We start from the raw sequence: 72,089 nt of genomic DNA on the forward strand, positions 1-72,089 counted from the left end.
CAGTTAAGAGACTTCGTTCTGGGGATATCTTAATTGAAACAAAAAAATATGACAGACACTCTGAGTAGCTACTCCGAGCAACATCATTCGGAGGAATACCAATTACAGTGACAAAACACAGAACACTAAATTCATCAGAAGGCGTTATTTCAGATTGGGACCTCCTTGGGGTTACCGAGACGAAAATCTACACCGAACTGAAGCCACAGGGACTTATAGCCGTGAAAAGAAGTTCCATGCGTGAGGATGGGAAGTTAGTATCAACTAAAAACCTCATCGTTACGTTTAATTTTCCATCCTCTCCAAACTCCATAAAGACCGGATACATAAACTGTAAAGTATGGCCATATATCCTAAATCCCTTCGATGTTTTTAATCCCAAAAATATGAGCATTCGCAGATGGCTTGCCGCCTGTGCTTGCGGTGCAAAAGAGCACGAAAGTAATTCATGTACAGCCACGAAATACACGTATGTCAATTGTGAAGATGAGTACCCGGCATATTCAAGGACATACATAAGGGTAGAAAGAAAAAAAGTAAATACAGCGACACAAAGCAGAGCTGAATATCTCATAACAGGAGGCGAGAAAACTGGAAATGCTAGTAAGTAATAAGTCCATTTATGCTCAGAAGGCTACAGGGAAGCAGTTTGTTGTGATTCAAACTAATATGACAATCTGTCTGCGCGGGGTAGCACAGTGGTATCGTCACCGTTCTCCCCACACCAGGCGGAAAAGGCCCGGGTTCAAATCCCGTCAATAATGCGAGGAAGTTTAATGGGCGTTTTTCACTTCGTGGCTGAGTTAGTCGGTCTCAGACGTTTTTTCCCCACAGGGGTTTTTTCGTCCAGCAAACAAGGCAAATCTAGCAGGAACACACGCAATTTACAGACACAAATACAGGTTTATGCAAGAAATTACCGTTGACCTTAATATAATAATTTAAATTTGAATTTGATATGACAGTCCCACCAAAAGAATCTTTCACTCCCATTGCACGCTACTTATTGAACAATCAAAAGCCAGTGCAACACCCGAAATCAGCTGCACTTCCATATCGATACCACTTACTGCTCCGCCTCTAATTAAACAAAATACTACGGAATAAAATTAAAAACCTGAATCGCTGCCCGCAACAAATGAAAATATAGAGATAGACGGGGAGACAAATGACGAAGCGGTCTTGGAACATTTTGTGGAGAAAGATGTGGACAGTGAACAACGTACGTTTTTGTCATAAAAGAATAAATCCAAAATTGAGAAAGAAAAGCCCTCAGCCATTTGGAAGCCACCAACAGACCCAAAAGATATAAATAACGGCCACATTCAAATTCTTATGATCGAATTGCTGGATTCCGTCAGAATAACGATGACATCAAGGCCCTCCTGCGTAAGCATTAGCCAAGTTGCTTTTGTTTGCTGGAGACGTATTTAAAAGCAGATGGTGACCCTTGGTTGCATAAGGGTCATCGTTTGCTGTTCAATTATACCCAAAGACAGAACAGAAGATGGACCTACCCACGGATGAGTAGCCATTCTTGTGGGTTACCAAACCTCATTTCAAGCTACTCCACTCACCACCAGCTTAGAGACGGTAGCTGTTCGCCTTACAGCAGGGTTCCTCTTAACTGTCTGCTCCATCTATTTGCCACGTGGAAACAACATCCCCCAATCAGACCTTGATGATCTTATTAAGCAATTGCTTCCTAGTTTTCTATTACTAGGGTATTTCAATGGGCATAATACTAGGTGGGGAAGTGCTGACATCAATGGAAGGGGGTCGATCTATTCTATTGAGCATATTCTCAAAAAAAAAATGACCTTTCCCTTCAAAATGTGGGTTTTAGCATCTTCTTGCAAAGGCTACCCGTACATAATGCATTTTAAGATGCATCATTCCCATCCCTCTCTACGCATCTCAGATTTGGTCTTCTGCCCCAGATGCTAACATCAAGGCTTTCCTGGGTTTAGAGTACTGGATGCTGAGATAGTTAAACAGGATCACTACGCAGCCATTTACAATCTCAGAACCATTTTATATGCCAACTTGGATGTCACGCCTTGGTCTCACATTATTGTCACCAAGAACATTCTCACGCTTGCAAAACTGCTGACTGGGAGACTCGACTTGCCGAAAACTGACTACCTGCTGACTCGGCACCGCATGACGCAAAGGTGGGCGAATAGGACACCATCCCCTCCAATCAGTAGGGCGTTCATGCAGCTGGAAAGCCTTCGGCGATTTTTTCCTTTGAACACCATTAAGATGTTCAACGATCTTCAAGCAGACTCAGAAAGGCTTTGCGCAGAGAAGAGGACAGGACAGAAGTGTTTCAAAACGCATTACTCCACCTATAAATGTTGAGTGAGGCTCACATGAAAACAAAAGAGAATGCAGGAAATGAAGAATGAACTGGTCGGGACTGTTTTTGCTCCGCACTGGTGCTCCTGTTATGTTGATATTGGACGTCTTGTCTTTCTGTTATCTCGCTGTAAATAGTGGTATAGGTGTGAATATTCTCTAATTCATTGTATAATTGCAAATTATGCTTGTGCTCTCTCTCTATCTGCCTGTCATGTACAAATAAGGCAATGATATGTATAATATAATTAATTAGACAATGTATAATTTATATAATTTATAAAGACAATGATTTGTATAAATTATAAATAGATAATTATGTATATAACTTATATTTGTATATATGAATGTGCACCCCCTGGCTAATAGCTGTAAGCAGGTGTCTCTTAGGAGAAAATAAAGATAATAATAATAATAATAATAATGTACTGCCACTGAGCTTTCGATATGCTCCCCTCTTCTCCTCCCTGTATGCACATGGGAGGTTGAAGACTGCCTATATGGTAGTGATGTCTGCGCGAGTAACACAGTAGTATCGTCATCGTCCTCCCCACGTGGGTGGAAAAGGCCCAGGTTCGAATCCTATTGATGACGTGAGGAACTGTAATGTTTACCCTAATTCTGGACGAAAAACCCCAGTTTTTCGTCCAGAAAAGCAGGCAAATCGACAAGAGAACACATGCAATTTGCAGGCACAATACACATGAGTAGTTGAAAGTAAATTTCCATGTGACCCTAATATAATAGCTTAGTAATAGTTTATATGGTAGTGATCACTTTCCCGTCATAGCCACCCTTTTTAAAGGGACACCATGCCAATCATCCAGGGTACCACGGTGAAAAGATGGATGATGCTGACTGGAATGCTCCTCCAAGCATCTGGCATCGTTTAATATGGCCAAAGTCAGCAATGAGCCGATTAATGATGCAGTAAAGAAAGCGTTGTCCAGGCAGCGGTCGTAGCAATTCCGAGGACTTCGATCCAGTTTCCACTATTTCCAAAACGAGCCACAGAAAGGCTCAAAACATGGCGTGAGGGATATTCCGTTTATCCTACCACAGATAATCTAATGTGAGTGTGCTTAGGGTCAAGCGGCACCAGAAGTTTCCCCCATCTCCGCGTAGTTTACGTTGTGGTGTGTTACAGTACGCTGTAAATGCCAGAGATTTAAAAGTGTGTGGGTCTTGGATCGTTTAGTGTCGTGTACCGTTGTTCTTCTGGTTGTTTAGCCAGTTGGGGCCCAACGTTGCCCCATTTACGCCCCGTGGAGGTAGACCAGGAACCCAATAGCTTATGTATACTCTGGCAACCTAATAGCTTATGTATACTCTGGCAACCTAATAGCTTATGTATACTCTGGCAACCTAATAGCTTATGTATACAACCAGAAACCCAATAGCTTATGTATACTCTAACGTAATGTGCTTTGGCGAGGTGCACGCGCCAAAGCACATTACGTTAGACGTCAGAGTCAGATTGCCCTCGTGGGTAGCACAATTGATAGGATCGCCGTCCTTCTCACACCGGGTGGAAAAGACCTGAGTTCGAGTTCCGTGGATGGCGGAAAGAATTTTTATGGGCCTTTGCACAACGTGAATGAGTTAGTCGCTCTAAGGCGAGGGTAGCATGGTTTTCTCGCAGAAACTCAAAGCTTTCGTTCAGCAAAACGGAAAATCCAACTTAGAATACACACAATTTACAGACAATAGACAACGAACAATATAGCCTTAGTCGCGGATGCCTCCTGAAACCCTACAACAACAACAACAACAACAACCGTGTCAGGAAAATTCGTGGATCCGTTTCACATCTTCCATCACTCAGACTACGTTCCCTAAGCTCATCTGGGATAAAGTCCAGAAAATGAAGGGCAAATACATATCATGCATTGCATCGATCCTGGAATATAATGGATGTACAATCGCAGATCCAACTGCAATTGCGGACACTCTAGGGGAGATATTTGCTCAAGTATTTGCTTAAACCTCAACCTCCCCCTTCCCCAATTTCTGGATTTCAAACAAAAAGCTGAAAGGCAGCATTTCAAGCTCTCCTCAAACAACTGTGATGCATGCGATCAGCATTTCACACGGTTTGAATTGAAAGCGGCACTATCTCAATCCCAGGCAAGTGTCATCGGGCCAAATGATATCCATTAGGAGATGATTAAATACCTTTCATTTGATCCTATGGATGGGCTGCTGCTCTGTCTGAACAACAGGATCTAACTTGAAGACCAATTCCCTGGCTCCCTGGCATAAGGCACTCGCACTTAACTTCCCAAGCCAGGGAAGGATCCAAAAATTCCGACCAATGACCGCCCAATTGCTGTGACAAGCTGCTTATGGAAGATCCTGGATTCGTGGATCCGTTTCACATCTTCCATCACTCAGACTACGTTCCCTAAGCTCATCTGGGATAAAGTCCAGAAAATGAAGGGCAAATACATATCATGCATTGCATCGATCCTGGAATATAATGGATGTTCAATCGCAGATCCAACTGCAATTGCGGACACTCTAGGGGAGATATTTGCTCAAGTATTTGCTTAAACCTCAACCTCCCCCTTCCCCAATTTCTGGATTTCAAACAAAAAGCTGAAAGGCAGCATTTCAAGCTCTCCTCAAACAACTGTGATGCATGCGATCAGCATTTCACACGGTTTGAATTGAAAGCGGCACTATCTCAATCCCAGGCAAGTGTCATCGGGCCAAATGATATCCATTAGGAGATGATTAAATACCTTTCGTTTGATCCTATGGATGGGCTGCTGCTCTGTCTGAACAACAGGATCTAACTTGAAGACCAATTCCCTGGCTCCCTGGCATAAGGCACTCGCACTTAACTTCCCAAGCCAGGGAAGGATCCAAAAATTCCGACCAATGACCGCCCAATTGCTGTGACAAGCTGCTTATGGAAGATCCTGGAAAGGATAGGCTAAATACCTCATATGTTACTTCGAAGCAAATCGCCTCCTTTTCAGAATTTAATGTGCCTTCCGAAAAAACAGGCCAACACTCGACCGTTTAATACGATTGGAAACATCTATTCTAGATGCTTTCCTAAAACGTGAGCACCTGGTGTCGATATTCTTTGATATGTAAAAAGCGTATGGCACGGCTTGGAAATTTGAAATTTTAAAATATATCTATAATATTGGTCTTAGGGGTTACACACCCCTTTTTATTAAATTTTTTTTTGTTAAACCGCACATTGCTAGTTCGTGTGGTGTCCACTCTCTTTCTTCACATTTCTGCCAAGAGGAACGCGTAAATTCTAGTGTTAAGTTTTTTTTGCTATCAGAATTAATTCTATTACTGAACAACTTTCTCCAAGTGTAAACAATGCCCTATTCGTTGATGACTTTAACATCTTCTCACAGTCATGCAACATGAGAGTTATCGAAAGGCAATTGCAGAACACCTTTGACCATGTGAACTCTTGGGCAATGAAATAATGGTTTCAGGTTCTCGGTTCAGAGGCTGTTTGCCCCCACTTTTGTCGCAAAAAGAACCTTTACCTGAACCAGAATTAAAGCTTGGACAAACAATTATTCCAGTAGAACCCATATCAAAATAGGGGCTTGTAATTGATAGTAAGTTGACGTTCCTTTCACATATCCGTCAAATGTGGACCAAGTGCACAAGAGGACTGAACCGCCTTCGTGCCATCTCATCTAATAATTGAGAAGCAGACTGTTGCACTTTACTGCACTTCGTTGGTCCGATCTACAATTAACTATGAGTCCCAACTGTACGCATCTGCTAGAAACAGCGTACGACGGCTAGACCCAGTTCACCACCAAACCATCCGTATTGCTACTGGAGCATTTTGAACATAACCTGTCCAGAGTTTAGACGTCGAAGCAAAACTGAATCTCCTCTTTCGCATCGATGAATGATTGTCGCTACAATACACCTTTAAAATGAAATCCCTGCCAGACCGTCCTACTTGGACATCCATTTTTGAGTCAGGATGGGAAAATCTATATAACATTCGTCAGACTGCCAACCATCCCTTCGGTATTCGTGTCCAAGAAAACTTAATATTATGGTAGACAACATCGCCCCGTGAATGAGGCATCCCTCTTTCACCATGACATGGTCACGTTCCGCCATGCGACTTCTCCATTCACAACTGGGGAAAGTCCACCACTTCACCATCTATCTACTTACAGATATATTCAGGGGACATGGGTGTGCTGTTGAGGTGGATCCCAGGGTGTTGGTCCTTAAGTTTGGTCAAACAGTGTGGTCCTTAAGTTTTGCACACCAGTGTACTTTACAGGCTGTATCAAAGATGAGATATAATCCTCATCGAATTCTGTCCAGGGTTCAACAGAAGTCATATTCTCTTTATGAATCTAGATTTGACATCCGGTTCTGCTGGATCCCAAGCCATATTGGCATCAGAGATAAATGATCTGGCAGGTGCCCTAGCCAGATCGTCACAATCTCAGAACAGTCGTAGCCTGGTAGTCCCGTATACAGGCTACAGTCATATGATACACTCCAAATTATTCTCATAATGGCAGGTCACGAACAAACTCTATCAGATAAAGCCAGTAATCCAACACTGGCAGTCTAGTCTGCTCAGGAACCGTAAAGAGGAAGTTGTTCGCTTCTGCACAAGACAGTCATCTTACACACTCGTTCCTGCTGAGGGCAGATGACTCTCCTAAGTGTGAGAATTCTGGACATTTTTTACCATTCTGCTACTTTAACTGAGTGTCCACGTTATAGACACGAACGTGCTTTGTATTTTACCGCTTTTAGTCACCTGACGGAACCTTGTACACTCAGTCAGATTTTATTCGACAACAACCACGTGTCAGCCTTGGTCGTTGGATAAAATCTGTTTTTAATTATTTAAAGTCTTTGCACATTTTTAGTCTTATTTAAAAAATATATCTTGTACACTGATTCTAGACATTTATATAACATTATACTATTTGACAAAGGCCCTCGTGGGTAGCACAGTGGGGAGGATTGCAATTCTATCCATTGTGCTACTCACGAGGGCCTTTGAGTTTTTCAGCGTATTACTTAGTTTGCTGAGGGAAGAAGGGTAAGAAAACGTTCCTCCAAAGATCATGACAATTGCGTGTGGCATTCTTTGACAACACATGAAATTTGTTCACTGTCTAGACATCGATAGGTGAAACACACACTTATTTCACACACTTACTTGAGAGCCGAATTTAAACATATTCTTTCCTCGCGATGTTAGACCTCCCGTTAGATCTAACTGGAGTTCCCTAGCGCCGATATTACTATTACACGCTGGTCCCAGAAACTGGGGGGTTTTCCAGCAAACAGGCAAATCGACCAGAGAACATACTCAATTTACAGTGAAAATAAATAATAGATAGATGTAATCATTTACAGGGGCCCTAATATCATAATTTTTATATTACACGCTGGCGCTACGATACACGAAAATTCCAGAACTTCCTTCGTTTTGTTTTCGCTTGTATATCTTTCCTGCATTTCGATCTTTTTTTAAATCAGTTAGCAACATAACTCTTCTGTATTATCCTTCCTAGTGCGCCCATCCCCATATTTATTTAATATGTACACAGTATGCCTTTAAAACTGTTTCTACATTTATAAATTCGTTTGAACAGAATGGGAGATGTATTTGTACGATTGATGACAACACATTACTCTATTAGCAAACAAATGTAATTTGGCTGATTTCTAATTGCATTAAATAATATTTTCGACGCATATATTGCATTACCAATTGAATTACATCTTATAAATTCTTCTGGTCCCTCTTATACTAACTAAATTATAGAAAATATTATTATTTACTACCTGTTTGAGTTGTGAATTTTTAAAATAGTTCTAGACGTTGTATTAAATCCGTTTAATTTATCCACGTTAATATTTAAATAAACACCAGCTCACTTGCATTTCATTCAGTTCATTAGATCTTGTACTGATTCTGTGTTTGTCACCTTCTCAAAGTAGTGAGAGTGTTGCGACTTATCTCGCAGACGGGCAACTTCATTTTGAATTTTATAATGAAGCTGCTTAGTTCAACTCCTTCTTTCTGACTTATTAAGAGACAAGCTGTATTGCTAATAGGATGTATTCCAGCGCATACCTGTGTGACTTAGAGAACAAGGGTAATTCACTTCCTCGAACCAATGGTTTTCATCTTTTACTGCGGTCGTATACCACGGCTAAACTTATCTGCAAAATCATTAGTACATCTTCCTTTTCGTTACGGTGGGTAGACTTTCTCATCTGTCATCGTACATAAGTTCAGTGTTACAGAAGAGCATCCTTATGCTGATACTGCACTCACTTCCGAGTTTCTGGTTAATTAAATGAGAGAAGATAGAAATCTATCCGCTTTTTGAAATAGCCCATCAGTTACTTGAGCAGCGGGTAAGGAATTAAGGATGGTAGACGTTGGCATGGAATTTACGTTTCCTCTTTAACACGTTAGTGTTCCTACTTTCCACGCGAAGCAGAGAAGGAAGTGTGTTTCTCATACAGTACAAAATACTCCAAATATAGTCTTCGTGGGTGGCTCAGTTGCTATAATCGGCGTCCTTCCCATGCCGAGTGGAAAATATCCGAATTCGAATCCAGTGAAGGATGCGAGGACCTTTTATGGGTCATTTTCACAAAGTGGTTGATTTTGCTGTCTCCAGGTGAGGATTGCATTGTTTTTTCTCCCGGAAACTCGGATTTTTTGTCCAGCAAACGGCAAATTGGCCACAGAACACGCACAGTTTTCAGACATAATATATATGCGTAAAATGGCCTAAGTTGCTGATGCGCCGAAACCTCTATAACAACAACAACACCAAATGCAACAAACTTAGAAATATTCTGAGACAAAAGATATTGTTTGTCTATCTGCTATCCTGTTCAATCCAATCTTTGATTTTAGGGACCATATAAGCGCCACTGACACTAGAAACTGACATGGAAAAGCGAATTGGGAGATAAAATCATCGTGCGGAGTTTTTAAGAGGACAACAGACAACGTATGTCCGAAAAAGTTCTCTTCCAGTTCATCGTTCAGCATAGTTTCACATAGTGGCCGTGCTTTGTGACCCTCTGATCGTTAGGCTCGGACATGTGGCTCAAGTGAACACTTGATTGATGAGGATAACAGCACGACACTTTGGGCTTTGCCCATTAGTCTTACGTGCAAGAGAAAACAGCCTGTGGAATTTGACAGAGCGCAGTGTCAGCCCAGTTTAACTGCACCGTTACGTAATATTGCAGGCAAAAGACTTACTTCATTGGACGGTCATGAAGTGCCCGCAGGAATGAAAACTGATACTGATGCCCGATATTATGCTGACTTAAAAAATGCCTCTACTGTGTGACATCAGATAAGTGAAGGTAATAAATGAAAGCATCTTATTTATTACCTTTATTGTTCGTAGTTAAGAAATATCTTTGGAAGATAAGGTACTTCATGTAGTGTATATCTGTGGAGCAGTGGACTCCTCTTAATGTCACCCACAAGGTTGTGGCCGAATATAAACAGACCTGATTTTGTTTCCTTTATCTTAAGGCTACGTGCGCTCACAGTTAGCAATGCTACATCGTGAAATTCTATAATAGTACTCTGCATATACTAATAAAATATCAAGTATGTGGTTGCACTGCAATTGCACACGGCTTTTTATCCAGTTTCTTTTGAGCGAAGCAGTTTAACTTGATATTCCTGTTAACAGTTGTTGTGGTTTGAGTTTTAGGAGGCAACTAAGGCTATGCTGCTCTGTATCTGTAAATTGAGTGTTTTCCGAGGTCAATTTTCTGTTTGCTGGACGAAAAACCCGAGTTTCCGGGAGAAAAAGCCTTGCTATACCCGTTCTGACCGACTAACTCAGCCACGTTGTGAAAAAGACCCACAAAAATTATATCCGTCATCGACGGAATTCGAACTCAGATCTTTTTCACCCAGTTTAGGGAGGACGACGATCCTACCAACTGTGCTACCCATGAGAGCTCATGTTAACAGATTCTTTTATTAGTAGCGGGAGTTTTCTTGAACTTTTCTTCAAAATTCACCAGAGATTTTAAATGACAGCCCTATTAATAATTTTTCTATTTAATAATTTTTTATTAGAAAATGTACTTTGCGATGTGGTGGCTGTATCCTTTCATCTATAATATACAGAGTGATTAAAAGTTCTTTCCTACTTTTAAAAATTAATAACTCGAAAGCCACAGGTTGAATTGAAAAGTAGATTTTTGTACTGCGGTCAGAAAATCTTCCATATCTAGGAGATTTTCTTTAAACAATGAAAATTATTAGTTCAATGAGTAATTAGGAAAATAACACAAAAGCAAATTTTTCATTAATCTTTATTGACAATCTCCACATGGCCCCCATTTTTATCTAATAAGCATTTAAGATGGATTCGCTGTGTTCTCTTCTCGATCGCTTTCTTAAAAATTTCAGATATAACTTTCACTACATCCCGACTTCTCGAATTCTCTAATCCTAGAGTCATACCTATTTTTTTTAACGAACTCAAAAGCTGATTTTTTTTATAGGTGTGAATACACCACTTAGTCCCGATGGTTAAAATTCAAATTAGTTTTTACTGTTTATAGAAAACCTCCCACATGTTCATGTAGCAGTTTTTCTTAAAACTCCAAAACCGTCTTTCGATATAATCTATAGTTTTCGAGTTATTCATTTTTAAAAGTGGAAAAGAGGTTTATAACCGCGCTGCACACTTGGCATCGGCAGCAGGTTCAGGCAGTGAAAGTGCACCACAATTCGAAGAACAATTATTATTATTAAGGTGTAAGGTATATTGTTGTCATGCGGCCCCAGGGGTTTCCCCCATCTCCGCGTTGCTTTCTTTGTGGGTGTACCAGTTTCCTGGGAATGCCAGAGGTTTAAAAGTGTGTGGGTATTGTACCTGTGTAATGTCGTGTACCGTTGTTCATCTGGTCATTTAGCCGCTGGACCCCTGCTGGAGCCCAGCGTTGCCCCACCTTCGCCCCGTGGAGGCAGACCAGGAAACACCAGTAGACTATGATTTACTCTGGCAGGTCCTGCCGCTTAATTTCCTGAGATTTCGGCAGCTAGGACCTAAAAAAAAAAAAAAAAAAACTTATGTACACATACACATATATGCACATATACACAACAGTGATACATAATATATACGCATCCATGCAATCGTAATTACTTTGGATGTTTGCATACAGCACGTGTGCATGCATTCATATGGCAGGAGTAGGGCATTGCGTAGGATAATTAGGCCGAGACTGGGCGAAGATTATTTTTTTGTTAGATTAAATTTAGTGTGTAGGGCGCTCGCGTTGTGTATAGATAGAGTGGGGGAGGGGAGGAAGAAGGTTGGGGGGAAAAGGCAGAAGTATGGGGGACACAGAAGAGATTCCCCCAGGTGGTCAGTGAGGCATGCCCATGCCTCACCAGAAGGAAAGGTGGGGTAGCAGGGGGCGAGGCGACTGGTCATCTCGTCCTCCTGCCAGGAAGGGATATTAAAGGAGAGCCAGGCTAGTGCTTGGCTCAGGCCGCCAGAACAGCTGCTATTCGTCCTTCATTCAGATTTTTTGTCTATCTTCATGGTTGCTTAGTAGTCCATCTTTGGTGTTATGCACATTTTGGCTTCTAGCCATTATGTGGCTAATGTGCATTCAGGTCCCGTCTTCTTCTGTACAGGGCTTCAGCGAACTTTGAGAAGGCAATATATTCCTGTCTCCCATCCAGGAGGTGTTGTTCTCTATCTCTGGGCAAAAAAGTGATCCGAGTGATGAGTTGGCAGCGGAGGTCATCATAAAGCTGGCATTCATGCATGAGGTGGTGCCAGCTCTCCAGCTCTCCACAGCAGCAAGTAGGGTCATCTGTAATGCCCAGGGCTGTAAGTTTAGCCTTAAAGGCACCATGTCCTGTTAGCAGGAAGGTCGCGTGGAGTCCCGGCGTGAACCATGTTGGAGCCATTGGATAGAGTTTTCCAACGTTGGGGAAGAATCGTTTGGTGACTTCTCCCTTTGTGGAATTCTCCCATCTGGTTTGCCAGGTTTGCATGAGATGATTTGCAAGTCTCTTTTTCTCAGTCAAACGATTTCTGGTAGGATCTGCGTCGAAACCGGCGAAGGTGCAGGCTCTTCCCTTGGAGAGTTCATATAATACTCCACATTTAGCTACTTCGAGGTCTAAAGGTAGGGTTCCCGCCAGCACCTGCAGCGCGTGGGTGCTAACTGTTCTGCAGGCCCGGGTTATAGCGAGCAGCATGGCTCTATGGATAGAGTCGAGGATTCTGCGATTTACAGCCATGGTGACTTTGGGGTACCAAGCTCCGGAAGCATAGGTAGCTATCGGCAGGAAGGCGGCTTTGTAAAACAGCTTGAGGGTCTTCTTTTTCAATCCCCAATCCCTTTTTGCGACTCTGGTAACAAGGGCTGTATAGCCCCGTATCTTCTTACGGATGTATTTCAAGTGTGCCTGGAAGCAGAGAGTGGGGTCCAGTATTACTCCCAGGTATCTAAGTTCCTTGGACAGTCGTAATGTGATACCATCAATCTTAATCTGTGGGGGTCTCCTGTAATCTAGGGCACCCTTTAGGAGAATGGAGTCCGTTTTGGTTGCTGAGATCCTAAGGAAGTGGATATTGGTCCATTCTTGTATTATTTTAAGGGCATGATTTGCCTTTCTTTCCAGCTGGATTCTGCTGTTTCCCTCTATCATCAGGATGAGGTCGTCTGCAAAGGCTTGTGAAGACGCCTCTCCAATATCGGTATTTAGGAATTCATCCAAAACGATGTTCCATAACGTAGGTCCTAAAACGGAGCCTTGTGGACAGCCTCTGTTGATTTTTCTGGTGAGTATTTTATATGGAGCATTCACCATGATGAGTCTACTGGAGAGGTAGCTTTGGATTACTCGATAGAGGTTGCCTGGCATCCCACTCCCCCGGAGCCGGGCCAGGATGCTCGGCCACCAAAGGGTGTCGAACGCCCCAGCAAAGTCGATAGAGATAGCCAGGAAATATTTGTTTTCTGTGGCAGCTGCACGTGCAAGGACGTTCTTCAGGGCATCTACAGTCGACGTTCCCGGTCTAAAGCCGTACTGGTTTGGGGAGATTAGGTTTGCCTGTAGGTAGTGAGCCTGTATTCTGGTTAACAGGAGTCGTTCCAAGAGTTTACTGCAGACTGTTAGTAGGGCTATTGGTCTGTAGGAAGTTGGTTGGTCTGGTGGTTTTGTCGGGTTTTTAATTATGAGTTTAATATTTGCTTTTTTCCAGTCCTTCGGATAGGTTCCAGTTTGGAGACATAGATTGAAGAGGTTCAGTAGCATGTCAGGGGCTATCTCCACCACCTTCCTGATGATTTCGGGCTCCAAGAGGTCCGGACCCGGACATTTCTTACTTTTAATAAGGTGCGCAGCCGCTTGTAGTTCCTCTATTGTGAAATCCGGTTCCCTGTCTTCTGTTCGGTAGTCGTCATTCTCTGTGCACATCTTGATTTGTTGGGGTGTCTGTGGGTCTACATGAGGGTGGAAGGTTGCATCCAAAATATTGTTAATAGATGCCTCCCAAGAATTGGTAGCATCTCCCTGTGGTGTTATGGTGGTTGAAATTACCTCTCCCCTGGGAAGTTTATTAGTGGTTACTTTGTAGACCACCCCCCAGGGGTCAGTGTTGCCAGTGGTTGCGACCAGATTTTCCCACGAGAGTTGTTTACTTCTGCGTATGAGCGAGGTGTACTGGTTTCTGGCCTCTTTGTAGATTTCCCGTAGTGCATCCACTTCAGGGGCAGGCCAGGAGCGTCTGGCTCTCTGGAATGCTTTTCGTTTGTCCTGGACTTCTCTTCGGAGCCTCTGGAGCTCCGGACTCCACCATGGTACAGCACCTGAGGCAGGTTTTCTTCGTTTTATGGCAGCATTCGCTGCTTTAGTAATGATCGCTGTGACTATTTTTTGGAGTTGGTCAGGGTCTTGGATTGTTTGAATTGCAGCTTGCTGTGTATCTTTTTCTGCTATTAGGGTGTCTCTGAATTGGTTCCAGTTTGCAGTGTTCACCGCATATCTCTGCAGCATTTTTCTCTCAGGATATTGTCTCTGATGGTCTCTGTTGAGTTGGAAGGTCAGGACCCTGTGGTCGGACGTTGTCCAGGCATCCTGAACAGTCCAGTCTGTTATATTGCCAGCAATGTTTCTAGTGGCTAGGGAGACATCGATGGTTGATTCCCACCGTAGGTTGCAGTAAGTCGGTAGTTGATTAGGTTGGTTTAGCACTGTTATCGTTGATGTTGCTAGGAATTCCTCCAGGCGCTGCCCATTCCTTGTCCCCTGCCTGTCCGGGGTATGGCTGTACCAAGCTGGTGACCTGCAGTTCACGTCCGCTCCTATTATTAGTTTCTGGTCGGGGAGGATATTTGTTACATGTTCTAGGTACCTTATAGCCATCGTTATGTCCTCTCCAGGGCGGCAATAAAGGGCTACGACGTAGAAGGCTCCCAGTGTTGAGATAAGATGCGCACAGACTGCCCAGGCCGTGCAGAGGTGAGTGATCCTGGTAGCTGTTATATCTGGGTTTCTGATCACAATAGCGGCCGAGGGGATTTCATTTTCAGGTTGTATGATCTTGTATTGTAATGGGTATCCCCCTTACTTTATTGGCGGCTGCGTATGGTTCTTGGAGTATGATGATATCTATATTTTCGTCGTCGTTATTATTATTATAAAGAGGAAAGCATACTCTGAAATAACTTTCATTAGGAACATCCCTCCCCAACCGTGACTTCATACGCAGCGCCGCGATCATCGCCACGCAGTGCACTGCCTCTACGTAAGGATAGAGCCTGGAACTACAGCACGATACCATTGTCACTATTATTTTTTTATAGTATCTTATGTAGGACGACACCTGAACGTCAATTCATCTACAGCACGATACCATGCAAGTCAGCTACGCCTTGTTGACCAAACGGGAGAGGGAGTGGACGCAGCAGAATGGACGTGGTAGAGTGGAAAACTGGCCACGCAATACAACACATTGATTGCACAATCTACTTGAACATTGATGCAGACACTAGAACGGTTTCGATATCATGGCCACAGCCCATGTGAGGATCCTACCAACGGCTCGCCACAAGCAAATGCCCTTCACTGGGCACGAGAGCAGAGCATTGGACAGTGGATGACTATAAATAGGTTGCTTGGTTTAACGACTTGCGTTTGGAGCTGCATCAAGTGGACACACGGTGCGTGTGTTTCGTACTCTATACAGGGGTTCAAAGTGAATAAATAAATAAAATACTAGCGTGAGGCTCTCAAACCGCGTTGCACGAAGAATAGTTTGGATGAGGAAACCCGCCCCTTCAAGGTAACTATTAGTCTGTGTCTCACTAGACATTCACATAGATCCATCATTTCTGATCATGTGCACCTGTTTGATAATAACCGGCAGCCCACAACCTCAAGGCATGTCTGAACAAGTTCTGATTCGCAGAGCTACAACGGTGTTGGACCGGCTCGACAAGCATTCCAATTAATTTTCCCATGACCGGTAAAGTTGACTGATCTCAGCCTAACTGGACATATAGAGGCGTGCATGTGTGTGTGTGTGTCCTGGTATCAAGGGTGGCCCCTAGGCATAGCTCATCTCCACCTAGTGGATCCATATTGAATGTAGGACCTCTGCAAAGGAGCAGCCAATACCTGTGCAGCTGCTGTCTGGTGCCTGTCCCCAGGCGCGAGTAGCCGCGCCTGGGTTTTTTTTTCCCCCTCTTACATGCAAAAGTGCTCGAGATCCCGCACCCACTGGAGGTAGTGCAATACCAGTGGGTGCCCGCTATCCCGCTTACAGGCTGCCCAGGCCTGGGAGCCCGCAAAAAAAAAAAAAAAAACAAGGCTGGAGCTCCAAAAACCCATCGAAGTCACACAGCCAAGACAAACATTTTTAAAGAGACGTGCAGTTATCAGTAGCATTATATATCAGTTACCCTATTAAGTTTAGTATTAACAAGGAAATAAACTGTTAACATTGATCACTATTTACATTACAGTGAGATTTACCAGTCTCTCTGTTTGACAGTTCTAGCAACAGAATTTGAGAATTATTTACAGTCGTTTTTACAGTAATATTAGTTGTTACTTACGAATAGTTACATGTATTTCTGTTTTGTACAATTGTAAAGACTGTCCAGTAGTCTAACTGTTCAGGAAATATATAGTCTCATTTAATTTCTTCCCCGGTAGAATCTGAGCTTGTAGAGTATTGGGCGATAGAAGTTCCTCGATGCGATTTCCATGTAGAAAGTTCACATGGTATTCCTGAGCTTTAGGCAGGAGAGGAAGTTCCCAGCATGCATTAAGGCACTCGCAGTAACACTAGCGTTCTTGCAGAAGGTTTTTCTATACGTGTAGCTATAAATTATCAGTCACAGAGCAGAAATTGGAGTTTTTTGTGTTCAATTGGCTTGATGGCATTTCAGATTATTGCAGGATTCTTCGTATGGGGAGAAGATCTTATTTTATTTTATTTATTTATTATTTCTTTTAAAGTAAGATTTCATAAGAGAGAAGTGTGTTCGGGTGCACAGAAGTATGGGTATTCTTAACTATACGGATAAGCAATTATTTACATTCTTCAAGGTTAGCTTCCTAATAATTTAGGCCCGTTTATACACAAAGCTTCTCAGTGAGCCGTCCAGCATCACTTAGAGGAGAAAGGGGTCTACCTGTTATTTCCTGTTGCGTTGCTGGCTATCTTCCGATATGGTCTTCCCAAAAGTGAGTTAATCTGGATCATTATGACCCCGCAGTAGAGTTTCTAGCCGCAAGTCTTTTCTTGAAAACTGCCGCAGAGAACTGTTGAAATGTAGTGAAGACATCAGAATTTTCGATGAGCAAATGTACATTATTTTCTGAGAGATTATTTATTTTACTCAGCAGTACCTGTCTTTCATTCGAATAATCGTTACATTCAAAGAGAACGTGCTGCCATGTCTCAGATACTCCGCAGTGACAGAAAGGATCAGGCTCAAGGCTCCTTTCGAAGAGTTTAGCCCTGAGCGATCCGTGGCCAGTCATTAAATATGATGTAGTCATGCTAGGCACAAACCATTTTGAGACTGTGGGTAATGATGCGAATTCAACATTTGAAATGTATCTTCGTGTAACCTCACCGTGTTCACTTTGAGCCCATCTTTGCTGCCAAACAGCGGTGAGTTCCTTCCAGAGTCTTCGTTTTTCTTCTTTTATTCTGTTCGTAGGGTCTGTTACAATGTTAAAAATATTTACAGAAATTCCTTTTTTGAGATTGTAGATCATACCCCTGTAGGAGATATAAAGATCCAGAGGCAGGGTTCCTGCTAGAACTTGTAGAGCATTATTGGACACTGTCCTAGGAGCTTGTAGAAGTGTGAGCAACACCGAACGCTGTAATGACAGAAGTTTAGTCCTGGTCTTAGTTTTTGAGACCCTCCAAAACCAAACACCTGCTGCGTACGCAGCAATCGGTAGGAAGATAGTCTTATAGTATAAAGACAACGTCTTTTTGCTGAGGACACATTCTTTTCTGGAAATCCTTGCAATTCCAGCCGTGAAGTTTTTAATTTTCGCAGAAATTTTGGATATGTGAGTATGAAAGTTTAGTTTGTCATCGATTGTAAGTCCCAAGTACTTGGTGCTAGATACGTAGGGGATTTGTGAGCCATTTAGGATAACTCTGGGAGGTCTGCCATAATTGAATTGCTTTCGAAAAACCATGAAATTAGTTTTTGTAGGGGAAATTTTGAACTTATTTAGATTGGCCCAGTTGGATAAATCATACAATATTGTTTGGATCTTTTGTTCCAAGATTGTTCTCGACATTCCACTAACGCCAACCGCCAAGTCGTCTGCATATGCAAGTTTTAGGCAATCTCCATTTTCCTTTGTCAGCCATTGGTCTAAGACTGCATTCCAGAGGAGAGGCCCCAGGACTGAACCCTGCGGGCACCCTCTGGAAGCAGTCGTGCTGTAAGTCAGGTGTTTGGCACAAACCTTGATCTGTCTGTCCTGAAAGTATGATCTCATAATTTGGTAGATATGATTATCACACATGGCTAAACGTAGCGACCCGAGGGCACTCTCCCACCAGAGGGAGTCGAATGCGCCCTCGAAGTCCACGAACACCACCAAGACATACTTGCTGTGAGAATCCTGGATGTATTTCAGAAGAGAGATTATAGCGTCTTCGGTCGAGTGACCCTTTTTGAATCCGTGTTGATGATCTGAGCACAATTGTTGGTCCGATAACATGCTTGCAATTCTGGGAGAAATTAATCTCTCAAAAAGTTTCCCTAAGTTAGCCAGGAGGGATATTGGTCTGTACGCCCCTGGGTTTGTTTTGACTTTTCCAGGTTTATATAAAATTTTCAGTAGAGCTAGTTTCCAGGGTTTGGGAAAAAGTCCTTCGAGGAAGCATTTATTGTACATATTCAGTAGGATATTGGGAAACAGTTTAAAAAATTTCACAATTACCAAATTCTCTAGCAAGTCGATGCCAGGGCATTTTTTCTTATTGAGTTTAGCAGTAGCAGCTCCTAATTCCACGAGGGTAAAAAGGCAAACATCGGTAGATCCAACATAATTCTGGTTTTTCCTCCTGATCTATGCCGGTTCTGGAGTATCACAGTGAGGTGGTAGATCCTTTGGAAACAAATTATCTACGATCGTTCCAACAGTAGAGTGCCAGTCTGTTGTTTCTAGGTTATTACTAATTACAGTCTGATAGATATCTCCACTTATCAGTTTATTCCTCATTATTTTATATATGATCCCCCAGGGGTTGGTATTCCCAACATCCTTGACCAAGTTTTGCCAGCAGGTCCTCTTACTTTCAGATATGGCTCGATGGAATAATTTCCTTTTCTCTCTATAACTGTTTTTCAGCCTTTCAACGTCCTCGTTAGAAAGATGTCTATTACGCTGATATAAGCATCTGGCGTGTTGAGTTTGAAGCCTCAAATCAGAAAGCTGAGCGTTCCACCATGGGACTGAAGGCTTTCTTATATGTTTCCTTTTAGTTGAATTTGACATAGCTATATATAGATGTTGCTGAACAGTGTCTACATATTCTGAAGCCGATAGTTGGTTTAATGCTTCAGCATCCTCCCCATTAAATACCGTACACAGATAATCCTCGAATTTTTTCCAGTTGACTTTATCCATACGGTATCTTCTTAAGTCATGGACAGTCAAGTCATTGTGTTGGGAGTTCTTTGATATGTTGAACGTGATAGCCCTGTGATCGCTGTTCACAAAGAAGGGTTTCACGTCCCAGTTTCCAGTTTTGTCTTCCATCCTTATGGAAGTAAGTGTGACGTCGATGTTTGATTCTCCGTTGGTAGTGGAGAAAGTAAATGGTTTATTTTGTACATTTTTAATACAAAGGCTGTGAGCCATGTATGTATTGTATGTATTTATTTGTCTTGGGCGGCACCTGGAACGTTAATTCATCTCCGCCTCGTTAACTTATACAAATATACAAAGATTAAATACTGTACAAAAGAAAACCTCAACAGATTGAGGTAAACACAGATAATTTCAAAGTAAACAATGAAAGTAATCTTATGCATATTAACATAAAAAAAAAAAAAACAAGTTCAAAGAAAATAATTAAGGATAACAGTACCCATTCATCCGACAAAACTTTGCACAAGCCCAGAAGTCTTAAACAAACCTTAAAAACAGTTGAGGTTAAATCCAGTAAGTCCTGCAGTCATTAGTAGCAAAGTCACAGTTAATCACCAATAACAAAGTCACAGTCAGTTAACAGCCATCCGAACAAAGGAGCACAGGAATCAAATTGAGTTTCAGTTGTAGGACACTTGTAGAGTTTCAAAAAAAAAAAAAAAAACACAACACACACACAGAGCACAAGTCCAGAGCGGTAGATCTTGTTGAGAAAATGGACGTCATTGCAGTGAATGTGAAGAGTCTTGAGCTGAATTTGAAACATTCGCATGTGTAGTCATTGCAGAAAGAATTGCGAGCCTTTTATTGAAGGTTGCCTTAGCAAAATCCTGAAGAGCGCGGTAACTCGTGGCATTTGATACAAAATTAGGTTCCAATCCTGATGAAAAGTTGGGAATTGCATTCTGCAGAATTACTCGAAATTCATTGTATGAGGGACAAGAGTACAACACGTGCTGCCAATCTTCCACACCGCCACAATGGCAGAGTTCCGTAGGAGACAAGCGAAATTTAAACAATTTCTTATTTAATGATCCGTGGCCTGATATCAAATAGGAGGTAAATAAGTCAAGGCTAAACCAGACTGTAGATTTTTTATCCGTAAGAGAGTCAACTTCAGGAAAAAACTTATGCGTTACACTGCCCAGTGTTGTGTCATCCCACCTACCCTGCCACAAGTTGATCAACTCTTGCCAAATTCTTTGTCGTTCGGCTTTAACATCGACTTGAGTGTTAATAGAAATACCAAGGATCTCGGTGGGAATCTGACGTTTCAGGCGATAACATAAGCCCCTGAAAATTACGTAAAGATCGAGTGGTAACGTCCCGGCTAAAACCTGTAAAGCAGGTGTTGAAACTGTTCGACAAATCTTCAAAATACAAAGTAACATTGTACGCTGGATTGTCATCAATTTTGATTGAAATTGTACAGTCCGCACCCTATGGAACCAAGCGCCAGCAGCATAGGTAACCATAGGGAGAAACACAGAGTTATAGTAGATTCTTAAACATCTTCTAGAAAGACCCCACTCAGTTCTAGAAACTCTGACAAGAGCGCCGGTGAAATTTCTGATCTTAATTCGCAGATTGGATAAATGAGGGAGAAAGTTTAACTTGCTGTCAATAGTTATTCCCAAAAGTTTAATTTCCGTTATTAGAGGTATTTGTCTATCGTTTATTTTAACTCTTGGTGGTCGACGAACATCCAGTTTAGAGCCAAGGATCATAATTTTTGTCTTAGTAGAACTAATTTTTAACTTATTTTCAACTGTCCATTGTTGAAGATCAGATAGAACTTTCTCAGCGGATATTTCAATAGAAGACCTTGAATTTCCACCAACAAGGACTGTCAAATCATCCGCATATGCCATGATCTTCACGTTGTCAAAAGTTCGGGTAATCCAACCTTGCAGGACAAAGTTCCAGAAACGTGGTCCCAAAATGGAGCCTTGAGGACACCCTCGATAGACCTGACGCAAAATTTGTCTGTACTTAGATCTAGCGGTGATAAATCTGTTAGAGAAATAGCTCATAATTAGAAGATAAAGTTGCTGGGAACATTCGGCATGACGTAAACGTTCGAGGGCACTTTCCCACCAAAGGGAATCAAAAGCACCCTCGAAGTCAATAAAGATAGCAAGAGTATACTTGAAACTGGAGTGTTCAACAGAAGAAATGAAGTCTACAAGGGCGACCTCGCAGGACCTTCCAGGAGTGAATCCGTATTGATTAGGCGCAATTAATCCCCGTTCTAATAACAAGTTGTTTAATCGCAGGGCAATTAAACGTTCTAATAGCTTACCAAGGTTGGCCAATAAAGCTATAGGCCGATAAGACCTCGGTTCCTGGGGGGGCTTGTCAGGTTTCCTAATCAGCTTGATAAGGGCTGTCTTCCACAGATCTGGGAAAGTCCCAGCATCTAAACATTTGTTGAAAAGTTGTAGAAGTATACTGGGCTTAATCTTGGCGAGCCGTACTATAAAGGTACTCTCCAGCATGTCCATCCCTGGGCATTTCTTAACTTTCACTTGTTTGACAGCTGTGTCCAACTCGATGGCACTAAAAGCCTCAGTCTTAATTGAAGAAACGTACAGAGAGTTGGCAGAAAGAATATTAGTGTGAAAATCAGAGTCGGAGCTCACATTGTCCTGAAGAAAAAGATCTGACGAATCGAAATTCAACCTGCATGGAGATGTGTGGACATGTGGACATGTGTATATGTAAGGCCTGCACCTAGAACGTTTGTTCAACTCCGCCTCATATCTCTGTGAAGAACAGTATCACTACAATTGGGCCAGGTGTGTGTGACGTCGGTTTGTGTGTATTATGTATGTATTATGTGTGTGTTCTGTTGTTCTGTTCTGGCCGCTTGGCTACCCAGAAGCATCAGTCACCTGGACAAATGATTCTGGGTACTCGTCCACACCACGGGAAGGTGGGCCAGTCCCAATAAAACACGTACCGTCTCTAAAGAGACTCTGACCCACCTGGTGTTGTCAACCTGCATGGCTCGGATGGGAAGCCATAGATCAGAAGACGAAAATCGGAAACATACCATCCTGACTGCATAGCAGCGACTATAAAGTTCCCCGCCGGTCAGATGGTCTGGGGATGCATAACAAGCAAAAGGGTGGGGCGAAAAAGTCTACTAATGGAACGGTGAATGCAGAAACCTACACTTATCTTGGAGGAGTGTTTGAAACGCGTTATTAGGGATCACCACAAAGATGTCCAAATTGCATTTTTCAACAGGACTCAGCACCTTGCCACACAGAAAAATTGGTAAATTTTATGCTCTTTAGATTTAATCTTGTCTCACAAGGCATAAAACATACTTACACCATTGTTTTCTCTCGTTTTTCGCCCTTAAGGTGCAGTCATACCTCAGAAATGCTGGCATTACAGTGTTGGTCCGGCCTGGCAACAGTCCACATTTTTGAATCCTATTGAAAATTGCTGGTACATAATGTCGTCTAAAATTGCTCAGAAAAAGCCAACAAGTAATATTCAGCTGCAGGAGAGAATTGTAAGGGTGTAGTACCACGGAATTGGGCAACCGTATATCCAGAAGTTGATTAACTCTATGCCAGATCGTTGCAAAGCTGTAATTGCAGCTCGAGGAGGAACAACAAAATATTAAGGGCTTATTTTGCTGATTTACAGAACATAATACTATTACGGTAACTTGTCATTTCAGTTTGTAATGTATGTTTGGCTGTCACGATTGCCATTTGCATGATTTCTCATATTTCCATTAATTACGCATTTTACCCTATGGAAAGATATTTATGGCAATTATGCATATCAGGTGGAGTCTTTTATTGGATTTCATTCACAGAGATATACAAAGTATATCCCATCTAACAAATGCATTTGGAACATTTCTGCAACCCACAACGCAGCGCAAAACACATTATTTGTAGAATTCACAAGTAATTTTTTTTTTTTTGTCCGCCACTGTATGTGGGACGTTGCAGTACGGACCGTTAGGCTTCAGATACAGTACCATCGAACATTCTGTAACTGTGAGATGCAGTATGGTCTTGTATAGGTATTATTAATTACCTAAAATATGGCAAATGCTTCGATTTAGCTTATATTAGACTACTACTACTTCCTTTTCTCGTATAGTTTTCTCCACGAACTTTACAGCTTTCGTGAGTAGCTGAGTTGGTATATTCACGATCTCCTTCTCACACTGCGCGAAAAGACCCGAGTTCGAATCTCGTCAATGACGCGATGAATTTTAATGAGTCTTTTTCACAGCGTGGCCGAGAGAATCGTTATCAGGCAAGGGTAGGTTGGTTTTCTCCGGAAAACTCTGGTTTTTCATCCAGCAAATAGCAAATCGACCACACAACACACGGAGTTTGCGGACAGTATATATATGTATGGCCCAATATTACCTAAAACTTAACACCAGCAGCACGAACGTTCCAGTTTATTGTATTATTTGAATTCCATCTATCTTTCATATAAGATACGTTTAATCTTTATAGGATCTTTACAAGATCTTTGATCCATTCTTGTTATTTTAAGATTAAGCGCATAAAATGCTCAGAATAGGGACTGGCTGCTATTATTTAAGTATCAGAGTGAGTGAGTGAGTGCTTTTTTTTTTTCTCTCGCTTTCTCTCTCTGAGCACGATTATGTCAATATCACAGAAATATAAATAAAATGAAATGAAATAAAATAAAATACCGCATATACTCATAGCCTGCTTCGCATTCACTTGTTCTCCAGGTAATATTAAAAAGATAAAAAGTGCTAATATGTAATTTGGAGGAATCTGTGTTAAAATGAATTTAAAACCGTTAAAACCGTTAAAATGAATGCTGATAAAAAAGTGGAAATGATGGGATACACTTCAACGCCAAAATAAATGTTGGGTTCGATGAACAGTATTTGAAATGATAACAGAAATGCAGATTAAAAGATAGAAAGTCAGGCTAACTCAGTTTTTTCTCTTACGTTATGGACAATTAACGTAATTGATATACTGAATGAATGGAAATAAATAAAAAAAACTCATTATGAATTAAATATGTGATATCTTCTCATTTTGCCATACCAAAGAGATCTTTTTCCCTATAGCCAATTGATACCTTCTCTCACAGGATTTTCTTGATCAGAACCGGGCTCATACTAGTCGTTTTAGATCCACTGATAGTTGGAATCTTCAGTCATAAAATCCTCTCACGCTGACGAGTCCAAGTTTATACTTGGGATGTTTATTTTTGTATATGAACGTATTAAGATGCGTATTTCTGTATGCTTTAGGATGAAAAACAGAACTAGTAGCAAGTGACTGAGTCAATGTATGGTTACCGAAAACAGGATGCCTTTTATAAATAAAAATGTTTAATCATGATTTTGTATCAAGTAGATTCTGAAAGGTAAAAAAAAAAATCTAAAATAATACTTATCCTTTCTGTGAGAATAATATCAATAGATTTTGAAAAGTAAAAAATCTCCTTTTCCGCAGAAGGCAATTTTAGTAGTCACTTCATTTTTGATATTTAAGTGCATAGCCTCACATTTTACCTGATGCTCTCGTTAATTGAAGTTTGTTTTTTTAGCCAACGATTTAATTATTAAATACGACAGATTTAACAATACTGAATTGAATATTTTAGTAGTTTTGGACCGTATGGCAAAAGAGGTGATAACTTTCTCTTAAGGGATGGTTCTCTGTTATTTATTTGCTATCTGACGGATGCCTAGGGAATAGAGCGCACCCGATACTTTAGTTCAGTAAGGCGTTTGTTTAAACCTATGATATAAGAGTTTATTGGGTATATAAAAGGTAGTAATGGGAATCATTATGCTGACAGGTACACGCATTTTGTTTCAACACTTCGGACTTCTCGCCGTATTCATTTTAGTTTCACAAGAAGTGTCGCTCTTTCGATGGTAAGATTTATGTAATATGTAGGAGAGTCCTACTGCTTTAATGTCGATTCCTACCGTTAGTAAGAAAAATTCGCGTTAGTAGAAAGAGAGGGATTTGTTTCCACTTTACTGTAACGACACGTTTTAAAGTGTATCAGTGAATTTACTTCGCCCAGAGACTTATCTGATTTACCTCCACTTACCAGAAATTCTCCGGGTATGAAGACTAATGCCTGGATGCGGTGACCCTGTCCACCATAGGAGCACTTTTTTTTTCTCTGCTAGACTCCATCTTTCAGAGATATTCTACTATATGAGAAAAATGTGTGAGAATATTATTTGTACAATAAACATTTTAAATATATTTTAACCCATTTAAGTTTTCCAATACTTCAATATTTATTTATATTTATATAAAACATAATACATTTAGCTTTTTTATAGATATACAAGACGATAGAGAAAGTCCTGCCTATATTCGCATATATTCAAAACACAAATAGAAGCACATAGAATTTTAAACAGCAAAAACCGAACTTATAACGGATTCAGTTTCATTAAGTGAACTGGCATCTCGTGTATTGATTTTCTGTTATGTCCATTAAGCACAATTTTCGAAAGATCTACTTTAATGCGCGGAATAATAACGGTCGGCAAAATATCATTTGACGAAAACTTATTTCTTAAATTGAAAACATAATATGCAAATAGAAATATAATTATATACAAGGAAAAAGTTTAATCTTCGACATAACAATTTAATGATCTTATTTGAATTAATGTATGGGCAAAACCGCTTTATTAACTGACATTTCAAGATTCCGATAATATGACGGTGTCCTCCCCCACTCCCCAATTACCCCGGGTTATCGATTTCTCGTTAATCGTAGATCCGTCCGTTGCTCGTTTCTATTAAAGCCGTTCCTTGAAAGAAGGAGCTCCAACCATATTACGCTATCAAAGAATGGGACAGCACAGGACACAGAGGAGTCAATCTGTTTGTATTTTCTTTTTCATGTTTTTCCAAATAAGAGAGATTAATAAACCGATAGTAATCTTAATATCGTGCATGGTTACAGTGTTTTGAGTGTAGAAAGAACTTAGTGACATAGAAATTTGAATTTATAAAAATTGTAATGTCTGCAAGGACGTTATCGTGCTGAACAGAAATGAAGGCGATGAAGTAAGAAGAAATGTTAGGTTCCAAAGTTAACAACAAAACGATTATTTTTTTCTGAATTAGCGCCATAGCAACTAAGTCATTACGCATCAGAATGTTGATCAGTAAATTAGATGCATTCTACGACTGTTTCCTGACTTTCCCGATTGAAATAGAATGAAAAATCAGTTGCCAGGAAGAAATGTCCAGCAACATACCCTCGATAACTTGGCCAAAGAATGGTAAAAGTCCATACTCTCCATCCAGTCGGCATTCGAACCTAAGACGTTTCTAGACTGTGCATTTAGGATCAGGTGAGAGAGAGAGGGTATACAGGTTCTTTCTCCTTTCTTTCAGGGTATATTCGTACTTGCGTGTGTTTAGCATGGTGGATAGTCGGTTGAGTGCCAGGCAGAACAACAGTGGGCTAAGGGCATCTCCCTGGAAGAGTCCTTTTTTGATGGGTATCGTTATGGTCACGACGTTCTCGACCTTTGATTGTTGTCCTCCATTTTGCCATGGTTGCTTCTAGGAAGTGTGTCAGTGATGGTTTGAATTTGTAGATCTTCAGTGTCTCTATCAGCCGCTTTGAGGCATGGAGTCGAAGGCCTTGCGGTAGTCAATGTAGGCTCTTTAAAGTTTGCTTGTTTCTTGTAGGCTTGCATCGTAAGTGCGGCGTCACTGGTCAATTGTTCTTTGCATCCTTTACTCATCTGTTTACATCCTTTCTGCTGCTCGGCCGTGATGTTCTGGCTCTCCAAGTGAACTGATACCTTCTTAGTTATGCAGCTGGTCAGGATCTTGTACATTTTCGGGAAACAGGTGATTGGTCTGTACTTTGCTGCATTGTGGTGTCTTTGTCCTTAACTTATAAGTTGGTGATTCCTTGAGTCAGAGACTCTGGGTTGGTCTGTGTTGCATTGTCTTATTATCTGGGTGAACTGCTCTCCATGTGTGTGTGTGTGTGTGTGTGTGTGTGTGTGTGTGTGTGTGTGTGTGTGTGTGTGTGTGTGTGTGTGTGTGTTCTGGGACTTCCTGATCGACTGCTGTACTCCTTCCTCTCGAATCTTCCATTCTGTCATATCTTGTACTTTCTTGGTTTGCTTCCTTTCTAGATCTATCCCAGGAGTGTGGGGGTGAACAGCTCACACGACTAACTTCGCTGCTTCACAGGTTACCCCAGAGCTCCTCGAGTGCCTTCTGATTGGGGAGGAGTCCGTTTACTTCCTTTTCTTCTTGTCCGATTTTCCTGTAGAAAGGTCTCCGAAATTCATCAAACATTCTGTTTTCTTTTGAGAACTCTTCCTGTACTGGCGAAATCTCTTGCTGAGTGCCAGAAGTTTCTACTTGAGGGCGTCAAGCTGTTCTTCGATCCACCGATAAATAGGTCTTGTGTTTGCTGTGGACGTTGTTTTTCTTGAATATGGCCTTCACTATTCTGATTAGCTTCTTACTTATGTTACCCCCTTGGTACTGGGTCAGTTGGCCTGTCTTCGCTCTAATATCTTCTATCTTCTACTTGCCCTACCTGGGTTTTTTCAATTTAACATGAGCTATCAGGTTCTTCCTGACGATGGTCGGTCTCTTGTCTGCTATTCGCTATCCGGCGACTTGAACAGTGACAATTGTTCCAACCACTTGTTGTGTAGTTTCATCTGTATACTGTGGTATTTGCCTCTAGCCTCGTTATGTCGTAGTAGGGACGAATAATGAATGTATTTATTTCGATGCTCCACTTCATGCGTTGGCTTCTTCTTCTTTGCTGTGTGGTAAATAGCGCAGTTGCACAGGAAACTCGAATGGGCTGTATGGTCTTGCCATGAGTTGTGGTAGACATACGGAAGACAGCGTCACTCACTCCATTGTCGTTCGCTGGAGTCCGTCTGCGACTTTTCGACCGGATCCCTCTGCCTAAGGCCTGAATGCGAATGACTTTATCTTGCGCGACACTCGTTGCAGTATGTTAAGAATTTTTACTTCTCATCTTCATCCAACTAAGAAGGTGGACCTGTTTTAGCTTTGGCTTTTGTATCCACTGGTGGGTGGGCGTTATGGGAGCTACACCAGTTGGCACCATTCTCTACCTCAGCCTTCACTCAACCTTTGGGCAGGTAGATAGCCCTTGTCCGTGATATTAATGGTCCGGTATCGTAGCTACTGGGCTAATTGCACCCATTTTATTATTATTAAAACTTTAATTCATCATGAGAATTTTTTGTGTTGATCCTGTGTACAGACATACTATATGTATTTATAGGATCTCCGTTAACAGATTCATATCATCTTTAATATGCACGCGGGAAAATATATGCAGGGATATTACTTGAAGTCTCCCTCTCCTGAGAACCCGGTTATAATTGTATTGCAAATTCTCTGGGTTACCTAAAAATGTTATTTTTTATTCAATTGTTAATTTGAACCACTCCGTAGAGGTTATAATATTTGCCAGTTTTACGAGTTTTATGTTTAACAACCGCCTTCCACTCCTTATCCTCCCTAAAGAAATTAAACTTGAGCAGCCACTGGCTTTTGGAAAACTCAGCACCCATGCTTTGAAGTATAAAGTTTTATGTTTGCTATGTTACGGTCTTAAACCTTTGTCATTTTATTAAGTGCAGTTCAGACTAACCTTTCGAATGGACATCCTTCTCTCAGGAAATGTCCATTCCTTATTCTTGATATTTCTTCTATACGGCAGTCGATACAAATATTATGACGACCCTAACTAGTGCATCAATGGATGTAGATATTAGCATTGCTAATATTACTATCGATTAAACGAAAATATTTGATTGAGATAGAATAACAAATTTCTCTATATTAATATATATAATTACATAATTAGCATAATATTGACACTTATGTCATATTAAAAATCAGTACTGGCAAGGTATGATGTAGCCAAGGGCAAATATTTTTCGCATTTTGTGTTCCTTTTCCTTTATGCAAAGCGATTGTGTCTAAAGAGGCACAGCAGCATCGCCAGAGGAAACAATATTCCCCTATGGTGTTTGTTAATTAACCCCATTTGTGATCCTGCAGTTAATCTACGAAATTTCTCGATTAACTTAAGGAAATATATTGAGATCTATAATTATGCTTCCGCTTTACTGACATTTTAATATCCTTTCCTAAAAGATCGTAGTCCCACAGACGTTTGATGTTTAGTTCTCTATAGAACGGTTGCTGGCACGCGCAAGCAATCGCTATTCGATCGATCCTTATGCTCAAAAGATTTAAAACCAACGCTTTATAAATTTTAATATCTTTACATAATCCTTACCATGGCTTCAATCAATTTTAGTACAAAATGGAATTTCATTACAGATATTGATTTTTACCTTCGATAGTTTGCAGATTTGGAAGGTGCATATTTGAACCGGGGCGCAGGTAATTTCCACTTTCTACTTTTAGACCTTAATTGAAAGGTCCGAGAAACTTTTCTTGAGATACTGCAGAAGCTTACTAATTTCAGTATGCTTTGTTCCAGTATGTTTCTTTGATTATTTTCAAGTAAAAAACATAAATAAAAAAAATAATGAACTGTATTTATGATCCAATGAATGTGACCTCTCTAGAACAACAGAATCATGATTCTGTTTAGAGTTCTTTTATGTTGAACTCTTTGCATTTTAACAAATAGTTCTTACATAGATATATGCGGGGGAATAAACATGAACCAGGCATACGGTTGTTCAGGAATCCTAAATTAATACACAGTATCTACAGCTAACGGTTTTCAGAACATTGAGGCCTTCTCTTGATTTGATCTGATTTGGATTTTATTTGCGCATTAGCAACTAAGTCTATAATACGCCCCCTTCTCTTGAAATTCCTTATAAACCCATATGTCCATTTTAAGAAGGATGCATATCTTTTGGAATTGGTGCGCAGAAGAGCAATCAAATTGGTCCTGGACCCAAACGGGTACTGTGACCATAAAAGATTTCGTTTCTGTAAATTGCAGCGCTTGGAAACTAGGCACCTGTGATGACACCTCATTGATGTTTTTAAGGCTTGATTGTGGATTGAATAAACTAAATACTGACGGCATCCATACATTTTCTCGGACAACACACATAAGGAGACAAACTTCAAGTGAAAACTGATGGCTGTATCTGAGCGAAAATTTGCTGCTATTAGCCAGAGAGTAATTGGCTAATAGAAGAAAATTAAATAAAGAATAAGAAATAACGCATATCCAAAAATATTGTAGTAAACGTAAACACACGACAATAATACAAAATTGCTTTGTTCTTTATGTTTTTGTTCAGAAAGTATCACGTTACAGAGCTACAATTCTCTCCCCGTGGTTGCGATCGCTTTATTTCCACGCTGTGTGAGAAAACCTGTGTTTTAATTCCGTCAAGATGTAAGAAATTTTCATTGCTTTTTCACATCGTGGCCGAGTTAGTCGGTCTTCGAAGAGGTTTTCACAGGTTTTCCTTCCGTATACAGGAGGCAGAACGGCTGCTAATTGCTCGCAGAATCTGCTAAATGTTCACTAAGGGTCTTATCGTGGGTGTGCAATAACACCCTACAAATCACCAAACGAAAGACGTAACTGGTTTCTCAAAAGCATCCATCTGAAATGCTTTTTAATGACTGGAAAGTAAGCTGTTCTTCTACAACTCAAATGAGTAAATCTGACATATTTCAAGATCCAGTGTGCAGCAAATACCATCTGAATTACCAAATCAAGAACTGCCATGTTTCAACCCATACCATGCTCAGGGAATTGAAGAAATTGGATATTGCTAATCGCTTGTCTATTCGGAAGCCACTTGTTTCAGAGAAAAAAAAAAAAAGAAAAATTCGCCTGCAGTGGTGCTGAGAAACTCCTGTGCTCAGCGTACATGGCATACCATTTTGTTTTAAACAAAATGGTATCCCTCGTTAAGATAACGCAAGCAACTGGAGTTGGTATGATGGAATGGAGAATGTTTTGTTGGCATGAACTGCGTTCGTTGATAGCGATGGAAGGTCGAATGCAATCCTGGGAGTACCTGAATTTTGTATCAAATCTACTATACTCTGCAATGTTACATTTTATCCCGAAAGTATTGGCCAATTTATGGATAATAATGCAATAGTTCATTGCAAGCATGGTTGGGAGAAGATTAGACGGATTTCCACCATCTTCCCTGATCCCTATATTCACCTGATCTCAATATTATTGAGATATGCTGGAGATAGCTATTTGGTAACAAAGTCCTCCTCTAACTTTGTTGCATCTAGGCAATATTTTGTTGGAAGAATGGTGACAATTAGACCGAAATGTACTAAAGCACCTTATAGAATCCATGCCACGCAGCACACTCGCTGTAATTTGAAACAAAGACTGCCGGAATCAATGTTGAATAAAAGGTCGTATTTTTTTGGCTAGTGCGTGTAAAATGAAACTCTCTTGGAGTAATCGACTAATTCTGCAATATAGCGAAAAAGGACAATACAAGTTCCTCTCGTCCATCGTCGGAGGAAAAGAGGAAATTTATTAAAAGGGAAATGGGGGGAAGGTACTTCTTAACTTCTTCCGCAAGTCTAATCGAACAGAGATCTTCCCACTGGTGGGAGGAAGAACCAACGCTATACGGTGCACTACTGGGAGAAAAATTTTAGACGGAGGACTACATCCTTCGAAAATATTACCTCGAGTGTATTAAGACATAAATCTTAAATTTTAAATTTTAGACAAATCTTAAATTTGAAGTGCCTGTGGTAGAGTTTCCTCCTCTTACAGTTCAGATGCAAACTCTGACGGTTTATTTATTACTTATCTTTATTTATTCCTTCTATATCTCTTCTCCGGATCAACATTCGTCCATATATTTCAAAATTACAAACTACAGAAGTTCGAATTCAGTGAAAATAAGTTTTTATCACTTCTCAATGTTTCAGATCGAACAGCATAGCAGTCAGCTGAAGAACACGCATTTGCTCAGACATAATACATTGGCTCAGCTTACTTCCCTCCACCTAAAGATGATGGGTCTGTAAAAACCAACATCGAACAACAGCAGCTCACTTCTCAATCCGTAACCCATCCATGATACTAAAGTACAATAGGTTTCCAAAATCTTCCGAAGCTGACATTGCGAAAAACAGCTTTTCCTTGAAAAAATGTGTCTGTGTTAGATATATTACTTAATCTCTATAAACCTAATTGTGTTGATTTTGCTTCGCTTTCATTTGTGAGAATAATTTTAAGCGTATTTGCTACTTTTCATACATTATGAATATTTACCGGAGACATTTTCCGTATAATTTATCGCCACTAGTGGGCGCTTTGGTGTCAGTGACACGCGCGCCGTAATCAGTCTTGTGTAAGACGTGTGCTGAGAAATAATTCAACGTTTTCTTAATTAATTTTTTATTGATAACCAATTTAATGAACTTTTATATCATGGTGAACGAAATGGAACGAACCCTTGCTGAGCACATCTGGAATGCCCATACGTGAACCCCAACATAGAAGAAAAAAGGTACGTGCCGAAAGATTTGATACGCTGTTTTTTAAATTTGTTTTACTATGCTCTCTTACAAGTCCTGTTTCGGAATCATAATGCCAGTAGTGCTGGTTATTTATATTTGCCATATATATTGCATTGCAGCTGCAGGATATCTGTCATAACATTAAGTTAGTTTTGAATTTCTACTTATCAAGATCTCTGAATCATTTTCAAGCCCTATAGATACAGTTACAAGGATTTAGTAGCTGCCACAATAAGCTTAATTTCGATTTAAGTGTGACTTGGTTATTTCTCTTCACAATCATTTGTTTTTTAGTGATTTTAATTGCTTCAAGAGTTGTTTGCTTGCTAAATAAAATCAACTGTTAAGCAGAACTGTTTAAATTGTAATGATATTCATAAATAATGATGTATTTAGAGGGATATTCTCTGCGGATATAATTATTGCATTTTAATTTAAGAATGAATTGTGTTAATACACTCTCATCAATTCACCTTTCTAGATACGTTATTTCTTCAAGGTGTGTCTGGTAGTAAGTTCATTGGAAATGTCACTCTCCCCCCTCTGACTGAGGCAGTAGTACATCTATTGTACAATGTTGTTCATGACACACACAACGAATATATCGTGCGCGTGTCAATATAATGGCCGATTAAATACTTGAGGTGAGTTCGTAGAAACTGCCTCATTTGCTTTGTGTGTTATTACTTCATTCTCGTGCCAATTCATCACCGGACATCGTCTCACGTGAATTTATATCCAAATTTACACCCGGTGAAGAACTATGCAGCTTTAATGTCCATAACAGTCGGTTTTAGCAGGATAATTTGGTTTGAGTCGGTAGATGAAGTCAACACGCAGTTCAGTACTGAAATAATTTAATTCAGTAAAGCGTATTATGGAAATAAAGTGAAGTAATTTATTACAGAATAAAAGTTTTCGACATTAATATTTATTGGTAGTAAAAAAGAAAAATAAATTGGATTTTTAAGCGAAAATTAAAACTGTGATGTTTATTTTTCATTCTGTACATTTACATACGCAGTACAGTACTTCTAATATTGTGAATTGATTAATGCCTAAATATGTGGTCGTTTTTATGTAATTCGCTCGTCTCGACTCCAAATAAAAACAGCCATTTCAATGCTATTTTCACCCTTTCTTAGAATGCCAGCGGTTGTTGTTCAATTAGGCACGCGAACACGGTTTTCTTCTTTTCTTCTGACTCTCATAAGAAAGTGGAAATAAGGTGTTGCATATTTAAAACATTACCTGCCAAAGTTCCATTAAATATTTTCGATTGCCTCGTGCACTAACAATAAAATCATTAACATTTCATTACATCCGTTGCGTGGAGGACGTTGCAATTTATCACCGGTTATATCACGAAATGACATGAAGGCGTTCCGGGTCGAATCAATTTGTCAAATTTTGCATGATTGTCCTTGTTGTTAAGAGGGCACGGTTCTGCATGGAAGTGTAATTTGTCAGGATTATATTAAATGTCCGCCACCCTTTACTCAGCGTACAAGTGATGATGACAAATGAACAACATCGCTTTTCTATTTACGAGTGTGTATTGCAATCAGAATCACGCCATCACGCAATTTGTTAGCGCACCTTTCCTCCGGGCTCACTTTTAGCAAACAAAGGTAGTGCAGAGGACTTACCTGCGCCTCTTATGTTTTATTTGTTTTAAAAATAGCGTTTATTTTCTTTTCTGGCATTGCAATCGCTCTTGGAACTCTGCGGTTGGATGCAATTAATCGCGAAGATAAACTTAGAAGTTATTATACCGATTCATAAGACGCACTTCACACATTTCTACTGCGAAGTGTATGTAAGATTGGCAGGGATCATTAATTATAACCAGTAATTACAGCGTTGATTTTGTGTTCGTCATAAATTAACCGGCAGAGATAGTGAAGACTATTTTCAGTACTGCCTAATTACGGCAAACGCATTTATATACCTCGCGATATAAGCATCTTTATCTTGTCGAAAAATAAACTTGAATATAATAAAAAAATTCGGCGCTAAAGCAGTGTGCTACTTCACTCCTTTCTGTTTTATGTTAATTGCTTTCCTTGATAATCTGAAATTCTTTTATTCATGGTACATTCCTATTTTAAGTAAACACTGTCTCTTTCTAAATCCCCTTCTTTGTTTCTTTTGAAATTAATAATAATAATCGCGTGAATTTGAATATGTTGAAAGGGAATCATTAAAACTACCCAAAGTTTAGTTAGCAAAGTGTTTACTGAAAGTTTGGTGCATTACAGCGCCTCATTAGCTGATGTGTCATCAAACCTCAAACAGGCTTACTCAGAAGATTTTTAATAGGTGCGTGCAGAGTATCGATAAAAATTTATTTTGTAGAAGACGCGTCATCCAGGAACCTGTAACAATTTGTTGTTTTTGTTTATTATCCTGCCGCAAGTGTAAGTTAGAAGTAAAATATTTACAAGAAAAAAAAAGACTTAAATAAACCTAACGGTGTATATTTCATTTTTGTGAATCATATTCCAGTTTGTGGGTACATCTGCTGAGGATATGGCTTCTTTCGCTTGAATCCATCCAGAATTACTAGCCTAAACTAACCTAACCTTATTTCACTAGCCAAAAATGAAAGTCTATTAAAAACCCCACACTTCTTTTGCTTAAATCCGTCTCGAATTTGGCCCTGCCCGCAACGCGGTGATAAAGTGTATCCATAATCTGGAATTCAGCCTATTTGTGTTTTATATTAATTTATTTATTTAAATTTAATTTAGTATTTCGTACATAACTTTTTTTTTAGTATCTTAGTGATAATAAAGATGTCTTTTTAAGGTCAGCCAGGCTTCTCTTAAAGGGAGATGTTTTAGTTTAGAAAGCGGTGGTCAAGCGGGAACAAGTCAGGTGATTATGGTGAATAATCAGTAAGTGCTGCGTTGCATCTTCACTGTAGCTGTCGTACGATGATTTCAGCATGAGTGGATAAAGTGTCATAGTGCAATCTCAGCAGCTCAAGTCCACTGCTTCCGTACACCCTTAGAAAGTGCTTGACCACTGCATGAAAATTTAAGTTACAACAATATCGTTCATAGACAAAGAAAGTTGTCAGTCTTCTCGTTTGTCTTTATTTGCAATTAGCGATGTCGGACATTTCAAAAAAAAAAAAAAAGGTGACGTTTTGTAAGTGACTATTTCATAAAGGGTGAATCCTAAATTTCATTATCTGTAAGTGTAAACTGTATGATATAATATGTGAAATTAATGTATGACATAAGATAGTTCTCTGTGTTAGTTACTAATTCGTTCCTTCAAAACAGTCTTTGAAGGGGAAAATGTATTTAAAGGGGGAGAACATATATATAGAAGACATTTTGCACACAATTTTGCAATTATTCCCTTTATTATGCATTTTTTAAATACACCACAGACCTCAAAATTAATACTTGACAATTTTTAAAAGCCACGTGACCTCTCCCTTATATTCAAACATTTTTTATTTTAAACAGATTTACTTTATAAAATAATTTCACCAGTGGGATACTGTCAAGATTGGCATAATCATTTATTCTTCGAGTTTGCGAATGAGCTGATTTTTGATATTTTGTGGGGAGGGGGTACTCGGAAAAAAATTGGGGATCTGTGGGGGGTGAAAAAGATGGTCCTTAATAAATATACATATTTATACATATGTCTTTACTTTCTTTAAATTTTATTTTGAATACTTTAATAATAATAATGCTTTATTAAATATTCCTTATTTGTTCTGTTCCCTTATAACTATAGACCTCTATTCCTTACACCCCCACATCTGACCTTGCTTCACAGGAGAATTCCATATCCAAGGGAACTTCACAATTAATTATAATTCCCTTCGGAAAGTGTTCAGGAATAACAAACTCACAAATTAATAAACAACAAAGTTTATTTACATATATATATATATATATATATATATATATATACAACATAATATACAACTGAATAAAAAACATGTAATATGCATACGAAATTAAATCAAGGATACCTTGCAAATATTATTCTTATATTAACAATCAATATGCTACGTTCCTCATTATATTCTGTGTTCTCACCATTCTGTTACAATACACTGAAGACCAATCTTAACTTTCCTAAAGTCTCTATTTGTTATTAGTCTTTCAGATGAACCAACAATTTTTCATAAATACAAACACTATATACAGTTATCTATCCTTAAAACATAAAACTTCTCATAGGATTCAATTATCTGCCCTTAAAACATTCAAAGTTTTTTTATATAGTTCAATTATCCTTCTAACATATTATAATCATCTGAACAACAATTTAATCTATTACTTATCTTTCGTTTCTCTTGCATTTTACAATAACCCTTTTGAATTAATTAAACTCTGTTAGTATATATAATTTACTTAAGAGATAATTTATCTATCAATTTACTTCTAGTGCTATCCCTTTTTCATTAATTAATCACTATACTGTTTCACTAACAGTCCTTGTTAACTTACAGTACTTACTATTATCATTTTTCTTTCCTTTGCTTCCCGGGGCGGTTTCAAACTTCCATCTTTGGCTCACTGAGGATCTCCTTCATCTGCTTCACCTGAATTTGCTACAGATAATTATTTTGGAACTCTTTGCTGCACTGGGACTGGCGTTCTTTCTCCACCTTATTCGGGCTACTTTTATCTTTTCCATTCGCTGCTTCCTTCCTTCTCCTCGAGCTACTAATTCCACATTTTCGCTCCTTCTGCGGATTTCGCTCCCTTTCTCTCCACCTTATTAAAACCTATCACAAGAAAAACTCATAGGGCATCTCACTCTAACTCCTTCTCCACTCCACTTTATTAAAACTTATCACAAGGAAAAACTCATAGGGTGCTACCCTCGTTTTTTCGTCCACCTATTAAGAACTCTTTCAAGAAGAAAACTTCCCAGGGCGCTACCCTCTCTTTTCCCACCACGACCAAACACTTCACTGTTAACTGACACATATTTCCTACCACAACAGAACCCTCAACTGTCCATGTTACTAACTCATTTTTACTTATATCGACGAAAATCTCGACTGCTGTGTCCGCTGACTATTTCATTTTCCCTAGCCCAACAAAAATCTCAACTTAGAATCCCACTAACCCATTTCCATAAACACCCACATAACTCAACTCGGGGTTCTCACTGCTACTCACATTTTCTAACACGACAAAAACTCAACTGTTCGTCCTAACTCATTTTCCCAAACGCCGACGAGAATCTAAACTTTGTCTCCCCTTAACTCATTTCCATAAACACCCCCATTAATCTCAACTCAGGGATCTGATTCTCTCTCTCCCTGTTCACTCGCTTTTTTTCATCTCAATTTTTGTACCGCCTACATATGTCAAAACTGCCCTAGTTTTCAGTCTAACCAATCTTACTCATTTTATTAACTTTCTCTCTCTTCTTATTCGCTAATTTTAATCTTTCTCACGCTGTCTATGTAGTGCTCTATCCAACTTCTTATTTTAAGAAATTTGTAAAATTTCTCAGGCTGTCTGAATCTTTGAAGTTCGCCGCTTATAGTTATACTGTAGCAGACTAATTTCCCACGATCTATAAAACTTGCCATCACCGACAGCCAGACGCCAATCTTAAATCTAATTCCCAGCATTTGTTCCGTTTTCACTACCTTGTCTCTCATCCAGATGTCACCGATTAAAGAAATGTCCCGATAGCATATGGTCCACCGCGCCATTGTTTACCAGAGTTGACACCTTCTACTAATAGCAGTTGCTACTAGTTTCTATTGTTTGGTTTCTCTGTGTGAGCTGGGAGTCGAGTGTACCTAGGTTGCTAATAGCTTTTCACTTACCGCTCCCCTTGTATGGACGTTTAAATGTCTAATTTAATCCCTTCGGAGCGATCTTAGTAATATTCTTGACTTGTAGGGTTTCGCGCCCCCCCATATTGCTATATTATAAGTTTTACTTTAAATTAATCTCACTTTTCTATAAAATAATATACTTGTAAGATTTTACATCTTACAAGTATATTATTTTACATCTTACAGAACCTTATTTTAGAGTTGTCTTCCAAATCAGCTTAGTGGGTAGGGTACATCACTGTCTGCCATCCCTTCTAGGAATTGTGGGTTCGGTTTCTGTCTACGAATGGAAGAATTCATAAACCGCTTTTCAATCAAACTGTGCTTAACTGATCTGTCGGTGGGGGGGGGGGGGATTAGGGCATTTCCTCGTGAGTTATTGAGGCTCATGAACACACGCACTTACTCACGCTTTCTACAGACAAAACTGGAATAGTGCTGTAGCAAGCGCGTTTGATATGATCGGGGTTTAAATCCACGTGACTGATTGACAGGGTAAATGCCTTGTCAAAAGTGATTTGCAATGAACTCCTCTGGCCTAAGTGGTCGTGCCGAAATATATACATACAAACACACACACAGTTCAAACAGGGTACAAGTTAGGCATAAAATTTCCTTTCAGACTGGTGAAGTAATGTAGGGAATAGCTGAGATTTAGTGCCCACGAACGAACAATATTGTATTCGAATACAGATTGGATTCAAAGAATGATATTGTACGTTACTACTGATCAATAATTTCATTTTCACGCCTTTTGAAAAATGGGGTTTACGAATTCGTAAATCTACATTTGCATTAAATATTGGAGATGAAATTTTTAAAATGTCTTCTGTTGCTGTGCTGCACCAACAACAACATCCTGGCTTTATTTTTTTCTATATTTTTCAAATTTGATTTACTGTACTCGGAATCAGTTTCTCAGGACCATATGTAAGTCTTAATATTTTAGTGCTTGTAAACAAATAATAGTAATACCATATACTATTATTATAACAGAAAACCTTGTCGTGGCATGATTTATATTTCGCGTGTGTTTTTGTTCGTGAAGAAATTCCATGATGATGTTTGTTTGCACTGCCATGAAGCAACTCAACTGTTATTACAAATACCCCTTATTTTCTTGGGAAGGCATTAGCTTTATCAAATAGTCACTGAGCAGTGAACTGGCGCATTTCGAGATGGAAATCATCACAAACAATAACAGTTTCCATCATTAGCTTTTGATATCCCAAGCCTTTCTTAGACTTATATGAAATTCCTTCGTTCAGACAAATTCTATTCTTTTCTCTTGAAAAGAATTCTTTTCAAAGCAAAAAGTTGGTTTTGGTATAACACCAGTGAACACAACTTTTTTTTAAAAAAAGGACACCGTCAGTTTGTTCATTTTTTAAGGGATTTAGAAAATTTAAAACGCTTCTGTTTATTTATTTAATTCTGTTTGTTGAAAAGTACAGTAGCTATTCTAAAAATAATTTAATATAAAAATTCGAACACTTAAATTAAACTTTATTGGATTATTACTTATTATTTATTTCTACCTGGGAACAATATTCCATGGTAGGGCGGATTTATACAGAGCGAACAGTGTTCGGAAGAAAAGTAACGCTGAGAGCGAAAGAGAAAACCCAGTTTTTTTATACGCAAAGGAAGCAATATTTGTAATGTGCTTGTGCCAAGAGAGATTAGATGTCCCCAATAGAGATAAGTGATCTTCTCTAGAAATCGGAGTGTCATCAAAGATATGCATAGGAGCAGAAGAATAATTTCTGCTACTATGCAGAAATGATTGAGTTTTAGGAGGATTGAAATCAACTAAGTTGCCTTTACTTTACTGGAGATCAGCATTTAGGGAATTGGTAGCGAATATTCGAGAAATTGAAGCTGTTTGATCAGGGCAAAGTTTCTCAAGGTGGAATGCAATGAGCTATCGTCAGCAAAACTATGGATTGGATATCTGGTCAATGGAAGGTCATTAATATACAAAGGAAAAGAGTGGAGGAAAGAATTTGAACCTTGGGGGACACCAGCATTAGTGAAGAAGTTAGAAGACAGAGAGCCATCTACCATCAGTGAGCGGTTATAGAGAAAACAGGATAACCAATTACAAAAAACATTTCGTAAACCATAATAGATTGTGTATTATACATATGTTTGTGTATATTATTATGTAAATCAATAAGATTTGATTATATAATGATAAGTGCATGTATTTCTATTTTAATTATAAGCATTTGATAATATCCCGAGATTAATTCAAACTAAACAAGAGCAAACTGCTTTTCTTTCCCTAAGTTCGAGATGCATCTTATTATACGAAATCGCTGAATTATATCTTTTTTCCCCTCTTCAAATCATCAAAGCATGCTCGATTTTATTTTAACAACTATCATATTTAGAAAATTAACTGTTGTATGCTTTATCTCAAAGTTCAGTACAGCATTGATTTTTCCCTCTTCCGATTTAGAGATAATGACAACTCTTTTCTCACTCTGTAAGAAAACTGCTTTTGGAATAAGTCATTTAATCATCCTGCGAAAATTCTGCTTTGAAACCTTTTCTATTTTGGGTATTCGCTTGGCGAAACCTCTGTGTTTTCAAAACACAGCGAACTGTTCACCGAGGAGTAGAGACAATTTAGATAATTGTCATCCTCCTACAGAGAGCTGCCTGAATTCAGATCTTTAAGATATCCCCCCAACTGTATAAGAGATAATAGAAAGATCGCTTACTCTTTAATTAGACGGATCAAGTGACTCAGTTTTGATCAAGAGGCGCTGCTCTAGAGAGAAGTTTCTAAGTGGGGATGCTATCTTTAAAACTCCACAGACACGCGAACATTGGGAACAATTGACGAAGCACTTAGAGCGAGGACAAAGGGTCCTTGTGGATGTCAATATTTATCGGCATTTAGCCACTCGAGAATTATCTTTAAGGATTCACTTGGTCGATCTTCCTATGATTTTAAGAAACATTTAAAAGAAGACAAATAAGTAAATTCGAGACATTAAACTCTCTCTTTCCTGTTGCCGTGTAATTGCTTCTCGAAATAACTTCGTCAATACAGCGAAACCTTTTAAATAAATGAGGAGGTTCATTTACTTATTAAACTCGGATACTTTTGGTAAAACACTTTGGCGAGCACTGATATTTTAATGCATTTCATATAATTATAATTTGAACATTACAATTCATTAATTTTAGAGGCAGTTGCATATATTTAGTAAGCATGAATTCGTTGATTTTAAAACTAGGTTTCAGTTATTGAGCTCCCCTATTGACAGTATAATGATTTCTTCCCACTTCTCACTCATTTCGAGAGAGAGAAAGGCGGTGAAATCTTTTTATTATATTACTGACAGAACTGTAGTTCGGAAACGATTTCGTTAACTCCAACAGAGATGCAAGGGTTCTCTTAGGGATTTACAACAGATCAGCATTAACACAATACACAAGGAACCATGCAGACCCTAGGCTTGAGTTGCTGTGTCACTATCCAAGCAATCAGCAAGATATAAATCAGCCTAAGAATGAGCGATAATATGTACATAAACATTGCATTTTGTTCCATGTAATTCTAAACAACTTGTTTTATTTCGTTGATTTGCATGAATGCCACCAGAAGGCCTTGAAATTTTTAAAGATATTTTTAATGTACAGACTGTCAAGAAGTATTGGTATTTTGTGGCGAATCTCCAATTTATTACACCGAAAATACAATCAACTGACCTTTAGAATATCCGTCTTGCCTCCTACTGTACATTTTGTCCCTAAGTGCAATAACAAAAGGTCTAACCCAAGCTTAGGGACGAATAGAAGTGGTCACGCCCTTATTTGGCAATTGTATTGCCTGGATTTTAGAAAATACGCAAAGAAAAACGGTGACTGAGCCCTTTTTTTTTTTTTTTTTTGCTTCCTACTTCTGTATCGTTCATTCATTTTTCCTGACCTTGTTCTTTCAGACAAGGAAATTGAAGCGAAGTGGTAATTGTATACCCCGGCATCGCCTAAGATCATTACCGAGTTCAGAAACAATATTCCTTTTTAAAATTATTTATTGTAGTCAACTTTGTTTTGTTTTGTTATTCCTGTTGTGTGTATTTCGTACTTTAAAATCACACCGCGTTTGGGAACTGGAACATGTCCAAGCTTTGTTTTTCTGTGCCTGTTTTGTTCCTTTCTTTCAGTAATTTTCTCGAAATTATAGTTTAAAAGCTGTCACGAGAAGGGCATTAGCCTTTAGACCGCTTGCAATGCAGTAGGGTAGTCTCTTTAGCAGAATTCATTATGAATAGAGAATTTTTTTTTCTCTTGAACAGTTTTGTTCAGTTTGTTTTCTTACTTCGGGCGCTTGCGCTCGTATTCGGTTCAATACGAGCGTTGTTTTTGTTTTAGGGAATCTGACGATGCTGTTAATTAAGTTTAATAAGTTATTGCTGAAATTAAAATTGAATTCCGGTCATTAAGCTTGTTACCATTCTTTATTGCGTCAGGCACGAGGTGCAGTGTAGTTTACTAAATGCGTTCGGTTTATCTAAGAACGCTGGCATTTCCTTGGTGAAGAAGTGTGGCCAAGTTTCTCGGGAGAGAAATGCATGATGCCATCGCCCCTCGAGTTTTATTTCCTCAAATGACGCAATCGACACTGTAATATGAATATACTTTACGGATATGATATATTAACGACTCTTAGCCTTAACCACATTGGTATATATACTAAAAGTCATTTTAGAGTTGACTACATGTTAGTAGAAGACAAAAATGCTTATTTAAATTAATTTATATTAAAAATCGCTCTTTTCAAGAGAACTGTTCAAGAAAAAAAAACTTTTTTTTTTTTTTTTTTCACATGAAGGAAGGAATATGATTTTCAGTGTGTCCTTTTAATATATATAAATCCGGCAATGCAATAATTGGCGGATTTCTGTTCTTTCGATTTTAATGAAATTTGTGAAGGCTCAAAAAATCGGTCTAAAAGAGCGAAATATAATATTTCATGAAAATCATTTACAGGGCATCAAGTTATTGCATGCGCACTGACTGACAGACGAACAGGGAAATAATTACAGCCAGATTTCTATTGGTCCGATCTTAATTAAATTTGAAATGGCTCGACAATTCTTTATAAAGTCCAAATATAAAATTGCAAGGAAGTCCATCCGCTAGAAGTTGAGTTATTAAATGCAGATGGACGAACGAATGGATATGGTGAAGACAGTATGCGCACTTCACATACACTGAGTGATCACTGAATTATGACCATCCCTATAAAAACTGAATGCGACTCGTTAACCACGTGAGGTACGAGAGTGCGCAGTTAGTCGACCTCCGTAACATAGATAACGTGTCAGTGGTTCAGTAAGTAGTAAAATTCCGGCGTGATGGATAAATGGAAGGATTTATCGAACTTTGATGAAGGACAGATTGTGGGAGCTCGACGAGCTGGTGCCTCGATTTCCCAAACGGCTGAACTGGTGGGGTGTTCGAGAGCCGTTAAAGTGTACCAGGACTGGCGTCAAAATGTTCAAACAACAACCCGACGGCAAAACTGCAAAGGTAAATAAAAGTTTGATGCTAGAGGTGAGCGCCGGGTCGGAAGACTCCTACAGGCGAATAGGCGCAGCACTGTTGAAGAGTTGACTACCCAATACAACATAGGCTAACCTGGAACAATATCTGGCATGACCATGCATCGCACGCTCGCACATATGGGCTATACCAGCAAATGACCCCTACGGCATCCTCTCCTAACCAAGCTTCATCGGCGTAAAAGACTCGCCTGGTGCAAAGAGCATGCAAGTTGGACGTTAGAAGAAAGGAAGGTGTGCTGGTCGGATGAGTCGCGTTATTTACTCCACACCGTGGATGGTCGTGTACGGATTTTGCGTCAATAACATGAGGCTCATCATGCTTGGTATCAAAAGGGTAGGCTGGTGGAGGCGTTTGTATTGTGTTGGGCATATTTCACTGGCAAAAACGTGGACCCCTCGCGCATGTCGAACAACGTATCAGTGGTCTCCGCTATCGTCAACTGCTTGCTGACTGCGTCTACCCTGCTATGTTACACTTTTTCCCGAATGGCGACGATGTCTTCCAAGATGACAATGCGCCGAGTCATCGGGCACTTGATGTGCAGGAATGGTTTGAGGAACACAGTTCTGACTTCCAGCATATCGATTGACCTCCGAACTCCACCGATATCAATCCCATAAAGCACTTGTGGGACACTATGGAAAGTTATATCAGGCGTCTGGATACACCGATCACCTCCATACCTGCATTGCTAGCCGCATTACACACAGCTTGGTTGGTCCGACATCTTGTTGAATCAATGCCATGTCGGATAGCTGCTGTACTGAGAGCAAAAGGAGGACCTACGAAGTATTATGTAGGTGGTCATAATTCAGGGATCACTCAGTGTATATGCTATCGTGCCTAAAAATGGTACGAAAACCCCACGTATCTAAAACATTTTCACGTATCTTTACTCCAACCCTTAACGGATATAAATAATAAAATAGATGTAAAAATAGGCTGTTATTACTGAGTCTTTGTTGTTCCAGATACAATTGTAAGAAGTCAACTGGATTATATTCATCACAAGGGAAATTATTTTTGAGCCACCCCAAAGGAGGCTCTATTACGCTGTTTTTAAGTTGTGGACAGTATCCAAGCTGATAATTGGCGTATTCACAGACTGTTCAACTATGAAAGAAATCGCATTCCTAATTATTCTGGAAAAACAGTTGATGCGTCTTTTCCATTTGAAAGCAACTAAAGTGCTACGTAATCAATCATATTCTACAGTAGTAATCGGCCATCAGTTTAGATCGCGAGCGAATTCATAATTTTGAATTAAATTAAAAAATGCAATGTGTTTATAAAAATTGAATTTGGCAATTATATTTCGTATTTTTTTTAAGGCAAAAACTGGTCTAAATAAAGTACTGATTAAGTTGTACTTTTTCAGTAGTTATCAACACATGCGCGTGATATATGGTTTCCGTATATCACGCGCACGTGTGATTTTAAGTCGAGCACGTGACATTGTTCAATTGTCAGGCTGTTTCGTGTTAAACTATTGTAAATACAATTTCTTATATATATATATATATATATATATATATATATATATATATATATATATATATATATATTTGTGAAAATAATGTACAAGTATGAGAGATTTTTTTTATAGCAAAAAATATATATATATATATTAATCCTCTCACAGTTTTGCAACTTTATCTTTTCACAAACTGAAATTTTTCAATTCTGCTAATATCTCTTTCTGATCAGCTTTAGGGAAAGAAACTACTTCACATTATTGACCTCAATATTTCTACAGAAGCAGTTTTTTGAAAGGCATTAATAAAACAGCCATAAATGTTTATGATGAACATAACAGTATCCTATTATGCATAAAAGGTAGCATATCCATATACTGTAACCGTTTCTACTGCTGTTATTTTATTATTATTATTATTTTTTTATTTTTTTATTTTTTTTTGATAGTTTCCTTGCATGGATTCTCCCATTTCTTTACATTGTGATTTGCACCCAGATTTTACGCTGCGTCTTGATTTAGTATACTTTTTACTCTACTTTTTTCACTTTCTCTGCATTTCTCCTATATATTTAAACCACAACGCATGCCTTCAGGTTTAGAAAATACCGATAAGTGGTTGGCTTACTCGCCTCTCAAAGAAGGGAAGTCTTCAGCACGTTTTTACCTATCGAAAATGGGGTGATCTCCCTTTCTACTTCCTGGAGAAGCTCCGACGATTCGCACGGGTTTGAGTGGCAACAGAACCCAGGTGTCTACATGCTCAATTTTTACACTGTCTTTTTTTATCTCAGTGAATAGAAGCCTTACGATTACGCCTTGAATCGAATAACTCTGTGTACAGAGCTGAAAGAAGCCCAAAATTTTCTAAAATTATAGAATGAAAGTGAACTGCGTTCTTTTCGGTAATACAAGTTTGCCTCCACAATAAACTAGCAATACCTGTATGAAATGTACAAAGGGGTCGAATGATATTAGGAAAGCGCAGTGAATAGATTTTTAGTTGTTTTTGACGCTAAGAATGAAATTAGAAAGGGAAGGAACTTTTCATTCATTGAAAATTGCGCGTTTTCTGGAATTACCTTTGAAGGATCTAGTCCCACCGCTGCTTTGATCGTCATTCGATGTATAGAAATATTTCATTGAGAAGTCCAAGACCTCGGAAGATGTTTTTCATCAATGTTGGAACATGCTTCATATCAGTACGTTGTGAACCACCGAAGTAGTTTTGGTTATATATATCGTGAAAACCTTCACAACGAGTTGCCCCGATACTGCACTCCCAGGAATAAGTTTCAATGATGGAGAAAGTTAATGTTACTTATTCTCGCCAGATACCATCACCCTGGCGGCACCGTTTGTAAATGTGTATGGGATAATAAACTCTGTTATCCAAATATCTGTCCCTATTAGACCTAGAACAACAAAAAGGCAGAGGAAAGTGATAGTAGGAGAGAAAGAAGAAGAAATGCCGTCAAAAGGGAAAGGGGCAGTTTCTCCTCAAACTTCGCGCTCATTCAACGAGTTCACTCGTAAATCCCTCTAATAGGCTTCCCTAGAAGGGAAGACTGTTGTTACCTATTTTCGGTAACGAAGGGTAACATCAGGCTCCTCCAGACAACCAAAATGATGCCATTTCACCTGTTTCAATGGTTCACTACGTACTAATATGATGCAATGGCACTAACTTGTCCGTTAGGTGAATCTTGGCGTAGTTTGAAGCTTTAGCCCAAAAGATTGTGTTAGAACACGCACAATAAGCAATTCAAAATTATAATGATGTAGATGCAATTCAATAACACTGGAATAAACACCATTCCTTTACCTTTTAATGAATCTTATAGGCTTCTGGAAAATGTTTAAGCTGTCTTTCCCAATGTTGAGTTGAACATCGATCGCTGGAGCAGGCGTTCTCTGCAGAATGATCCCACGAATTTCCATTGGTGTGAAAAGGCAACCAGGTCTTTAGAACGGACGTAATTTATATACATAAGTACATTGGCATACAACATAGGCACTTTTTTTTTTGTTTTGTTGGGATAGTTCAATTTTACACTTTAGTAATATCTTTACTAGTCGAGAGATTCTACAGTAGTTGTCTCAAAATCTTATTCACAGTAATTTCCTTAAATATGAGAAACGTCTTCGGTGCGAAGATTTAGATTTAAAAATTTAATCTTAGTGTTTGTCATATTTTTTAACGTTGCACACCACATTTTTATAGGCACAAAACAACAGTGACCAGTAATACCCCGTTGAAAGCAGATTCGCTATTATGCCCTTTAGGTGAATTTGAAGGACTCGCGCAAATCTTCAGCTTGGTTAGTTCTATTATGCTCGGTCTAAATCAAGTTTATTCGTAATTTTTAAGAACAATTTAAAATTATCTATTCTCATAATATTGAGGAAAATGACAGAAGCATGCAAAACAACAAAATCCTAGACAACGCCTGGTGACTAGAATGTAATCTAGGCCTTTCAGCACGATGTGTGAGAGAACAGCGATGATAAGGAGTAATATATAAAATGCAAATGAGCTTAGAGAATAAGTTGTATTCTCTGATGATAATGAACCTTTCGCAGATTCGTTTTTGCATAAATGCAGCTTTTAACGTTTTCTAACTCGGTAAAAATATTCGATTAGTTTGATTTTATTTCATTAATTTGGTTAGCCCAAATTAATTTCATTAATATATGCTATATTCATAAATTATTTCATTAATATTCATTCTAAATAAATTATGTCTGATTTTAAAGATATTTTTTGTTACAATTATTCTTTACCATAGGAATTTCTAAAAGAAAGAAATAGCTACATATCTCTAGAGATAAAATGTCTTAAACGTATTATGGTAGCTAGCCATATAAGCAGGTTATGTCGAGTTGATCCAATAACCATTGCAAAACTGCTGTTGAAAAACAAACGATTCCTGATTCGAAAATTTTCACTTTGGAAATTGTCCAAATAGCGTATATAAACTGAATAGAGCCGAGATATACTGAAAGTTCACTCCCAACAGTACCTTCTGTGGTGGCAATATTTGAAGAACACACATACATTTATAGAGTAGATATACGTTCCCTAATTTAAGTGAGAACAATTTATCACTCTGTCAATCAGTTTGGCTGAATACCGTGTTTAGAAACTCCGAATTGATTGATGGTTTTAGTAGCTACAAGGAAATAGCTTCTCTATAACTTATGTGTTTTATCTGACATGGTAACAGGCAATAGCAGTGGCTTTCCAAAGGCTTCTCCCTATATGATGCGGAGTTTTCGGGTTTCACCAGGGGAAATAAATATCTTTCGTCCAGACATTAAAAACGAGCTGATTTTACACTCTTCCAGTTCCAACTGTTATCAATATAAGATTGCCATAAAAAATAAAACAGAAATTCGTTTTATTATCCTCTTTATATTTATGTCATATGATAAGGGAACCAATATCCGGAGATAAATAGTGTTAACGCTAAAAGAAGTACTCACAGCGAGGGAGGACACTTCAGAATTTTTAGATTTATTGAAGAAAAATGCAAAAACACGCAAAACAAAAATAACATAAAATAAGTATTTTCAGTAGTCCACTTATTGAATATTTTAAGCGGACAAATTTAAAATCTGTATATATATGAAGGAGTTTAATAAAGAATTTTAAAAGAAATTGATAATTGTTGGTAGAAAGAGAAAATATATGCTTTAAGGAAAATTGACAAATAGAAAAACAGAGCGCTTCGACCACTCAGGTAGTAATGGAAGATAATGGAGAAATAGTGATTGAAAGTAACGAGTGAAGGGGACAACGCAATGACCAGCTTACTTGGCTGAAGATTCTTAAAGTTTTGTTTTGAATGATTCACTTCAAAATCATTAATCCAGTATTTCAATTAATTATTTCATAAATAAATAAATAATCATTTATTTCCAAAAGAGAGATATACTCTATCATAATTTGGACGCCATACATATCACTTCCACCTTTAAGTTCCTGTAAGACCACATGCAGATCGCCTGTAAATTCGACATATTATCATATCTTGATTTCATCCTCCTCCTACCTGTTCATCTACCACAGCAAATAAAATCTAAAGTATTTTTTCAATCAAATATTTAAAGCTGGAAATCGCGCTGAAACGTCTCACAGATTGTAACTTCCCACTGGATGTGGACCTTGGCGATTGGCTGATGACCGCAGACATACGTCACTGTCAGAAAAATCAGAAAAGTGATGATCAATTCCATAACTTCTTGTTTAATGGTAACATCACTCGTTTTTCGTAGTAGCAGAAAGAGACTGAGGGAAAAGGGAAAAATAACCAAGTAGGTATAATCATCTATAAAAGGTAAAGAGCTCTATTTCTTAATGGAAAAAAGAATGGCTCACATTAAACCTATTCTTAAGATAACGCGACACCCGGAAAGAAAAACACACATGTTTGCTCAGAAACATTCTGTAATGGAAGGGAAGACTTCATGGAATGAAGAAGATTGCCCTCTAAGCAGCCCATTGCTCAACTTTATCACTCCATCTCTCCAAGTGTAGTGCCAGAACACCAGGATTCACGGATCTCACCATCTCCAAAGGCCAATTCATCAAGATGATAAAGAGACTACCTCTTAAAGTCAGTAGTACGTCCAGACGGATTTCAACACTTCATCTACATGGTGGATATCCTAGTGCATATTGGCAGGACAGTTTGTTTGTTATTTGGTTTTTAGGAGCATTAGCAACTAAGGCCATATTACTCCGGGATATGCGGTGGTCATTCCCTGACCTTTCCGCATCCTCCGTATTTGGTGGTGACGGGCTCGAACCCCGGTCTAATCAAGAAACGTATGCTACGCACTGCTACTCCTTCCCACCTGGCTACGGAGGCGCCTGGCAGGACAGATGGACGACATCCACTAAGGGAGCAATTACCAAGAAATACATCCCTGAAGTAACGTTCACGTTCCGAAGAGCTCTAAGCTGGTTTTCCCCTGGCCTGTACATAGCGTACCTCCTCACAGGCCATGGGTCGATACAAGAAAAATTAACGTCTCTGAGCATCACAGATGATGCATGCTGCTTCTGTGGCACTGACGAATCTTGGCACGATATAATGTATGACTGTCCTAACAATGAAGACTTGAGATCTATTCTGATCACGAAGATTATTAATTTGCCAAAGGACCAAGAATATATACTAATTCATACCCATGATAATAATAAATACTTCACTTCTTTTGCACAGGATGTCTTCAACAGACTAAGAACATTAAGGAGCCTAAACACCAAGACCAATAACTTGAGACAGATTCTGAGCACCCCTTTCCAGTAGCATCAACCGCCAATCTCTTCGAAGTTCAGTTGAACTAAAATTCACTTCCTTTATCCAAGTTTCATCGGGCTGATATCTGCAACTGAATCTGCAGGCAAGATCTATCAGAACCTCCCACTCAAGACTCCAAACCCAGACACTGGAGACACCAGTAGCTTTTCTGCCACGAGCCACATTGGCAATCAAACCGAGCACTCTAGCCTGGTTTTCCTTTACTCCCCTCCCTGGCGGGGGGAGAAGATTGATTCTTGTCTCCCCCTCTTCCACCCCCTTCTTCCGCCTGGTGAGGCATGGATCTGCCTCACTGAATTTCTGGGGTCGCCTTCTCTATACCTCTATCTTTTCCCCCCAGTCTTCTGTCTCTCCCTACTCTGTCTAACTCGCAGTGTACACCCAACACAACTTATCAATTAATAACGTCCAAATTGAAACCATGCTTACATAAACCTCCCTTGGCCTTTTATATTCTAGCGTTAATCCCCCACTTTATTTAATATATATATATATATATATATTATTATTTTTTTTTTTTCACATAGGCCCTTGCTACTGAAATCTTTGGAAACTAGGTGGCAGGGTCTGCCAAGTACAAAAAATCGACTGGGTACCTAACCTGCCCTCCCGGGGCCACGTGCTGTGACGGTGAGTCCAAACGGCTAAACGGTCAGAAGAACAACAGTATACAACACTACATATCCGTCCACTCCCCACACTTTTTAAATCTCTGGCCTTCACAGAGTTCTGTGCTACATAAACAGAGCACACATCGCGGAGATGGGGGGGGGGGGGTGGCCCTGGTGCCGTCAGACAACTAACACACTTTGCATATCTTTAGTTCAATCTCCCAGAAACATTCCGCCAGCGTTAACAATGTTGTTTCAACCATAGACTTCACCGCTTTCAAGTTATAATTAAAGGTGTAGAACGTAGTTTTCGGTACACCTTTAATTGGGCCAAGGTCTCCGATCCATTTCGAATCCGGCACTAAATCCGAAACGAAAATTAAGGATTGCACCATTTAACATCATCCTGTTTACAGGCGATTACTTACATGTAATATACACGATTCAAAGGTTGTATATTTATATATAAAATTTTTCTCTTTTTGTTTTTGAATCCTAAGTAGTTTTAAATAATAATAATAATAAATAGCCTTTATATGGCCTGCTCAACAGTTAAACCGGCAAGCGGCCTTCAATTGAAAGTAACGATCAAAAACCGGTGGGTTGGCAACCATAATTTCAACGTAGGCTGCTCGCATTTCAGAAATTGCATCTGCCTGCACTAAGCAACATGTTGCTGTGGTGCGGTAGGTGTGTGGTGTGGATGAGCAACAATTTTTAGCGATTGTTTCGCGACTCTTTAGAAACAGTCTATCAGCAGTTGAAAAACAAAATCGTTCGGATGTTGTTAGATAATATTTACGCAACAGTGCATCCAGTTGTGGATCTAAGGTCCGTTTGATCTTGCAACTTGACCCATGGTCAAGTGTTAATAACTTCCATTATAAACGCCCTCCTTTTTTTCATACCGTTGACGATGCCCGGTTCGCCTTCCGTATATAGAAAGTAGGCTAGAATGCACACAGTTTGCAGATCTTAATACTGATAGCCTTAGTTGCCTAGATCTTAAAGCCCAATCGAACAAAATCTTCCTTGTACGAGTATATTTGAGGGATTTGTCATACAAAATAAAAACAGAGCATTTCAGCTTTATTATCACAGATTCTTAAAATCGACAGCAACTGGCAATTTGAAAGAAATACATCGAGGTCCAAGAGAGAGCGAGAATATTAGCATATTATCTCTCTCTGCTGCCACACAGGATTCTCTCTCTCTCTCTCTAGTTTCAGCAGTAGATTGGAAAATCACTTTTATAATGAACCCGCCAAGGGAAGGCGCCTATTATTCTTGCAGAACACCCCGATCGTCCTCTTATTCGCCCGGCTTAAAAATAAGAATCAGGTGAGAAAGCAACGTAGCAAAATACATAAAAATAATAAAAAGCGCTAAAGGAAAAGAAAATCACAGATGGAGAGAATGGAAAAATGCGAGAGAAAGAGTAATACGAGTCACAAGAGTAGCACCCAGTGTCAGCATTTCCAGTGAAGAGCCCGCCGCGTGCTATTGAAAAGATCAATAGTAAACATACTGTTGTCTTGCCTTAGTCGGGTACTTTCTTTTGATCGTAAATCTCATTGCGTTAAAGAAAACTTGTAATCCCCCCCCGCTTCCTACGTTTCTTTACTACCCCTGCACGAGCGGCAGAAAGCAAAAATGGATATTTCTTAAATCAAGAAGGTAATTCATTCGGACGAAACTGAATTATTCAAAGCTTTTCATATCAGATTTCGACATCTGTAACAAACGAATATTGGAAAAGTAATTTTCTCCCATCGTACATATAACGTGGTCGGTTATTTTGTAAGAAAATTATCGGACTTTGCTAATGTACTTGCATTTGATAACGAACTAACTATCAGAATCAGGAGAGAGACGTGTCTTTTATTATTTGTTAAGAGAAATACCCACATATGCGTTTCGTACTGATATCATTAGAGTGTTCTATTAATGTCGCGCTATTAATCATTGTTATTATGGTATGGTTTGTCAAAAGCATTTATCGATGCTAACAAATTAAACAGCATTCTCTTTTATGCCTCCATCTGCTTACTCTCTGGACTAACTTAATTGTAATCATCTTACTTATTTTTGCATTTCATTTGCTGCTTATCAGAGTTCATGCTACCTAGGCCTTTCTAGTTCAGAACCAGTTTAACTGATATCCGTGAAACAGAACAGTAACCTTAGCTATTTTGAGTTCGTTCTTCATCTTTTTCCCTCAATTTATTGAGATAAATTATAAGAAACACGTGGATTTAAAGATCTGCAAAACTTCTTTCCGATTTGCCCAACACCGTGAAATTTACAAGTAATATGCAGTCCGAAGATATTCCACATTAATCTTGAGGGCCCTTAGGAGTGGATTGAAGAATACTGTAAGATAATCGCGCTGTAGAAAATCGAGGAACACTTTACGGCTGAAAACCATTGATAGCCTTTGAGTTTTAGACCCAATATTTTTTGAATTTGTTGCACGATTGATATTTATATGAAAGCAATTTCCATGGATGGTTCAATTTGTTGGCATATGGTGCGCTTTGCCTGCGCTTCCTGCACACGTGAACTGAATTTTCCGACTCAGTATTCATACGAATAGGACTTTAAAATACGAAAATGAGAACAGGGAATACCGCGGTTCTCCATCTCAAGATTAAATGTAAAACCTCTATTTATATTTAAGCGTTTAAAGTGTTCCCACGTAGTATATTATTTAAGTGAGATATGGAAATCTGGAGCCGAGTACTGTACAGCGGCCTTCCTGGATTGAAACTAAAAATTCTACTTTTTATATTGCATCATTTATGTAAACAGGTGGAGGATAAAATTCATATTCAGGAGGACTACGAGTGTGATAATGCTTACGGTTAGTTGTGGCAAGATCGCATTGGGTGGTTTTACAGTGACAATTGCATCACATCTGGCGTTAATTTTCAAAGTATTTATAAGTGAACAACCCATAAGATTTTTATTAATGATAGTAAAAAAATAAATAAATAAATTACGAATTTGTAGAAGGCTTGATCACCTCATTGAAACCATTATTCCCCAGCTGATAAGATCGTAAAGTTATATGGCCAGAACTTGATTTCCATCGAGGGGAGAGGAAGCTGTTTAGGCTTTTTCTCACCGTGGCCGAGTTAGTCAGTCTAAGACGAGTCTGGTTGCAGTAATAGGATTTTAGGCGCATCAGCGACTAAAGCCATATTGCTCTGTGTATATTGTCTGTAAATTTCGTGTGCTCTGTGGTTAATTTTCTGTTTCCAGGACGAAAAATCAGAGTTTCTAGAAGCAAAAATCATGCTACCTCGCCTGAGACTGACTAACTCAGCCACGTTTCTGAAAAAGACCCATAAAAGTTCTTCACGTCATCGACGGGACTTGAAGTCAAGCCTTTTTCACCCGGTGTGGGGAAGATGGCGATTCTACCAACTACGCAGGCTTAGGCGAGGATTGCGTGGTTTAATTTACCGGAGACTCCTTTGTTTCATCAAGTTAAACAGGAAACTGAACCAAAACATGCACACTTTACAGACACAAATATACCGTTGCTTCATAAGCTTGAAGTTTAATCTAAAACAAACGCCATAAGTTTAACTTATTTCAATATATATTAGATTATATCTTCTTTATTCTATGAAATTGTTATGGTCAAAGTCGATAATCCTCAGTGATTTTTGTTGATAACAGCTGCTAATATTTCGATTTTAATGTCTATGGTCGGAATAGTACAGCACCTACATAATATATTGTTAGTCATTCGTTGGTTTAATTTAAATCATTCATTTATTGCTATATAGGTCCTTTGGTCAAAATTTGTTTATGTTTTAGCAATTAGTTGTGAACTGTTTATTAAAATATTCTTTTAATTAATGAAATGTTTCTGAAATTGAGGATAACTTCCCAATACTTTGTGGTTCTACATGCTTTCTGTACTCCGGAACAATCGCCCAATAGCACAAATAGGCTGTCTATTTGTGTATGTGTGGGCGCGAATGCGTACGCACACACACACACGCTGCTTATGGTTGCCTGCGAATTAGATCGCGTTATGTGCATGCCAATGATCACAACGCTATTTCAATACCGCAGCCGGCCCTATCTAAAAATAACGCTTACACAAAAGAATGAAACTTTTCAGTATTTTATAAATAATTCGGCAGTTCTTTATTTGTTTGTTTATAGCATTTACGGCGCAAGAGCAACGCAAGCCCTCGTGTGTAGCACGGTTGGTAGGATCGCTGTCTTCCCCCTTCCCATACCTGGTAGAAAAGACCTGTCTCGTCGATGACATGAGGAATTTTTATGGGCTTTTTTTAAAAAACTTGGCTGAGTTAGTCGGTTTCAGGCGAGGGTAGCGCGGTTTTTCTGCAGAATTATTTGCAATAAAAGTGGCTTTAGATAAAATAAACAAATACCATATCAAACAATCTCTGATATATACAGACTTCTTAAGTGCAATCCCTGCGATTCAATCTACCTTTTCTCCCTCTCATCCCGTTCTTAAAGAAATCCGGTCTAAATTATTTTACCATCAAACAGCCAACCACAAGGTTACCTTCTGCTGGATTCCTGGTAATGTCGGCATCCCAGGTAATGAACGTGCGGATGAGGATGCTAAACTCTGGATCTTACAGTCAACTGAAAGTTCCCCAGACTGACTACAAATCCATTATTAAAAAAAAAAACATGTTGGAAACAATGGTCTCACCTTTGGCAAACTCAAATCAATAATAAACTGTTGCAAATAAAAAAAAAATAAAAAAAAGAGCCACAACAGTGGACAAATAGTTGTAGAAGAAGCAGGCGACAAGAAGTGATTCTGGCAAGGCTCCGTATCCATCATTCACATCCAACTAGTCTGTATTTGCTTTTGGGAGAGACGACTCCTCAGTGTTTCTTTTGCCAGGCGCACCTAACAATAAGATATATTCTCAGTGAACGTCCCCAACTTTCATCTGTCCGAAAAACCAGCTTTAGCTCCCTCTCCAATTTGCAGGATCCCTTAACCTTATCACATATTCTAGGGAATGAAGCAAATTTCGAGGATCTGTTTAAGTATTTAAAACGCATAAATTTGTTGCATAATAGTATCTAATCATAATAATGTGAAATCAGTAATACCTAAACCACGAACAGGCACAATATGGCCCAAGAGGCCCTTGTGCCAAAACCCTCACATACAATAACAGCACCCCTCTACTGATTTGGACAAACCTATCGTATACATCTCGTGTGTATGCCTCACAGTCGCTGTGCTATGATTATCCAGCTTTGCGTGGTATGCTGCCCCTATACATATTAATCAGACTCCCTGCATGATGTGCAGGGAGTTTGATAAATACAAACTGATTTCGCCCCCTGCTTTTCATAAGATTTTCTATAAACGCTGAACACGAAAAACAGCTTTCTTCCTAAGTGTACAATCTTTAAGTTAAATTAGTTATGGGAGATTTTAGTGCCCTATTTCTTTCCATTTTTGTTTATTCGTCTTGTTGAATAATCTGAATAGCACTATATTTTTCGTTATTTTAAGATGCCGCAACCCTTCACATCGATTTCTAAATTTATCAACACGAGTGTGTTGATAAATTTAGAAATCGATGTGAGGATGAAGTTAATACGAGTATACAGATGTATTTGTTTGCTCGGTTTTCAGGTATAAACTACTTCCTCAAATATATACCCCGTGGCTAATAAGAAGAAAACTTGCGCATCTAAACAGCCATAGTTTTGTGAGGTGGATGATGGAGAACAGGGATGCAGCGGGATGATGGACAGCACAAAGTTGAAATACGCGAATGCAGAGAGCGCCAACGTTCTGCAATAACAACAGTAATTGATACAGTGAAAGAAACATCCCAAATTTTTGTTTCTCTTCTTTAACGCAATTTCGAAATGCATCAGCGTGATGTGTGTGACACGCAGTCTGCCCGCGGCATCAAATTATCACGTCACAGCGCTAAAAAGTGTACTATAATAAATTAATCGTAATATGGGAAGTAAAAAGTCTGTGAAACGATTCCGAATTTGCTTTTATTTCTTGACACGAGACGCGTTCTTCACGATACCTTCAAAAGTCTCGTCGGTTCCCCATACGTCTTCTCCGAGGAGATAAATCGATCCATCGGCTGCCATGACAAGTTTCTCTCCTCCCGGCAGAGAAGAAGAAGGAACTTAGAATGGATTTTGTTTCTTTTTTTTTTTTCTCTTCTTCTTTCACCCTTAATATTGCGGGCTGATGTCATTGGTGCAACCGTTTATCTAAAAGACAGAAAATACTTCCTGGCCAGTTCCACTAGAGAAGTGATCACCAGCAATCGTGCGTATATGTATGCAAATTTCTGGTTTAAACCTTATTTCCACTCTTAATCAGAATTACTGGCAAACTATTATTTGGAAGTTGCCTGTATTACAAGAACTGACACCGGGTTACCTGGAGCAACGTACCCATGTTGAATTCCCACTTTAAATGGTCGTAATTAGTAGCGTGATTTAATCCTAAAACTAAGAAAAGTGAGCAGATCTTAGGACAGTGTGGTTAGACGTAATGCATTCTCGTATCAATTGGAAGAATTCTCTTGAATCTCTTCTGTTCAGTAGAGTTTAGTTTCAAGGGACTATACCTGCGCTGTAATCTGTTATTAACACGTCAAGTCCAATTTTATTGACCCAAATTTTACTCTAAGAAACGCAAAAAATGGTATGCAGAATCATAAAGGTTTTATTTATGCCATCTTCGGACTGCCTTTCTAGGGTTAGCTTTTAACTTATTAGACAACTGTATTATTCCAGAAATCAAATGATAAATGTAGAAAGGTCCAACCCGTTTGTGATTTAGTTTTCTTGTCATGTGTGGTAGCTTTTTCACCGTGTATTCCTTTACCATGCCGATCAATCCTTCGATTTTCAAAAAATAAATGTAGCTCGCGATGGAGACGCTCTCGTGCCAAGTGTGTATAACAAATGAAGATGGGAGCGCTTCACTTGTTTACCGTACGTATGTTTATGGCATGAACTCTATAAATCACCTTACTCCACCCTGTCTAGATGAGGGGGAGAGATTAAGCATGGCTTTGTCAAACCCGTCCGGCATTCTTTTGACTCTATAGGAGGAAGAGGGAACGAATATCACTTTTTTAAATTTATAACTCGCGCAGGATTTCTGACGGTTGTATGCATAAAGCAAGAAGCTGGACTATTTTCGATTAAATGATTAACGCCTAGCTTGAAGAGGACTTTGAAACTTCGCAGAAGACAAACCATTTGCAAGCATTGATTGTTCCATTTTGTGAAGACGAAAGAAATATGAATGATATCACTGCATAGCTTCATAAATGGACAGCTCTCTTAGTTTCTTTCATCTTTCCTGTGCTTTTACGCCAGCACTGGAAGAAATAGAATCGCGAATGCATTCGTATTTGCACTCATTTAATTCTCGGTGTTCATCCGAGGTGTGCCAACAAAGTTCCCTAACCGGTGCAATGAAAAGAAACCAAAATGAAGGGACTCAAAAATGGTTTTATTTTTAGTTAAATTAATTACTACCTGATTGAATACACTTATTACACCGCTCTTTGAAGTTCCTGAAAAGAGTCAGCGAAGACCTCCAAAGAGATTTTGTTCAGTTTGGCGGTTACATTATCCCTTAACTCTTCAACATCCTGAAATATCTTTCCTTTGAGGCAATTTTCCTGGGAAAAATGAAAGTCCGTTTATATTTCAGTTGTACAGTGCCATGTATCGTCAGGAATGTCTTCACAAGTGCCGAATGGGTAGGGGCATTGTCGTGCAAAAACGAACCAGCTGCGTTCCTCTCGAAATTGCAGCTCACCCGGAAATGCGCTTCAATAGTCCTTGAAGCACTTGCACGTAGAATGTAGCATTGACTGTCTTCCCTTTGGATACAAATTCTTTGTGAATCACACCTGGTTTGTCGAAAAACATGATCAACGTCGTCCTGATCCTGGACTTCTATAAATGAAACTTTTTGGATCTTGGTGATGGTTTTTGAAGTGCACTGCATGATCTGACCCTTCTTCTCTGGATCGTACTAAAACACTCAACATCGCCGCTATTGACAATACAATGGAGGAAATTAAGATTGCTTGACAAGTCTGAATGTATTCTTCTCATGATGACTCTCCTCGTCCGTGAGATTGTGCGACACAAATTTTGCGCACACACACCCACATAAGAATGTATGCTTTGATGTCATATTAAAACATCATATATACTGATATTTATTTTTACGTTGATTGTTACATGAAAATTTAAAAAGAATATTAGTGAAACGAAAGAAACAATCTGCTTTAAAATATCTGTATATCCTTCGAAGAGACATTACCAAACATCGGTTGAAGCTACTGCATAAGCAGTTCAAGAAACGAGGAGCATGGGTCAGTCGGCGATAATGGTATAGTTTCATGTACCAACTTTACGAATCGAATCCATAAGAACTACAGGTGATCAGTCAGTAGGTCACAGTTTCCTGGAAGAGTTCGTGGATATTTTTAAGTGAGATAGGTTTAACCAGTCTCAGATGGAACTTGCAGGTTATCCTCTCCCAGAGAGATTTTCAGTTAATACCTTTACTGATTATTGAAATTACTTTTGCCTCAATTCTGTCTAAAAGTACAAAAATAAATAAATAAATATAGTTGTTACTCGAAGTCCGTTGTCAGAGTGATTTTGACCGGCTCAGTTAAAAATCTGAACATCTACTTGACTTCTAGAGTGAATCCACCACGCTCATGTAGGACATTTATGGACTGAAATCTGAACTTTGGAAGCTCATTTTCATTTCCTGACTGCGGTAAAAGAGGATAATTAACAATCTTGTGTTCTTTCTCTGTTTTCGCACTTATCTGATTACGTTCACTCATAGGTGGTGAATGAACTTTACTGCAATGTTGACTATTATTGGAAATATTTCATTTCAATTTTGGAAACAGCTAACACGTTTTCCGATTACACTAACGATCAACTTGGCACTGTTGTTATTATGAATTGCATTCCCAAGTTTCAAGATTACTGAAGTGTGGTGAAGTATGTTTATTAATGATTTAAAGGAGACAGGATATATTGAATGGCTATTAGTATAACTGCACATAACGAGCGATACTCACTTTTCAAGTAAACAGTGGTAACAAAATTTGCATGACAGGTAGTTAGAATTAGCCGTCATGGAAATTAATTGAATTTGTTCCGTTGGTATCAAGTTTAGCACATTTTCCTTCTGATTCAGGATTGCATGGCCGTGTATGACTAGGGCAGAAACCTCTTGACGACTTCTTGATTGAAATGAGGTCATCAGCGGTTTCGATTAAAATTAGGGTTACTCCTCCGTTGGCTGGATAACGAGAGCAGAGTCTTCATACTTGACGTATCCCCCCTACGAATTTCAAGATTATTCATCAAACAGAAAAAAGGAGACAAACCTTTCTTAAATAGAAAGGTTTCACTTCTGTAAATTGCAGTGTCTGGAGACTAGGCACCTGCAGAGAGGTCTGATAGAGGTGTTTAAAGGCTTGAAATGGATTGAGTAAGCTCAATGTTAATGTAATTCTTCCTCTTGCTGAGGCTACACGCATGAGGGGGCATAAAAGTTGAGGAATGATGGTTGGCAGATAAATGTGCGGAAATTTGCCTTCATCCAGCAGGTGGTTGATTGTTGGATCCGGCTTCCATCTGTTGTGGAAGTGGATGGGTTTACTTTGAATGATTTATACTAAATCATTCAAAGAAAGATTTGGGGAATGGAAGTTAATGTGATAATAAAGGTCACATGATTCATTATTACTGCATTCTTTGTGAGTGCAGCATTTGTAATTGTTCGATCCAGTTTTCACAAATGTTTTCCACAAATAAAATGTACTCTCAGTTTTCTGCAGATATTTTTATTTTTATTTTTTGATTCCTCCAAAACAGCAACAAAAAAAAATTATTCACATATTCAATAAACAGGTGTCAGCATTTAGTAAATATACAAATAACGGCGAAATAAATAAAACAAACTTTAACGTAATTTATTTTAAGATATCAAAGCTTTTCATTTTTTTTTTCAATGACAAAAATGAAAGTTAATTTTAATAATATCGTAAAATGTTTAGCTTGTAATCTTAGCATGGCATCTAGTTTATCCAACTCAATATATGCTGGGGATATTATCTCAAGGAATTGGACCCGCTTTTCTGCTTCTTTGAAATTACATCTAATAAAATCTCGGTGGTTCAGATTTGAAAAAGTCACTCACAACAATATTATATTATTTTCGTATATTTTTAGTAAATTTTAAAACGGTATGCTGTATTACACGCGTATTTTGAAATGCTTGTAACTCGCACATATTCTCTATCCTTCATATATATATACTCACAAACTGATAAAGATCTGCCCCATACAGGAGGCCTCAGAGAACATTTCGTTGTGGTACACCTATTCTTAATATCTAGTTGTCTGGAGTGTGTTTCCACATGATTTGAAGGAGACTGGGTCTTAGGATTGCCTCTATGAAGCAAACTGCCGATAATGCTAAAATGTTCGAGAACGTGATGGACGCCTGCTGTTGAGAGCTTTTAGTAACTTAAATGTGCACGGGGTTAGTAGTTGATCTTTAAAGAACTAAAGTGTGCAAGTATATTTTGTCTGTAGGAGGACCACTGATCCACTTATCCTCACTAATAGGAAACTTAAGCATTCAAAATTTGCCCTCCCCAATAATTCATTATAATAATTTACTTATCCTTCTTAATTAATAGAAAAGCACTACGAGCAGGTATCGTCAACTTTTTTTTTTTAAATTGAGTATCAGTGTATAAAAATGTTAATGTTCGTGTACAGGTAACATAAACAAAATACTTCCACCTCCAATAAACGTTTTCCACTCTTACCATTTCGCAGTTGTACGTATCGCTTATAGTAGACTTACCATAGGTTCAAAAACCGACTACTTGTTCATTTAACTGTTATTTGATTGCTGTTTTTTTTAGCTAAATAGATTGCACTAAATATTACGTGTATTAAAGCTCTTCGATAGTCGCTATTCGTTACCGACACCGAAAACTAGGATAAGCATCGCTTGCATGAGAACATGTGGCGTGTTCCTTTAAGAGGAAATGTTTTAGCACCGAATGAGGTGATCGGTAGCACGAGAGAGTTTGGATACGCTCTCCCATTAATTTTCTTTGGGTACATAATTCAAAGAAACCGGCTGTAACGGACACCGCTGCACATCTTCGGCATTGCTTTGAGGAAAAAAAAAAAGATCTCAAGGATTTTTAGAACACTGAACACGTTTAAACACTTTTTTTTTCTTTTTTCGGAAAGCTTGCGACAGCTTCCATAACTGTGAAAATTCCAGAGGACCTCGGAAGAAGAAAAAAACCAATTTCAAGCATTCCAGCTTTAAGAGAATTAGGATAAGATGAAGATTGTGTGTAACGATCATTTCTGCGTTGTTGTTATCATAAATGGTTGTTTCAAAGTTCTTATGACAGCCGTTGTTCATACTCAGAAACCATTAAAGGAGCATTTGATGGTCCAATGAAAAATCTCTGCAGAACCGTCTTATGAAATATTCTGAAAGCAGTTACTGATAATTAAATTTTGGTTTTGTGAAGACAGTTTAGTTTTCGGTGGAATCCAATTATTTCTTGGTGCATCGAGGACAGAAGAAAAAAACTTTGCGAAAGTCCGAAAGCGAAATGAGTTTAATATACGCTGCAGCGGTAGGAATATTATTATTAACAGTTTAACATAATAGGTAACCATATTATACGCACATATTGCATTAATTAAAGCGGTTATCGAATATAAGTTTTTCAGAGACGTTTCCCTTGAGTTTTACATCTGAGCAACGATACGTAAGTCGAAAGCTCTTCACAAGCAACAAATATAATAAAACGAGTATATTAATAATTAAATAAGTTAATTTTTAATCACAAATACGGACTTAGGTAATTGGATCATCAAAACTTCAAGGTGCGCATTTCGATTTAAAAGTTTACGCCTTCAATTCATGTTTGAAACTGTAACTGAACGGTGCACTCTTCGTTCTAACGCAGAATATGTTAATTAAAGAAATAATAATAAATAATCCACAGGGCATTGAATCTTGAGTTGTTTTTTTTGCAGCTTCCGTGGTAGTATACCGACTGCTACGTGCCAATTTTTGGAAAAGTGTAGATTAATCTCGTGGCTGACATTTGGGAATTTAGTGACCTTTTCAGGCGTAGTAAATCGCTGTTAGACCAGTTTTTTTTCTGTTTATTCAAAAATTAATGTACAAAAGCGGTTAATTTAAAATGAATTTATTCATACATAATTTACCTCGAAAACCTTCAATGCTTCCCAATTCCCAGTAATTTTTGAATGTCGCTTAACTGTCTGCTGAAGCTGTCTGATGTGTTGGATCACGGCTGGACTCAACTCTTCTAAACACAAATCTCTGTCCACACATGTAATCCATGTGTGGACAGAGATTTATGTGGTCATGGATTACAACACGTCAAATTTCAACAACTATGGATGCTTCTGACGAATTTTCGGGCGCAATTTATTACGAATAAATGTTGAGTAGTAATCTCCAGTTACTGATCTTTCAAGTAGTACCTGATCAGGTGCAATATTGCCCTCATAATCTTAGGTCCTGCTGGCAACATTTTTTTCACCTTTGATCTTTGCCGGCGTCATTTAGAGAGGCGTGGCGAAGAGGGATGCTTCCACAGAGTTGATTGACTTTAGTTCTTCGTGTGTCCACATCTAACCAAGGGCAGCAATGGGTTTTAAAAACTCTTCACCTTCTTGTTAGTAATGTGGGAGTAACTGCGCTGGAATTTCGCTTTTGTAACGCCTCAGTTAAATTTTGTGAATAGATGGTTTCAGTATTCCAGATTCGTTCGCTATTTCTTCAGAGATCATTCGTCTGTTTTGTGGTGGTAATAATGATGTGTATTGTCCGTAGATGCTTTTCGTCCACCTGAGTTGCTCTTCTTTAACCCTAGTGTGACCTTGACGAAACCCTTGAGATCTTGTGCATTACTTTTGGAATAAGGAATAACTGTCGTAGGATTTTCTCAACGTGTTCTCATTCCACTAACAGGAAAACTCACCATAGTGCATTTATTTTACAAATCGAAACTAATTTTCATTCTGAATTGCCATGCTATATGTATTTCAGACGTTAAGTGAGCCACGAAGGATTAAATTTCTGTTGTGGAATAAGAAATGAAAGGTTAATATAAATCAATTTTTCCACCAGTTTGCTGTGGGCCATATGAAAAGAGACAGTGCTGTGATCCATGCCTGAATTAAACATCTTATTAGTGCAATGGCAGCCACTGAAATATCCGAAGGCACAATGCCATATAGCGATACTTTTTTTTTATTCTATTGATCGAGAAATGTGTGGAAGCGCGCATGCACAGGCATGCGCGTAAATGCCAATTAGACTGAGGAGCATTTATCAGCCAGCTGCCCAGTTATTTTTCTTTTATATTCTTTTATATTTATTTCACTTTTAATCTAGGCGTATGTTTTATTTGTATGATGGATATGCAAACAATATGAATAATGAACACCAATATTTACATTGCATATATTGTTAACGATGAAATTACATTACTGACAGAATAACAAACACTAACAATTCTGTATTTCCATATTTTTTTTTGCTGGAATATGAACAGTGTTAATAAGGCCTCACAGTTTATTTAATTTTATTGCAGTTTAATGTTTCAACCAAGTTTCTTGTTCGGAAATATTTTTTTCCAGTTTTCTTCTGCCTAATTCAAGGTAAGTTCAAGTTCCTTTTTAATGCGTGTTTTTAATAGCCAGGCGAGAAACGCGCTAATTAACAGTAGTTTTGTAAGACCATTTGAAGAAAGGCTGCACATTGGTAGTGAAATTCAGCGTAATTATATTTTAGCGGTACAGACAGAATGATAAGCGCAGACAATTTTAGGCACACGCGAAAATTGTTTCTTCTTGACTAACGGATAGGCGTTAGAGGCATGCGTGTAAAATTTCACTCTCGAGCGAGAGTTGGTGTTTTTCATCCCACCATGCACGCAATTTACAGATGCGATATACTGAATGCATGGTCTTGGTGCAAATTCTGAAGAACTCTGTCTAAAATTTTGCTGTCGTATTTCGGCTGCAGACAACCATTATTTTATAGTGTTCCGTTGAATTCCAGTTGAACAATGTGGAGTGCCAATTGTATTTTTCCTTACTATCGTTCCTTACTAGCTCTCTTAGAGAAAATTTCGCTAGACAGCGTATGAGGAAGGGATGCTAAACTAGCAAATGCGTAATCATTTTGAACTCTCCCCCTGACAGGAGGAACAGGAGGAGTAAAGGAGAAACAAGCTAATGCTTGGCTTCGAAGAAGACTGTTTAGTATCCCATTTAGTTTACAATGGGGAAATGTTTTAATGAAGACGATAAACAGCCATTTAAGCTTAATATATAGAAAATGTGATATATGCAATTCCATTTCGAATTAAAGCGCTCCCGTTTAAAATTTTTACAACGTTGTTAATGGTTTCAAAAGTCGTCACTGCTTTGAAATTGCAATTTATGGTGATTCCATTTGTGTCTTAAGCTTCTAAACTCTCGTGTTCGAGACATGAATACAAGATTACAGAGAAAGATTAGAGTTAGTCTAGGTCTCCAAGTGTTCTTTTCAAATGCGAATGAAAACGAAAACAAAGGAAGCACGCAGGCTAACTATGAATAGAAGACGGTGGATATTGATCTTATTGTGAGTAAACAGTGAGCTTTACTGCGCAATCGTAATAGTGTTAATAGAAAACATCGGTGAAAACTCAATAACAACAACAGAAACAGCTTCGGATGCTCAAATTTTTCTCTGCTGTAAATGTGAGAAAATTTTAGAACACTGAAACATAACACCGCGAAATACAATGGATGGTTAGAGTTGCAAGCCATGAATATTCAGAGAGAGTGGGAAAAGAAAATTTGTTTGCGTGCGCAATTAAGGTGCCTTCTTTTTTGTTTGTTTGTAATTCCTGGAAAACTGGTCTTAGCTAAATTTCTGTTATAATAGTGGGTCAGTACCAAAGTGAGAAATTAGCACTTCTTTATTTAAATTGCACTGTGCACGGCTCTTGTGCTTATGGAAACTCTTACACTGTCAAGTGGATGTTTGCCGGGTGCTCATGTTTTTCCGGTGTAATGTTTTATGCAACACAAAAGTGCATCGCGGTAGGGGAGGGGGCGCCAGAGTTCATTTTCCAAGAAAGAAAGGGCAGATGACGTGCTAACCATTCCTTATTTGTGTGCGCGCACGCAATTGATACACTCGCGGCTAACACGGTTTTGCCATCCTTCCACCCCTTGTGGAAACGGTCCGGATTCCAGTCCCATCTATAGCGGAGGAACTCTCATGGGTCTTTTTAATACCTGGTCCAGTTAAATAACTTCAGACATGACTTGCGTGGTTTTTCATGTTGCAAAACAGGACGCAATACACCGAGGACTCTCAACGTTATGTGCCTTGGAGCAAAACAAAACAAGAGCAGCAGCAGCATCATGCACACTGTCGCATGGGTTCTGAAAATAATGAAAATTTATTGGTTAGTAAGTTCCAGTTCACTTATACACGCCTTTCGTTCTATTTCTTTCTTTCTTTCTTTTTTTTAAATGAAATTTTGTCGGTGTAACAACAAAAAGTAGTTAATTGTATTGACATCGGAGTGACACTATATTCACGTCATTATAACTTGAAGGGTTCAGTCGTAATTCAGACTAATGTGAACAAATCATACCTCAGGACTTCATGTTTGGAGTGATATTTAAAAATCAATATAACTCCCATGATTGGAATTCCAGTTGAGCAGAACGGCACTTGAGAATCCTTTTGGCTGTCTTTGTGAGCTACAGCTAATACAAAAGGTAAAGGAATATTCTGTGGAATTATTCTCATAACTTTCTTTATCAGAAGGAAAGAAAGTTCCGTAATAAGACATTGTACCTCGGTAAAAGAAGAGAACACAACATTACTGAGGTAATTCATATCGCATTAGAACGGCCCATTCGTGTTACATCGACCATATCATTTTGGAAGCAAATATCGATCAAGAGACTTCTCGGGACATGCACATCTACCGGATAGATGTTCTTAATGACAACTGGAATGTTTGACCGTTCGGGAGTAAACTGTACCATCCAGCGATCGTCTTTTTCTTTTTTCATCTAAAGCTTATAAAGGACAACTAACGATCTATGGAAAGAACTAAATGTGGTGCTTCTTCAAAATTATCTAAAAGTTAAATAATTAAAAGACAATTTCATTACATTGCCATAAAAATTCCTTATTTTTTGACCAAATTTGCTTTAAACGCCACATAGATGTGAAGAATAAAACTATAATTGAATGGAAGTTGCTGAAAAGTGTTCCGTATTGGTAGCAAAATGCTTATATTTGCTTGATCTAAAGTCATTTTGTTGTTTAACGTATTTCGGTGAACTCTAAGATTTAACGAGTTGAAAATTGAGAAAGTGGTCCCAGATGAAATATTTCTTGCAATAACGCTATTGTAGAAATAACTGCAGACGTATCTTTTGTATGTCCGTTGTCAAAAGTGGGCTACTTTGTTTTCAGAACGTGTCTTTCTAATGTTCTCCAATTTACCATTATGGAAGAGATGAGAAGAAAAACTATCACTGAGAGTCAGATTGTTAGGCTAGTAATAGCGCAAGAAGAATGGGCGGAATTTCCAGCAAAAAAGGAGCCGAAGGCGATCTGTACTTTTCTCGTTCTTTGAAAGGAAGGTCCTCGTAACTAGAAAGCTGCGGTTTCGAATCCCGCTGCGAGCAGAGCTGCACATAAACATTTCTCCAGACAAGTTGTGACCTCAAACTTTGAAATTTATGGAGGAGGGATATTGCTGTCGACGGGCAAATGGGCAGAAAGCTTCGATATTCGACGAGAATTGTTCATACCTATTAAACATGCACACACTGCAGTTAAAAGTGAGTGGAGTTAGTAATTCATTTATCGACAATAAGTTGTAAATAATCTAATTAACAGGCGGTGAGCGAAAGTAAAATGCTGATAATAACCTGCGCTCGACGTGTATGAGCTCGTTGAACACCAGAAACAGAAGACTCTAGAAGAGACTCAATATAGGTCAAAGCAAACCAATTACTTCCTGTTATCTATAACTGATTTTGGAACAACTGAAGAATAAGTTTAAGGCGATGCTATTTAACACGAAGGCTGCGTAGCATTTTTCAGTCACATGTTATTTGATTGATTGAGAATGGCCAAACAGCGAGGGGCAGTTTGATTACCTCAGTCGTAGTCATATCATATATGGAAGATCTCATACCTGGTTCTAAACATCTGCAAGAAACATTACCACGATGAGGCGCATTATGGCCGTTAACCCACAACAAACAACTGCAAAAAGCAACGTGATTGCATGAGCGATATACATGTAGCTTTTGTGGAGAAACATTTTTGTTTTCTCGTCCAAGACAGTATGCCTTCTACTTGATAGGTGTACGATGTCATTCTATACAACATTAGATTTGTTTATTGCGTTTCTTACACAGAAAGGACTGAGGCTTAGATATATTTTAAAAAGGCCGAAGTCGCTCTATTGGAGTTTCTTATATTTCTGTTATCAGTGACATAATTAGCATTATTCTGAATGAAAAGAAAAATGTATATTTTTAATGATAACAGCCGCATGAAATTCTTTGATGGTCTCGGAAACTCTGTGTGTGTGTGTGTGTGTGTGTGTGTGTGTGTGTGTGTGTGTGTGTGTGTGTGTGTGTGTGTGTGTGTGTTTCCTTTTCTACATGTTCACCTACGGGGAGGGGGTGTACATGTATGAACAATGGATATGAGACAAACAAGCGCTTATTGGGTAAGCAACAGAAATGGGATCAATAGACACCATCACTATTCATGATGGGAAAGCGTCATACACATATATTTATCAACAAACGGATGGATAGTCGGATTCAGCAAAATTCTTACACATAAGAGTCTCAGTAGCCCAATGATTTTCAGCGGATTCTCTCTTTCTGGGTAACAATCCATGAAGAAATGCATTATTTACGTTAATTAACAATCTGCCAATGTAGAGCAATATAAACCGTATTCCAATGCATGGTGGTAGCGTTACAGATGAACATTCAATAATATATACCACAGTCTCCGTTGAAATCAACGGGTTCTACAGTGCAGTACGTTGCCTTGAATCACATACCATACCATAATTAGGTTTGCCAGTAGTACATTACTTAAGTAGGTAAACAATGAATTTATGATCGATAAACATACATATTCGGCAAGCAATGGATAGAGGAGCAACAAATGATCTTGCCAGTTGATTTGTTTGTACTCGTATATAGATAGATAGCTCATATTCGTAGTGGTTATAATCAGATTGTCACTTTGTTCGTATGAAGGAGACAAACAATGACTCACCCAGATATTAACTTTGGGATAAAAACTGTCTGGAATTCTTGGCCATTTGAAAACGAAAAATACACGACAGAAAACAGTTTCAGAAAGTCACACAAAGGTGTGCTGCAGGCAGTCAGTTCGCAAAGCAAATATCATAGCATGACTAGTAAGTAATACGCACTGCGCTTAGATGCGATAAGATGGCATCACAGTACTAGTAAGGCCAAATGATGAAAAGAAGAGAATTTTTTTTACATCAGCCGAAAAAAATATAAAAATAAATAAATAAATTGGCATCTCCCTTTAGATACAAATCTTCAGTCTAGTTCTAAAACTTTTGAAGTCCACACCTTTCTTCATATGTGCATCAATTTGAACGCATCGCTAATCTGGGCGCACTTCTTTTGAACCCTATCCAGAAGTTGTATCCCTTTTTTAGGTATACAATTTCGAGGGAAGTTGCGGCCTCTAGAGCTGGACACCAAATTGATCTAATCATCGAGTAGGATAGGGAATAATGATGCCAATCTACCTGCTAGCAGTGGTCCCGTAAATCATAGACAAGACACTATATGCCTTTCTTGCCGCCTGTTTACCCTCCATGAAAAACATCATGTCAAATCGAATCGTAACACCTAGGTCTTTTTTCACATAGAAATAGTTTAGGTCCTCCCTTACCTTATATCTGACTCTACGATTTCTGTTCTCCTAGTACCTCATATTTAGAAGTCTTAAACTTTAGTTGTAATTTTTCAGACGATACATACAACCGATCCAAATCATCAAAAAAGTTTAACAGCCCCACTTGGATATCCTCGTCAGTATCATTTATGGGAAATAGGAAAGGATCGATCGAGTCCTTATGAATCCTTTGTTACACTGAATAACCCTGAAAACTGACCGTTTATTGCAGTCTTCCGTCTCCTATCCAGTGTAGGATCTTACCATTAACTGCAACTTCTTTCATTTTATATTCAGGAATGGTATCAAGTTTCATATAATGTCATAATTGTAGGATCTTACCATTAACTGCAAGTAGTTAATGGTAAGGTAACATGAATCGCATCCTAAACCATTGACTCCATGATCTTCCATAGCAGTCAAACTGGCTCGCCTATAGTTATACGCCTCCACTTAATTTCTTCGCACTCTCCTGGGTAGCACAGTTAATATAATTACCGACCTCTTCACAACTGGTGGAAAAAACCTGAGTTGGAATCCCTTCAGTGACACGAGGAATAATTTTTATGGGTGTTTTTTCACAGTGTGGCTGAGTTAGTCAGTCTCAGGCAAGGGTAGCATGGTTTTTTCCTCCTGGAAACTCTGGTTTTTCTTCCAGCATGTGTATGTTGGTGTATTTGTAAACTGCATGTGTATCAACCACAGAACACATGCAGTTTACAGACATGTTAGATATGGCTCAATATGGTCTAAGTCTCTGATTGCCCCAAACAACAACAACAAGATTTCTTTCAAGTACATCTTTGTGTATTGTGAAGATATTAGCACTTCTTCATTCAAAGGGGAGCTTTCCGGCGTCTAATGAAACTATCATTACCATCCCAAACGGATTGATAGACTCACATGCAGCCTTCTTAATAAGGGTGAACAGATGGATGGATTTCAACGAATTATATGCATAAATCAATGGATAAATTTTAATTTTACATTTCAGGATACCTAGGATCAGAAGAGTAAATAA

This window comes from Mastigoproctus giganteus, chromosome 1 (genome assembly GCF_048544385.1).
Source record: "Mastigoproctus giganteus isolate SK-2022 chromosome 1, ASM4854438v1, whole genome shotgun sequence".
Classification (NCBI taxonomy): domain Eukaryota; kingdom Metazoa; phylum Arthropoda; class Arachnida; order Uropygi; family Thelyphonidae; genus Mastigoproctus; species Mastigoproctus giganteus.